Genomic DNA, 72,089 nt, shown 5'->3' on the forward strand with positions numbered 1-72,089 from the left:
TTAAGGCAGTCCTTCAGGTAAGTTGTCCGAAGATTTGAAGGAGAGATCTTTAGACCCACATCTTTGTTCTCCTGCCCCCCCCCTCACACCCCCCCCCCCCCGTTATCACTAGTGAAAACAAAGACTAACAACATACCTGAACCAAGAAATCAATCTCCAATGCATTTGCTATATGAGTTTCCGGAGTGGATGATACTATACTGTGCCCCCAGAGGGCAATGGAACGATCCAGGGGGTGATAGTAACTGATTGAACACGGTGCGTTGGATGGGGCAATGGGGTGCCACTTTGCTTTAAAAAGGAAGCCTTGCAAGGAGATGCTGTTTTTTCCATTCCCAGAGAAGGGGATGGTATGCAAAGCAATTTGGAATGCTGTTTTATATATTCATCCAAATGGAAAACCTCAGAATCAAGTCTACTTCTGTGTTCTGAGAAAAACTATTACAAGTTGAGAGGGGTGTAACCAGTTTCATCTGGGCTAGGCTTTGAGTTTTGAGTTATTCTGCCCCAAACTCAAAGTCTAAGATAAATTCAAAATTTCACAAGTATGCGTTTTTACAAAATAGATGAGAATCATTCAAATTCACTAACAAAGCATTATCAAGTGAATGAAGAACTACAATGATATGAAAGTGATCTCCTTCGGCGTAGTAGAAGGCCTCTAAGCTACTGTGAGCCTCTGAGTCATCTCAGGAGCATAATATGCAGCTGTCTGCCATGGACACAGGACCAGAGATAACTCAAACCTGTAAAGGGGTCTTTGGTCCCAACCAAAATTTATACTTCATTCCTTTAGTGATGTCTTCTCCTTCATCTTCAATAAGGCCAACTGGTAACACAGAACACTTTTGAACTTACATACGCACGCACACACACCATCCCCAAGATATCTTACCCAACTTCAAACCCAGAATGTAGTTCCACCATTAAGGTTACATTTCCAACACCTCTTTCAAAATTTTTGTGGAAATCAAATAGTCTGGTGAGAGGTGCTATGCAAAAGTAAGTTTCCATGACAGTTCTCACAGTAGTCTCATTTATTTTTTAAAAAACTATATTTATCAATTGATTGACTGGTTGTTGGGCCACATCTAAAGCTTATAATCTGTTTTCAGGTATGTTAGTGACTAACATGGTCTAAGACCAGAAGTTCGGAGCAAACAGTGATCCAGTGGTATATTTCTTACAGTGAGAATAATTTACTTCCAAGAGTTCTGAATTGGTTCTATGCCTGCCTCTCATAATTCAATGTTCATCAGGAAAGCACTCTCCTCCAGAGGCTGGCATGAATTCTACCCTAACCTTCTGGATCTATAATGTAGTAGATGTGGGAGTCTCCAGCCTTAAAATAAAATAAAGCACAAGTAGGGTAAAGGCCCCTGTGAATGCAATCTCTGCATTAGCTGTTTCAACTTTTTCAATGAGAATGAAGTGATTTATAACATAAAATAGTATAGTTCCCAGAAGCTCATAAAATATAGTCAAAAATATAGGCATCTTCATGTGAAAGGTTTCCCTAGCACACTAATTTTCATGGTCAAAGGTTGATATTATTACCAACTCAAATAAAGGCTTAGGAGTAGGATAAGAGTTGCTCACTTGTTAACAAATTCTAAATTCAGAATTAAAACTGGGCCACAGAAATCTTTCTGATCTCAGAAAGGCTGTGTGGCTGACCAGCAAAAGGTGAGATCCTGGCAGATGGACTTCATTTACAATGGAGTGCATAAATTTTAAAAATCTTTTAAAAAACACAGATCAGATACCTACATACAACACAATTTTTACCCTAATATGGTCAGTTTTTAAAATCTGTTTTAGGGGGCCGGGTAGGTGGCGCTGGAGGTAAGGTGTCTGCCTTGCAAGCGCTAGCGAAGGAAGGACCGCGGTTCGATCCCCCGGCGTCCCATATGGTCCCCCCAAGCCAGGGGCGATTTCTGAGCACATAGCCAGGAGTAACCCCTGAGCGTCAAACGGGTGTGGCCCAAAAAACCAAAAAAAAAAAAAAAAAATCTGTTTTAGAATCACAAGAATCAAACTGTATTTTCTTTCCAGTCCTGCCCTAGAAGGCAAAATTTTTATACTAAAAAAAATTCTGTGTAGATTCTAGGAATTACTCTTTCTTATATAATATCTGGAAGTGAGGGGCTAGAAGTATGTAATTATTCCTTAATGCACTGCCTGATAGCAATCTCAGTTTCAGTTTGCAAGAGATAGTAAGAGAAACCCCACATACTTGTCTCTAGGAAAAAGGGGAGCATGACTAATCATATCCCCAACTCTCCAGATCAAACTACTCAGGACTGTGTTTTACTTTCAGGAGCTTTGCCCTTGCACTTGAGAAAAATCTTTTACTTTTCTTGAGGGGGTGGGTTGGGCCACACACATCGGTGGTATTTAGGGGATCATGTGGGATGCTGGAAATCGAACTCAGGTGGGCCTCATGCAAAGCGAGAGTACTGTACTTTCTCTTCAGCCCCTTCAAAAGGGAGGTGATTCTAAAATCTAAGATTTCTGAAAAAGTTGAGAGAATGAGACAAAAAAAACATTTCTTCTTGATTTTGGTGAATTCCCTCTAAGAAGAAATAAATCTCATTTTTCCTGAGTAAGTCAACAATGATTCATTAGTTCCAAAATTTCTTATTCCATTAAGATTCAAGAAGCCCTTCTTCCTTAGCACTTAGATTGCTGAGGTCTTAGGATATATTATGATGTAAGGTTTGCCCCCACCAGTCTATTTGCTGAATGCTTGCTGTTTCTGAAATACTTTATATATGCTTCTTTTTCAATGGGTACAAATTTAATAAAAGTTTTAATAACTTAATTTTTGAGTAAATAAGTTCAAACAGTTACTTTTACTTAAGTGAAGTTTCTTTCCAGCACTCTAAACAGTGTTCTAATATGACTTGTTGGAGAGCTCCAAGTGGTTCATAAATTATCCGATGCAGAGAAGATTAAAAGTCAAGAATGTGTGTCAGTGACCATAAAAACAAATGTATGTATATGTGTGTGTGTTGAGGTTACGGATAATCAATGTAATGTAAATAAAATTACTTTATATTAGTATAACTGTTTAAAGTATATTCAGTCTATAATTTAAAAATTTTATATATATAAGAGGAATGATTATGTTAAAAATTTGCGAGTGACTAGGAAAAATTTTTTTTTTTTTTGGTTTTTGGGCCACACCCGTTTGATGCTCAGGGGTTACTCCTGGCTATGTGCTCAGAAATCGCCCCTGGCTTGGGGGGACCATATGGGACGCCGGGGGATCGAACCGCGGTCCGTTCCTTGGTAGCGCTTACAAGGCAGACACCTTATCTCTAGCGCCACCTTCCCGGCCCCTTTTTTTTTTTTTTTTTTTTTTTGGAAAATTTTTAAAATACTCAGCAGGGCTGAGATGTGGCTCAGTGGCAAAGTGCATGCTCTGCATGCATGAGACTTGGGATTTAATCCCCAGCACAAAAACAAGAACAAGTGAATAAAGCAAAAAAAGCAACACATGAAGGGAACAATCTATATGTTTTTTCTCAGTTTCCATGGCTGGTACCTGGCGTATTGCTGATGCTCCAACTGTCAGCAGCACAACTATCAACAAAAACTCACCCAAAATAGTTTTATGTCAACTTGACCTGGGTGAAAACAAACACCTAAGATAAAAAAAAAAAAAAACCAAGTCCTGACTGTGGTTATGTTCAAATGAAAGATTAAAATCAAAGGAAAAAAAAAAAAAAAAGAAAACAAGTAAAATCTTTGACTATGCAAAGATATTTCCAAAATCCTTAACTACTTCTCAACTCTCCCAGCCACGGAGGACATGCTGTTATAGAAATCCCATGTTCTGTATCATCCTCTCATACTTCCTCTGTTGCTTCTTCCAGATGAGTGCCTGGTAATGCAAAGGGAAACGGACTTTACTGTATAACCAAGAACACTAAAACTGATCTCTCTCTACAGTGAGGGCTCTAGGAATGAAAAGTAAGACAAACAATTGGAGGAGAGAAAAGTAAACACAAACACAAGAACTCTCTCCGAGAACCACTGGGGAGAGGGCAGTTACACTGAATTACAGTGTAATTACACTGAATTACAGAGGGCAGTTACACCAACAATCTGTACTACTAAAGCGGGTCAAATGGAAAACCCTGACAGTAGTTCTTCGATCAGGTCGGTTGAGGAACTGGTGTAAATGCTCACACAGTGCTCCTCCAACCCCAAGTTTTTAGTTTAAAGTGTTCATGGAGCTTAAAAGCGGCATCATACTAAGAATCCACCTGTGTGGCTAGAAGCTCACTTATCCACAGAGGTAGTAAACAAAGGAACTCCTAAAAATGGATTTTAAAATGATTTCGAGTGTGACTAGACATTCAAAACCCTAGAGCCTCATAATCATCCCCAAAATGAACTGTTTTAATTTAAAAAAGCTTAAAAACATGATGACAAAGAAGCACTGACATATGCCTTAGGCACAGTCCCAAATCAGAGCTGACTTAAAGCTATGTCCTCTCTTTCTAAGAAAGAGAAAGCAGAGAACAAAGTTCGATCTACAATGGGAAGGAACAAACGAAAAAACCCAACAGGGTGCTTTCCAAAGTCTAGATAAGTCTTCATTTTCAGGCCACGACACTGGAAACTTTTTATGAGTCTTTTCTTCACAACCTTAATTTTTTTTTAAAAAAAATTGTAATCTGAAGAGATGCCCCCATGGTCACTGGCAGGAGAGCCACTTCTGTGCAGTTTCTTCTTCCTCTGTGTGGATCCTCCTTCCCTGAAAGTGCAGAGCAAGGGAGCTAACGCCCGCAAGGTCATGGCCCCCCGGACTATCTCAGCTCCCTCGGTAGGATGGGCGAAGGATTTGCTGTATTTGTGCTTCGAAGATACAGCTCACTTTGGTTGTCCTTCTCAGTTGGCAAATTGCTCGTAAAAAGCAAACTTGATCCTCTCAATGTGATGGCAGAGTTTGATGGCAGGGCCCAGTTTCAAGTCCATACACTCTTGAACCGTGGGCAGGGTGAGGAGCAACAGGGCCTGCCCATCGATTTCCTGGGAAAGCACAAAATACAAGTCATCAATGATGTCGGTGATAAGTTCATCACAGTCCCTTTTTCACTCTGGCATTGCTATAATCAGTACATAATTTTCTCCTACAAACTAAGAATCACACACTCCCTTAGAAGGCTTTGCATAAGCTTCTATTCTACTGATCTTGAAAATTATTCATAAAGTTTTACCAAGAATATGAATACATTCTATAATTTCTGCAGTAAACCAATCAGTGCTGTAACTTATAATAATGTGAGAAAGAATTTTTTTTTTTTTTTGCTCTTTGGGCTCAGGTGTTACTCCTGGCGATTCAGAAATTGCTCGTGGTTTGAGGGGCCATATGGGAAGCAAGAGGATCAAATGCGGTTCATCAAAATACCTTACTGCTTGCACCATTGCTCTGACCCAGGAATTATTATTATTATTATTATTATTATTATTATTATTATTATTATTTTGGTTTTTGGGTCACACCCGGCGGTACTCAGGGGTTACTCCTGGCTGTCTGCTCAGAAATAGCTCCTGGCAGGCAAGGGGGACCATATGGGACACTGGGATTCGAACCAACCACATTAGGTTCTGGATCGGCTGCTTGCAAGGCAAGCTGTGCTATCTCTCCGGGCCCAGGAATTATTTTTTAAAACTCTAAATTTCAAAGAAACATTTTGGGGGAGTCATACACAGAGGTGCTCAGGACTTATTCCTGGCAAAGTTTGGGGACCGTATGGAATGCTGGATTAGATGCATATAAGGCAGCATCCTAACCACTGTACTATCACTCTTGCCCCCAAAGAGTATTTTAACTGTAAGTTTCAAATTTTCTTATTCTGAAAATAAGAGATTGCTAACGCTCTTCAAAGATGTCCTGTATAATTTAAAATAAAAGGATAGGGGCCAGAGATATTGCATGAGGCTTCAAGTGGTTGCTTTGCACATGGCTAACCTTGGATACATATGATTCCTTCCAAACATTGTCAGGAGTGATCCCTCAGCACAGATCTAGGAGTAAGCCCTGAGTACTGCTATGCCCCTAAACCAAAGACAAATTATAATAAAGTAACAGAACATTTGCCTTAAAATCGAGCACTACTCCTGAGCCTAACACATTTGTTACTAAATGTTATTAAATTTTGGGAGAAGTTGGGTCATAGCCGATGATGTTCAGGATTTACTCCTGGCTCCGTACTCAGAACTCACTCCTGGCTCGGCTTGAGGATGGACAAGTATAAGGCAAGAGCCTTAACTCCTATATCCTCTCAAACCTCAATGATTAATTTTTGTTAAACAAATTCATTATTTTGGAAGAGGAAAATTAAGCAGGACACGCTTGATTTTAAACCATCTAAACATTTGGAGGGAAGAGACAAATCTGAGGAAAAATGGTAATCACTAAGAATGTCTCCACCATAAACAAAGTCAGAAAAATCATTTTTATCGTCTTAAATAAGTCTACTCTTTATTTATCTTTGTTTTGTTTTTGGGCCACACCCACAGGCACTCGGATTAATCGTGGCTCTGTGCTCAGAAATTGCTCCTGGCAGGCTTGGGGGCCATATGGGATGCCGGGGAACCAACGCAGGTCTGTGCTGGGTTGGCAGCAGTGTGCACGGCAAACACCAAACCACTGTGCTATCTCTGGGGCCCCAAGTCTACTCTAAGACAAACAAACAAACAGACTTAAAATGATATTTCCCCTGTAGGATAGAACGATTTTTCCTAACAGTTGTAAATAAATTGCTGTTAGAGCCAAAGTCCCAGGCTAAAGAGACATAATGTCCAAGACGCAAAGGTCTCTGTGATTACCTGGTCTAAGAATATTCGTGCTAAGGGGGCACAGTCGGTGGATCTGATGAACCGGACAACATCTGCCACGCTCCACTTCAGAGGGTTACTGTCCAAGTGCAGCCTTTCAGTGACTTCGATCCTTATTTCCTTCATGTCCCACAACAAAACAAAACCAAGCGGTGTGAGAGGTACTTAATCCTAAAAATGTCTCTATAAATTCCTAATCCTCCAAAGGCAGAAGTCTATGAGATGTGGGTTGTTCTTTTTTTTGGGGGGGGGGAGGGGGGTGTTATACCAGAGTAGCTTGGGAGCTGCTACTGATTCTAGACTCAGGGTTGCCAGGCAGTACCTTAACTCCAGCCCTAAAATGTTTTCTTTTTTCTTATTTAAAACAAGTCACCACTCTGAAAGAGATAATCCTCCTTGTAAGTAATTGGCCTCCGAATAATCTGAGACAGGAAAGTCACTAAATTTGGAATTATTTCTAAAGGAACCTAGACAACTGAAGTGACATTAAAGCAAGTGGGATGCCAACATCAGCAACAAGTAGATTCTAATTGGAAGTTCTAGTGACAGGAAAAATGACAGGGTACCTTTGGTGAAGGAGGCTTATTCTCATCGTCAGAAAAGGAAAAGGTGCGGAGCTCCCTCTTCCTCCTTTGTCTGTCAGGAGGCAGCGATGTGGATATCTCACTTTGGGTGGGAGAAGAGGAGCACGACTTTTTCTCTGACATTTCTGACTCTTCCTGCAGCTCATCGGGCTGTTCGGAGGTGCTGCCCTCACTTAGAGAGTCATCCTCCCCTTCGTCTGGATCATCCTCCTCTTCGCCCCCACTTCCCTAGAAGAAAAAGAATGGGATCACAGTGAAATGTGAGACAGATCCATCCCCCACTTCAAAAGCACTTGCAGGGGACAGAGATCTGAGAGAGAGAGAGAGACCTGCAGGTATTTTTCCTGTCCCTATTGCATTGCAAAGTAGTACTGCAAAGCGAGATGACAGGTAGAGCAGCGATCTCATACCTGGGGGGAACCTACAGGTGTATTATCAACAGATGCAGATGAGCGTTTCTTCTTATGAACAAATACATTTTTCCGCCTCTTTCTTCTCTTGCTGGCTTTTTTCAGGACACATGCTAAGTTACTATGCCCACCTGGTGGTCTCCCAATTCTTTTATTTTTCTTCTTTCCATAATAGTGTGCTAAATGTGAATGACAAAGAAAAATTAAGTTGCTTCATTATTTTTGTGCACCTCAACCCACAAGAGGTTCTATTAGCACAGCAGAAAATAGATATGCTGCGTATAAGATTGAAATTCTATACACTCGGAAAAATCTAAAGTGTACAGTTATTCAATGTATAGTTTGATTAGTACTGACAAAAGCATCACCCTTCAAGATATAAAGTATCTCCATCCATCTAGAAAGCCCCAACTATCTCTTCTAGTCATTCCTTTCGCCAGAAACAATCACTATTACAATTTCAGTCAATACAGGTTATTTTTCATCATTTTAGAAATCATCCAGTAGGTATTTTCTTTGTAAATGGCTTTCACTCAGCATGTTTCTGAGATTCATCTATGCTACTGTATGCATGAGTAGCTGTTTCTTTTATATTGATGAGTAGCATTCCATTATATAAATCAGTTGATTTATTCTGTTGAGGAGCACCTGAGTGTTTCCAAGTTTGTTATTAAGTTACAAATATTCTTGCAAAAGGCTTCTTGTGGGTGAAGTTTTCATTTTCCTTGGATAAATAACTAGAAATGGAATTGCTGGGGCACTCGGGGGGGGGGGGGAGAGATGCAGAGTCATCTTTGTAAGAAATTGCCAGATGGCTTTTCAAAATAACATAGATTTATACCCTCACCAGTGAAGTATGAGAGTCAACTTATAGAACTGCCAGTCTCTTATTTTTTTTTTTTTTGTTTGTTTTTGGGCCACACCCGGTAACGCTCAGGGGTTACTCCTGGCTATGTGCTCAGAAGTTGCTCCTGGCTTGGGGGACCATATGGGACACCGGGGGATCGAACCGCGGTCCGTCCAAGGCTAGCGCAGGCAAGGCAGGCACCTTACCTTTAGCGCCACCGCCCGGCCCCCAGTCTCTTATTTTAGCCAATTAATGGGTATGAGTGATTTCTCCTTGTATTTTCAATTCCATGACTAATATTCTCTAACACTTCTTCATGTGCTTATTGGCTACCTGCATTTCTTCTTTTGCAAAGTGTCTATTCATGTCTTCCTTCATCTTTGGGGTGGTGGTGGGTTCAAAGGGAATTTGTGGAGGTGCTTGAGCTGATTGGTGGTCAGGCTATCCACCATACTTGTATTTGGCAGTGTTTGGGAGCCAGAGAGAGCTGAAACTAAACTCAAGGCTTCCCACATGCAAGGCCACTTGAGTCAAACCCTCAATCTTTTCATTTTTATTTCCTTGGATTTTAGACCCACACTTTGTAGTGCTCAGGAGCTATTCTTGATTATGTCCAAAGCTCATGCTGGTTATGTTCAGGGACTGCTGGGGAATGAAATCAAGGTTGGCTGCATGCAAGGCAGCACCTTAACCCCTCTATTATTTCTGGGGTTCATTTTACTTTTAAAATTTATCACCTCCAGGAACTAAAGTGATAGTATAGTGAGAAGGGTATTTTCTTGCTTGCAGCTGATTCAGGTTTGATTCCTGACACCCCCTAGGTCTCCTGAACCAGCCAGGAATGATCCCTGAGTGCAGAGCCAGGAATAGACTTGGGCAACACCAGGTGTAACCCAAAAGTCTCCCAACTACTAACTTTAAACTTTATAACTCTATCTCATGGTGGTGAGTTCATTAAAAAAATTAAAAATTGGGGCTGGAGAGGTAACACAGCAGTAGGGCCTTTGCTTTGCATGCAGACGACCCAAGACAGATGTGAGTTCAATTCCTGGCATCCCATATGGTCCCCCGAACTTGCCAGGAGTGATTTCCGAGCACAGAGTCAGGAGTAACCCTAAGTGCTTCTGGGTAGGAAGTACTCAGGAAACTATATGGGATACTTGGGCTTGAACCCGGGTTGGCTGCATGCTCTGGCCCCTAAAATCTATTATTTAAAAACAAAAAAACAAAAAAACTATTATTTAAAAATTAAAGAACTGGGGATATGGCTTATATGGTAAACATAGCCTAACATGTTAAAAGATCCTAAATTCAATCCCTGACACTACATACTGCCAAGTCTGCCCTGGAGTCCTCTGAGCATAGCCAGACTGAAGTGGCCTCTATGAAAAACAAGACAACAACAACAACAAAAAAGCTATAGTGATCATATGACCTATAGCTTAAAATACTTTATGGCTTTATTTTATTTTGTTTTTTTTTGTTTGTTTGTTTGTTTTGGCCACAACACAGAGGTTATTCCTGGCTCTGAGCTCAGAAATTGCTCCTGGCTAGGGGACGATATGGGACGCCAGGGATAGAACCGAAGTCCATCCTGGGTCAGCTGCGTGTAAGGCAAATGCCCTACTGCTGCACTAGCACTCCGGCCCATACTGTCTCGTTTTAATAGAAAAAAGTTTTTTGTACTTATATTATTGATGAGGGGCTGAAAAATAAAAATATTTCCAGGCTATAACACCTTTGAAAAAGATGACTCACTATATTTGGTCTTTGTAAGTACAGAGCAGTTCTCAGAACACTTATCCAGAACCATCCGTGGACCGAAGAGATTGGGACAGCACTCCAGTTTGATACAAGTTTGCCGGCAGAATTCAGTGACCCGATCTGCTGTTTTCACTATTTCAACAGTAGCACGATAACTCTTTCCTTTGTATCTGCCATTGGAAGACACCACAGACACCAAGTTTACTGAGAGATGATTACCCGGTAAAAACAAAAACAAAAACAAAAACAAAAACCAAGCATATTAAAAGACCTGAAAAATATTTTTATTCCCTTATAATTCATATTCTTAAATTTTTTGGAGGGTCACATCAGGCAGTGCTCAGGGGTTACTCCTGGCTCTAAGCTCAGAAATCACTCCTGGCAGCCTCAGGGGACCATATGGGATGCCGGGATTCGAACCGCTGTCCTTTTGCATGCAAGGCAAATGCCCTACCTCCATGCTATCTCTCCGGCCCCAAATTTTTTAAGATGCTAAAAACAAATGTAAGCATATTAAACAAACTAAATCTCAAACATGGTAAGAAATGTAAACCAAAGGCTGAGTTCTCTCAAACATGGTAAGCAATGTAAACCAAAGGCTGAGTTCTCTGAAAGGATAAAATAAGCTTTTTGCTTATTTCCTAAGCTAAAGGTTTTTAACTAATAACCACCAAAAAGTAAAGTGACTTATTATGTTTTCTTTACCCTCAGCAGTGGAGAGGCCATCAAGCAGTATAACCTGGCAAATGTCCCCCGTTTACGAGAAGATCAGGTCAGAAAACAAGAGTAAATACTTATCAGCTTAGTAATTCGCCAAAGTAACTTCATGGCTCTTAATTCTAGTAAGAAAAACATGTCCTTTACATTTTGTTGGTTTGTTTGGGGGCCATACCCAGCAGTGCTCAGGGAACTACGCAGTGTGGGGACTATGTTCTGGATAAAGCAGACTTCCTGCATGCAAAGCTTGCACTCAGCTCTTAAGCTCTTTCTTGGCCTTAGAGGCTTTTTTTTCTTCTTTTTGGTTTTTGGGCCACACCCGGTGGCGCCTCCTGCCAGACTTGAGGGACCACATGGGATGCTGAGGATCAAACCCAGGTCTATTCCAGTCGTCTGCATGCAAAGTTAATGCCCTGCTGCTGTGCTATCACTCCAGCTCAAGGACATGTTTTTTAATCACCCTTCTGTCTTGCTTTACCTTTTCCATATAAATATACATATAAGGAATATACATATATGTATATACACATACACACATATATACATACATACATTTGTTTGTTTATTTATTTATTTATTTATAGTCTTGGGCCACACCTGGCATAGCTCAGGCCTTACTCCTGGTGGGTCAAACCCAGGTCAGCTATGTGCAAGGCAAACACTACCCACTGTAATATTGTGCCAATGCCAAGTTTTATATTTCTAATATCTCATTTTTACCGCAATCAAAAAAATAAAACAATGGCTAATGATAATAGAAAATTTTAAAAGACTTGGGTTGAAAAGCTAGTACAGCAGGCAGGGGTACTTATCTTGTACACAGCCAACCTAGGTTGAATTTCTGGCACTCCATATAGTCCCGAGCCCTGCCAGGAGTGATCCCTAAGCACAGAGCCAGGAGTAAGCCCTAAGCACTACTGGGTATAACCAGAAAACAAACTAACAAACACAAAGTCTCAATTCCAAAACTGTTTTTTTCATCACAAATAGTTGAAAAACTGCTTAAGAAAACTTAAGTATTTTAATATTACCGACAAAAAAAATGTATCCTGGGACCCGGAGAGATAGCACAGCGGCGTTTGCCTTGCAAGCAGCTGATCCAGGACCAAAGGTGGTTGGTTCAAATCCCAGTGTCCCATATGGTCCCCCCGTGCCTGCCAGGAACTATTTCTGAGCAGACAGCCAGGAGTAACCCCTGAGCACTGCTGGGTGTGGCCCAAAAACCAAAAAAAAAAAAAATGTATCCTGTCATCTTTTTTAAGAGGGAGGTCCGGGGTTCAGGTGGACAAGGAAGGGAGAGGAGGCGGACGAAGAGAGGGATATGGAAGGGGAGGAGGAAGAGGTGGAGGAGAGAGAGGAGGAGGAAGAGAAAGAGGAGGAGAAGAGGAGGATAAAGGAGGAAGAGAAGAATAAGAAGAGGGAGAAGAGGCGAAAGTTAGGAAGGAGGAAGAGAAGAGGAAGGAAAGGAGGAGAAGGAGAAAGATCGTATTCTGCCATCTTTAAGGACAAATCAGAATAAAGTGCAAAGGACCTACTTACTTAGCTTTGAGGATTTCCCCACATCCATGCCACACAGAATCCTTGTCTAGCTGTAGCTCCCGAAGGACACGGCTAGGTTTATAGGCTGCATTGATGAGTAAAGTGAGGACCTGCAGTCCAGTTTAAAATGAAAAAAAAAATTCTATCATTAGGACCCATTTTTAAAAAAATACCATACACAATATGATTCTTCCCATACTAATACAATGATGCTGATTATGTGAGCTTACTAGAGCTGCAAATTATTATTATTATTATTATTATTTTGGTTTTTGGGTCACATCTGGCAGCACTCAGGGGTTACTCCTGGCTCTATGCTCAGAAATTGCTCCTGGCAGGTTCGGGAACTATATGGGATGCCAAACCACCGTCCTTCTGCATGCGAGGCAAATAAATGCCTTACCTCCATGCTATCTCTCCGGCCCCAAATTATTATTTTTTTAAGTTTTTTAAGTTTATTGAAACCATTGTGATGTACAGAATCCTTCCAAGCTGTGTTTCAGTCAGACAATGAATGAGGGCCAATCCCACTACCAATGTTGATCTCCTTCCACCAATGTTCCCAAACACCAACCTTTGCCCCTCAGCCGGCCAATATAACAGGCCCATTTCAAATTTAGATTGTTAGAATTTGGGTCTCTTGAGTCCATTGTTGTTGAGACTTTGCTTGGATATTTACTTCTGTCCCTTTCTTTTTTTTAACCTGAGACAACTTGGCCCTTGGCCCCCATCTTTTCATATTCATGTTTCTCCTTCTCCACTTTCTTTCCTTCTTCTCACTATACTCTGGAGCCAGAGCTGCAAACTTAAAGAGTAACCATATTCATAAATTCAAAATATTATGGTAATCGCAGCCAAGAAAAGGGGACAAAAAGGGGGCCAGCAAGATAGTACAATATTAGCTTTGCACCCAGCTGACAAAAAGTGTTGCTTTGAGGCTGGAACAATAGCACAGCAGTAAGGCATTTGCCTTGCATGTAGCTGACCTGGGAAGGACTGGGTTTGATCACCAGCATCCCATATGGTCCTATAAGCCTGCTAGGAGCGATTTCTGAATGCAGAGTCAGGACTAACCCTTGGCACTGCGGGGTGTGGCCCAAAATCCCCCCAAAAAAGAAAATTACATTTGTGGGCCAGAGTGATAACATAGCAAGAAGCGTATTTGCTTTGCATGCAGCCAACCCGGGTTCAATCCTTCGCATCCTATATGGTCCTGAGCCTGCCAGGAGTGATTTCTGAGCGCAGAGCCAGGAGTAACAACCGCTGAGCACCATGGTGTGTGGCCCACAAGACTAATTAAAAAATAAAGAAGAAAATTGCATTTATTGGTGACATTTTGTAGAGTGATGAGCCTTCTTGTGACAGGAGGTTTTGGACTCAGAAGCTGCAGATACCAGACCCTGCCACTCCACCACCCTTACGGCTCAAAAGCACAGTATCCTGGGCCCGGAGAGATAGCACAGCGGCGTTTGCCTTGCAAGCAGCCGATCCAGGACCAAAGGTGGTTGGTTCGAATCCCGGTGTCCCATATGGTCCCCCGTGCCTGCCAGGAGCTATTTCTGAGCAGACAGCCAGGAGTAACCCCTGAGCATTGCTGGGTGTGGCCCAAAAACCAGAAAAAAAAAAGCACAGTATCCTTTCATTTGTTCCTGACTGCATCTGACAACGGCTGGCCCTGGCCGGGAAACAGACAGGTGTTGTGATCCTAGAGCCCATTAGTGCCACATAGTCTCTCCGCCCCACACTCTTGTTCAGTTCTCATGTGGTATCTGATGGATTTTCTATGCTAACGGAGGTAAGCATGCTATGTATGGAAATGCAAAGTAACTTAGGTAAGCCTCAGGAGCAGAAATGACATGTTCAGTTCCTTAATCACTACTGACAAGTAGTACACAGATGGTACACATATCTCTGTGCACAGGTCCTTACCTCTCTAAGGACCAGAACACAGTTCCCAGGCCCCACACACTGAGGCAGCTCAGCAATTCTTCCTTTGTTAAGATATGGCCCTGAGAAACAACGGTGGTTGAAGTATATCTTTGGACAGCAGTACTTTCCATTAATCAGGACTAGGAAATAAAAAGAAACAAGTACTCATAAGAGTCATTCTCCATCTATGTTACCAAAGTTGTATTATTACTGTGGTTAAAAACAAGTGTCAAAGGGGCCGGAGCGGTGGCACTAGAGGTAAGGTGTCTGCCTTGCAAGCGCTAGCCTAGGATGGACCGAGGTTCGATCCCTGGCGTCCAATAGGGTCCTCCCAAGCCAGGTACGATTTCTGAACGCATAGCCAGAAGTAACCCCTAAGCGTCAATGGGTGTGGCTCAAAAACAAAAAAACAAAACAACAAAAAAACAAGTGTAAGGAGCCAGAGCAGGTACGGCAGGTAGGGGACTTGCCTTGTACACAGCTGATTAGGGGTAGAGCTTAGAACCACATGGTCCCCTGAGCAATACTGGGGGCTAATCAAGAATACTGAGCTGAGAGTAGTTCCTCTTCATTGTTGGGTATAGCCTAATTCCTTCCACTTCTAAAAAGTTGAAGAGAAGGGGTGGAGGGAACTTATTTATTTATTTATTTATTTATTTATTTATTTATTTATTTATTTAGGTCTTTGGGATACACCTGATGGTGCTCAGGGGTTACTCCTGGTTCTGCTCAGGGGAGGCATATGGGATGCTGAGGATCGAATGCAGGTCTGTTGTGTGCAAGGCAAGTGCCCTACTTCGTGCTATTGCTCTAGCCCCAGAGGGAACTTTTTTAAAAGAACTCAAAAATATAAAATAAACTCACAATTGATAAGACTCCTTTGAGGTATATATTGGAAATCAAAGGTATCATCCAATGTGTTTTTAAGCCCATTAAAAGAAACTAAATGTCTTCTTTTCTAAGATGCGCTTAATACCTGAGTCTGTGGAATTCAGTTCCTGATTCTTCAGACCTTCGTGGACCATCCTTGAGGAAGATATTCTGAGTCAAGAAAAGACAGCAAATAGTGAGAAGACCGTTAAGGTCAGTAAAGTACGAGAGAATTTGCTTGAATGGATGAAAGCAAAGGCGACAAATCATAAGATCTCTACAGCAGGTGCTTCCTTGATCATAGTTTAAAAAAAAAAAGTAGCAACAACTGGGACTGGGGCACACATTTTGCACGTGGGAGGCCCAGGCTTGATTCTTTAAACCACGTGGTCCTGCAGCACTGACCAAAGAAGCCCCAAATCAAAATATAGAATGACAGAAATTGTTTTAAAACTATGTAAATGAGTAAATGGGGCCGGAGAGATTGACATTGGCGTTTGCCTTGCAAGCAGCCATCCCAGGACCAAAGGTGGTTGGTTTGAATCCCAGCGTCCCATATGGTCTCCCGTGCCTGCCAGAAGCTGTTCCTGAGCAGACAGCCAGGAGTAACCCCTGAGCATCGCTGGGGATAACCCAAAAAAAAAAAAAAAAAACCAAAAACCAAAAAAAACTACATACATACATACATATTTACTATTCATTTTTTTTTTGTTTTTTTTTTGGGCCACACCCGGTACCGCTCAGGGGTTACTCCTGGCTATGTGCTCAGAAGTTGCTCCTGGCTTGGGGGACCATATGGGACGCTGGCCCCCATATTTACTATTCTATTTTTTTTCGATTTTTTTTATAAATTATCTTTATTCAAACACCGTGATTACAAATATAATTGCAGTTGTATAATTACAGTCATGTAAAAAACACCCCCCTTCACCGGTGCAGGATTCCCACCGCCAATTTCCCAGATCTATCTAATCCCCACCCCACCCACACCTGTACTCAAGACAGGCTTTCTTTTTCCCTCATTCATTCACATTGTTATGATAGTTTTCAGTGTAGTTATTTCTCTAACTGCACTCATCACTCTATGTGGTGAGCTTCATGTCATGAACTGCATCTACTGAGAACATATTTACTATTCTAATAAGCCAAAGGACAGTGTTATGATACTATAGGTTCAACTAATTTATTATTTTAAATAGTATTTGTTTTTGTTTTGGGCCACAGCAGGAAGTGCTCAGGGCTTGCTAATGGCTCTGCACTTCAATTGCTCCTGGAAGTTCTTGGGGGGCCATATATGGTGCTGGGAAGGACCCTACCTATTGCACTGTTGCTCAAGCTCCTAATTTATCTTTTTAGAATACTTCTGCTAAAATTTTGAATCGGTTTTGCTATCTAAAGGGAAAACCCAAGCCAACATTTTTTGTCATTGCTATCTCACTTCTCTACATGGCCAAAAATTCTGTGACCTTTCCTTCTACTTCTATTTTCAGTTTTATTACTCAAAGCCATAAAGACAACATGTACATTTGTACATTTTACAATTTGGTGGGGGGGTTGGCCACACCTGGTGGTGCTCAGGTGATGAGAAATAGCTCCTGACTGCTTAAGGGACCATATGGGATGCAGGGGATCAAACCCGGGTCAGTCCCGAGTTGGCCGTGTGCAAGGCAAATGCCGTAACTGATGTACTCCAGCCCCTTATACTAAGTAGTTTTTTTTTTTTTTTTGGGGGGGGGGGGTTTGGGTCACACCCGGCAGTGCTCAGGGGTTACTCCTGGCTCCACGCTCAGAAATCACCTCTGGCAGGCACAGGGGACCATATGGGATGCCGGGATCCGAACCACCATCCTTCCACATGCAAGGCAAACGCCCTACCTCCATGCTATCAGGCCCCTATACATAAGTTTTTTATGTTGAAATATGACCTTCAATGTAATTAGAGACGGGAATTTTGGGCAGTAAAAAAAGGTGTGTTCTAAACCAATAGGACCGGTGGTCTTTCAGGAAGAGGAAGAAAGTGGTTGGAGTGACAGCACAGTGGTAGTGCTTGCCCTGCATGCAGCCAATCTGGGTTCAATCTCCTAAAGCCCAACTGGTTCCTGACCCCCCCCCCCCCCAAGGAATGGTCACCTTTCTGGACAAAGCCAGAGGTAAGAAATAAGCCTGGAGCACTCCTTCATCTGGCCTTAAAAAAACAGAGGGGCCGGAGAGATAGCCCCTCTCCAGGTATTTGCCTTGCATGCAGAAGGACAGTTGTTTGGATCCCGGCATCCCATATGGTCCCCCAAGCCTACCAGGAACGATTTCTGAGCATAGAGCCAGGAATAACCCCTGAGCGCAGCTGGGTGTGACCCAAAACAAAACAAAACAAAAAACAGAGAGAGAGAAAGCTCTCCCTTGCTTTCCACCTCAGCATGTGAGAACACAGCTGAAAAAGGACAGTCTGCAAGGTGAGAAGAGGACCCCTGACCAGAGAGTTGCAGCCTCCAGGACTGTAGGAAAATTCTCCTCTGTATTCAAGGCACTACCTTAAACAGTATTTGTAATGGCGGTCCAAGAAAATGGCAGGGGGGGAGGGGAAGAGCCACAGAGATAGCACAATGGTAGGGCGTTTGCCTTGCAAGCCGCTGACACAGGACCAACAGTGGTTAAAATCCCGGCATCCCGGGCCGGAGAGATAGCACAGCGACGTTTGCCTTGCAAGCAGCCGATCCAGGACCAAAGGTGGTTGGTTCGAATCCCATTTGGTCCCCCGTGCCTGCCAGGAGCTATTTCTGAGCAGATAGCCAGGAGTAACCCCTGAGCACCGCTGGGTGTGGCCCAAAAACAAAAACAAAAACAAAACAAAACAAAAAAACAAAAAAATCCCGGCATCCCATTTGGTTCCCCGTGCCTACCAGGAGCAATTTCTGAGCCTAGAGCTAGGAATAACCCCTGAAGCGACGCCAGATGTGGCCCAAAAACCAAAAAAAAGGGAGAAAAAAAAAGGCAAAAGAAAATGGGGGTGGGGGGGAGATACAGGGGGAAAAGAGATAGAGAAGGGGGAAAGAAGAGGGGGGAGAGAGAGTTTTCCAGAATGAAGAAACAAACCCTTAACCCTTGTACTTTTTTGGGGAGAGTAGGAAGTGTTCATTCCTGGTTGTGCTCAGGGGACCACATGGAAATGGAACCCCAAGCATATATACCAACTCTTTGAAACACCTTCCCAGATCATGACCTTGTACTTTCAGAGCTGTACTGATGAACTGCTTGTTAAAAGCTGTGTATAAACCTGTGCCACAAAGGGGATCTTGAAGGGGCACATAGGTACTCTTTTAGAGATTTTTTTCCTCTTTTGAGTTAGTTGGCTTTTATTTCAAAAAATATTTTTCTCACTGTGACATAACATATCTTGACTTAAAATATTTGCCCTTCCTCAGGCCCGGAGATAGCACAGCGGCGTTTGCCTTGCAAGCAGCTGATCCAGGACCAAAGGTGGTTGGTTCGAATCCCGGTATCCCATAGGGTCCCCCGTGCCTGCCAGGAGCTATTTCTGAGCAGACAGCCAGGAGTAACCCCTGAGCACCGCCGGGTGTGACCCAAAAAAACAAAACAAACAAACAAACAAAAATTGCCCTTTCTCAATAAACACCAGTATAGACTCTATTTTTTTTTTATTAAAATGCCATAAGGCTCTAAAAGCCAAAGAAAACTACTTGTGGAATATCTTGAGAAATTATATAACACCTTTTGGTTTTTATTTATTTATATGTATATATAGACACATATAAATAAATAACCATAGCTGGAGCAATAGCACAGAGCTAAGGCATTTGCCTTGCACATGGCCAACACAGGATGGACCTGGTTCGATTTCCAGCATTCCATATGGTCCCCCAAGCCAGAAGCAATTTACTTATTTATTTTTTGGTTTTTGGGTCACGCCCTGCAGTGCTTAGGGGTTACTCCTGGCTCTACGCTCAGACATCGCTCCTGGCAGGCTCAGGGGACCATATGGGATGCCGGGATTTGAACCACAGTCCTTCTGCATGCAAGGCAAACACCCTGACTCCATGCTATTTCTTCGGCCCCAGGAGCGATGTCTCATCGCGTAGCCAGGAGTAACCTCTGAGGGTCACCAGGTGCAGTCCAAAAACAAAACAAAAATATATATATATATATAATATAACACCACTTCAGAAAATGCATATCCTATAAGAAATAAATAAAATGCCAAAGTAAATGATGATGTTTTTATCTGAGAAAATAGGGGCCGGCGAGGTGGCGCTAGAGGTAAGGTGTCTGCCTTGCAAGCACTAGCCAAGGAAGGACCACGGTTCGATCCCCGGCGTCCCATATGGTTCCCCCAAGCCAGGGGCAATTTCTGAGCACTTAGAAGGAGTAACCCCTGAGCATCAAATGGGTGTGGTCCAAAAAACCAAAAAAAAAAAAAAAAAAAAAAAGAAATCTATCTGAGAAAATAACATCCAAAGTGAGAAACTCTTAGGAATAGTTAGTTCTTCTAGATCTAATTTTCAAATGCCAACTGGACAAATATATTACATTACTTACTGTTTTTCTGGCTGAACAACGGCAATTTTCTTCTGTTTGTATACTGTAAGAAAATATAGATAATATATGTATCAAGAAAAAGACAAAGGAAAACACATATTACAAAATATTAGCCTATTCAAAGTGCTGATATATGTAAATATCTAGACCAATGCACATTTCTGATAGGATCTTTATCTAGAGAGGGCCAGAAAGATAATATAGGAGTTCAGGTGCTTGTCTTACAATCGATTTTATCCCTGACACCACATACTTCTCCAAGTACTGCTGGTAGGAAAGGCAGAGCTCAGAATTAGAAATAGCCCAAGAGTAACTCTAAGTTTGGCTAAAGCTTCACCTCCTTGTAACAGTACTTGCAATGTCTCCCAGGGTTGGTAAAAAAAATTTATTTATTAAATTTTTTTTTTTTTTTTTTTTTTTTTGTGGTTTTTGGGTCACACCCAGCAGTGCTCAGGGGTTATTCCTGGCTCTAGGCTCAGAAATTGCTCCTGGCAGGCACAGGGGACCATATGGGGTGCCGGGATTCGAACCGATGACCTCCTGCATGAAAGGCAAATGCCTTACCTCCATGCTATCTCTCCGGCCCCTATTTATTAAATTTTGTGTGTGTGTGTGTGTAAAAAATTTATTTATTAAATTTTGTGTGTATGTGTGTGTGTGTGTGCAGCCAATCTGGGTTCAAGCTCCTAAAGCCCATCTGGTTCCCTGAACCCCCCCCCCCCCCGAGGAATGAATATATATATATATTTTTTGGGGGGGTCACACCCGGCGGCGCTCAGGGGTTACTCCTGGCTCTGTGCTCAGAAATCACCTCCAGTAGGCTCAGGACCATATGGGATGCCAGGATTCGAACTGCCGTCTGTCCTGTGTTGGTTGTGTGCAAGGCAAACACCTTACCACTGTGCTATCACTCCAGTTCCTATATATATTGTGGGTTTTTTTCTTCCAAGAGAAAGCTAAATCTCAATTACAGAGAACATAAAGAATTGAGAAGAAAACATTTATCTTTTCTTTTCTTTTCTTTTTCTTTTTCTTTTTTTTTTTTGTGGTTTTTGGGTCACACCTGGCAGTGCTCAGGGGTTATTCCTGGCTCCAGGCTCAGAAATTGCTCCTGGCAGGCACGGGGGACCACATGGGATGCTGGGATTCGAACCGATGACCTCCTGCATGAAAGGCAAACGCCTTACCTCCATGCTATCTCTCCGGCCCAACACTTATCTTTTCAAGTTTCCATTGTTAATGAATAAATTTGACCAAATGTATGGCTTGTAAATTTATTACAGAATAAAGTGGCGATTCCCTAAAATAAAACTTAAGTATGAAGAGAAAAGAAAAAAGAAAAAGAAAAGCTCTGCATCATTTATCATCAGGGAAATGCACATCAAAGCAATAGTGATATATCATCTCACACCGGTGAGACTTGCACACATCACAAAGAACAAAGCAACCTTTTTGTTGGTCTTTGCTGGGGATGTGGGGGGAAAGGCCCCTCGTTCATGGTGTGAATGTCAACTGATCCAGTCTTTTTTTGGTAATTAAATAATATCTTTAAGCACCGTGATTACAAACATGTTTGTAGTTGGGTTTCAGTTATAAACAAAGAGCACAACCCTTCACCAGTGTAACCTTCCCACTACCAATGTCCCCCAACTCCCTCCTCCCCAACCCCCTGCTTGTATTCGAGATAGGCATTCTACTTCTCACTTACTATCATTGTCATGATAGTTGTTAGTGTAGTTGTTTTTCTAACTGCACTAATCACTCTTTGTGGTAAGCTTCCTATTGTGGGACAGTTCTTCCCGCCCTCATCTCATCTCTGAGAGTTACTACCATAACGTCTTTTATTTTTCTTTTCTTTTTTGGGGGGTTTTGGGTCACACCCAATGGCGCTCAGGGGTTACTACTGCCTTTGCACTCAGAAGTTGCTCCTGGCAGGCTTGGGGTACCATATGGGATGCCAGGATTTGAATCACCATCTGTTCGAATCAGCTGCATGCAAGGCAAACGCCTTACTGCTGTGTATCTCTCCGGCCCCCATAATGTCTTTTATTTTTCTTAAATCCCACAGATGAGTGAGACTATTCTGTGTCTGTCTCTCTCCCTCTAACTTATTTCACTCAGCATTAATAGTTTCCATATCTATCAATGTACTGGAAAATTTCATGACTTCATTTGATTCAGCCTGTTGGGAAAACAGTATGAATACTTCTCAATAAATTAGTAACTGAGTTTCCATATGAATCAGCAAGTATACTTCTTAACAACTAGCCAAAGAGCCTAAAATCTCTGTTCTAAAAAGACATTTACACTCCTATGTTCACCGCAGCACTATGCACAATAGCTAAATCTGGAAACCATCCAACTGTCCAAAAACAGACAGACGACTGTATAAAGAAACAATGGTATGACTCTACTTGAAGATAAAATCATACGCTTTTCTGTTATGTAGATATCTCTGAAGAGTATCAAGCTGAGAAAAGATAGGAGAGGAACAGACACAAAATATAACTCATATTCAGGATATAAAGAAACATAATAGGGGAATGATAAATGTTCAAAGACAATAGAGACTGAGAATTTTCAACTTTTCAACAGAAAGACTTTTTAACAGAAAGTTTACTAGAGAAGGGAGATGCAGAGGAAGAAGGCACTAGGACAGATGCGGAGGGAACCAAACACTCCAGTGGAGGGTATGGAGCTGGAATGCTTTCCATATGAAGCTCCACCAACCACTGACAGTTTTGCAAACCATGGCGCATAAAATAAAATTGACAAAAGCAAACAAGCAAACACCTGTTTGTAACAGTATTACTGACAGTAGCTAAAGAACAAATAATACAAATGTCCGTAAGATTATGCACAAATAAAATGAAATGTGATCTATTCCATATAATGCAATATTATCAACAAATATAAAGCAATAAAAAGAATGATACAAACTACAAAGTGGAAGAACTAGAAAAACACTTATGTTAAAATATTCCATTTAGGGCCCGGAGAGATAGCACAGCGGTGTTTGCCTCGAAAGCAGCCGATCCAGGACCAAAGGTGGTTGGTTCAAATCCCGGTGTCCCATATGGTCCCCTGTGCCTGCCAGGAGCTATTTCTGAGTGGATAGTCAGGAGTCACCCCTGAACAATGCCGGGTGTGGCCCAAAAACCAAAAAAAAAAAAAAAAAAAGAATTCCATTTATAAAATTTATGTATTAAAAAAGAAAAAAAGTCTATGTATTTAAATATATAAAACTGGCAATCCTATGAAGTAAAAAATAACAGTTGCCAAAAATTTGTGGCTGGGGAATAGAGAACATTTTTGGGTCACACCCGGCTGCGCTCAGGGTTTCCTCCTGGCTCTACACTCAGAAATCGATCCTGCCAGGCTTGGGGGACCATATGGGATGCCGGGATTCAAACCACCGTCCTTCTGCATGCAAGGCAAATGCCCCACCTCCATGCTATCTCTCCGGCCCCTCAAAATTGTTTTTAAAATAATAAAAAAGGAATTGGGGAGGGCAGTGATGACTTTTTTGGTTTTAGTTTCGTTTGTTGGCTGCTCCTGGTGGTGATCCGGGGTAACCTGGTGTTGCATGAAGAATGGCCAAGGGATCAAACAGGGTTAGCATCATGCTAGGCGAGTGCCGTATCCCTACAAGACCACTCTAATCTCAGAGATTGTCAAGATCAGATCATAAAAACACTCTTGCTTCCATCTTGTTCAGCCTCTCTAATTCTCATGTATTGCTCTGACAAAAAGCCAGCCTCTGAGCTGCCCCAGGAAGAGTAGCAGGGATCTGAGGCCAGTTCTCCAAAAGTCCTTCAAGAAATGAATCATCTGGGCCCGGAGAGATAGCACAGCGGCGTTTGCCTTGTAAGCAGCCGATCCAGGACCAAAGGTGGTTGGTTCGAATCCCGGTGTCCCATATGGTCCCCTCAGTCTGCCAGGAGCTATTTCTGAGCAGACAGCCAGGAGTAACCCCTGAGCACTGCCGGGTGTGGCCCAAAAACCAAAAAAAAAAAAAAAAAAAAAGAAATGAATCATCTGGAGCTGGAGAGACAGCATGGAGGTAAGGCATTTGCCTTGCATGCAGAACGACGGTGGTTCAAATCCCAGTATCCCACATGGTCCTCTGAGCCTGCCAGGAGCAATTTCTGAGAGTAGAGCCAGGAGTAACCCCTGAGCGCTGCTGGATGAGACCCAAAAACAAAAACAAAACAAACAAAAAAAAGAAATGAATTATCTGGGTAAAACTGAGAAGCAGATCCTTTCCCAGCTAGAGCACAGATGACTAGAGATCTGGCTGACATCTTGAGTACAGCCATGATGAAGTCTCAGATCGAAGCTGTGCCCTCTTTGAGATCATCAACTCACTAAAAAACACAAATACTGTGTTTTGTTTTGTTTTGGGCCACACCTGGCAGTGCTCAGGGGTTCCTCCTAGCTCTATAAAATTGCTCCAATGGCTGGGGGGATCATATGGGATGCCGGAAATCGATCCTGGGTCTGTCCCAGGTTAGCAACATGCAAGGCAAACGCCCTACTGCTGTGCTATTGTTCCAGCCCCAACAGAAATACTGTTTATGTACATGGCTTCCTTACAGAAAGAGATTTTATTTTGGTCTTCTCTGAAATGTGCAGAGTCACAGAAGTTAAAGCCACACAACAGACTATTCAGCCACTAATCTTTGACCCAGAAATAGATAATTACCTCGAGTTCGTTTAGGAGCACTGAGGGGATGACCATTGGTCTCACACCAGCCTAAAGGAAATATGTCCATAGAATCCGCACTCACAATACATTCAGGTATGGGCTTCTTAGAACCTGTTGAATCAGAAACAATTTTTTAATATCATTAAGTAGTTTTTTTTCATAAATCATTGTGTACATAGCATTCCAATATTGCAACAATACAGAATCTCGGGGACCAAAGAGATAGCATGGAGGTAGGGCGTTTGCTTTGCATGCAGATAGACGGTGGTTCGAATCCCGGCATCCTATATGGTCCCCCAAGCCTGCCAGGAGCAATTTCTGAGCATAGAGTCAGAAGTAACCCCTGAGCACTGCTGGGTGTAACCAAAACAAACAAACAAACAAAAACAACAAAAAAACCCAGACTCTCTTAAGTTCTTTTTATACAAGCCATACTTCCACACAAGTAACAAACAGTAAGAAAAAAAGTATAAGGTCTCCCATGTGTCACTATCTATGTACAAGTGAGTAATTCATGAAGAAAAACACCCTCAGCTAAGGAAAAATCAAATAAGCAATGGGAGCTACCACTACAGCACTCAGTTGTTGATAAAAGTCATAGTCAATGAAATAACTAGAAACCTAATTGCGTAAGTAATAGTTCTATACAAATGGTGTATTAGTCTGGATACAAAGGAGCAAACTTGAAAGACAGTAAAACTCAAATCAGAAAGTGACAAAGGCAAATCGCTCAGGAGAAATTGTTTAAAAATCTACATTAAGGTACCAGACATATAGTACAGGAGTTAAGGCATTTACCTTGCCCCGAGAAGATCCAATGTTCATTCCTGACATCACAGAGTCGTCCCCCCTACCCCACTTGAAGCACAACCAGGAAGTGACCGCTAAGCACAAAATCAGAAGAAGCCTTCCCCAATACTATCCAACACACCCACCAAAGGCACAAAGTCTATATTCAATACAGTCCTTGATATCTTCATCACTATAAATTCTACAAAATGGCATCTGTACTGGTTCTTACTATTTGCAGCTTATTAACAAAGAAACTTGGGCATTGTACAATAGTTATAGCACTCGAATACTCACACAGTAGTACTTATATGATTTTATTTTTTGGTTTTAGGGCCACACCTAGTGTTCCTCAGGATTACTCCTGGCAATTTATTCAAAAGTTACTCCTGGCGGGGCTGGCGAGGTGGCGCTAGAGGTAAGGTGTCTGCCTTGCAAGTGCTAGCCAAGGAAGGACCGCGGTTAGATCCCCAGCGTCCCATATGGTCCCCCCAAGCCAGGGGCAATTTCTGAGCGCTTAGCCAGGAGTAACCCCTGAGCATCAAACGGGTGTGGCCGAAAAACCAAAACAAACAAACAAAAAAAAATCAAGGGGCCTCTATAAGGGATGCTGGGGAGTGAACCCAGGTCAGCCACATACAAAGCAACACTCTACCCACTGTGCTCACTCCGACCCCCTCAGGAATTTTCCTCCTCTTAGAAACGTTTTCCTATTTTTCCTATTGGGTTCTGTTTGTTAGAAGCAACCAAAATACTATTAACCTGTTCAATAAGCTTGGTGTTGATGCTCATATAACATCCAAATATGTGTTAGTTGGGAAGATTGGGGCCACATCCGGCAGTATTTTAGGGCTACTGCCAGTTCTGTGCTTGAGGGGCAGAAGTCACTCCTGGAGTTCAGGAGACCGTGCAGTACTGGGAATTGAACTTGGGCTTTTGATGCAAAGCACACACTCAGCTCTCTGTTATCTCCCAGTCCCAACTATATATTTGACATATACTTTCCTACTCAAGAAAGTAAGGAATAACTCTTTAGCAAATGTTTGTCAGTCACATTCACTCCCTGAAATTTGAAATTCAAGGTTGGAAAAACAAATGTTTGGCCTTAAATCTTGTATTTATAAACTAGATTTCTCTGAACTAGACCTCTATTTAGCTAATGATTGAGCTTAATAAATCATATTAGGGGCCGGAGAGATAGCATGGAGGTAGCGCATTTGCCTTGCATGCAGAAGGTAGGTGGTTCGAATCCTGGCATCCCATAAGATCCCGAGCCTGCCAGGAGCGATTTCTGAGCATGGAGCCAGGAGTAAACCCCTGAGCACTGCCAGGTGTGATCCACAAAAAGAAAAACAAATAAACAAAACAATAAGTCATATTAGAGATGTGACCAGGAAAAGCAAGAATGACGGTTCTCAGGGGCACTGGCACTGACCTTCAAGCTGGAGCCACAAGTAGGAGCCTCTCACAGTAGTGATGGTGGCAATGCACACTTCCTCGGGGAGAAGAGGGTTCACCGCTTCGAGCTTCATATTCTCCTTGAATTCATGCTCAGAGACTGACTAGGAATAAAGCGATCAAATACATATGCAGTATTAACTGGTGCTCAATTTCATCTGAGGATTTTTTCTGTATTAATTTTGATGCCTTACATTAATTTCAACATTAAATTCAATCCTAAAATACTTCTAAGGTCATAAATTGATTATTCATTTTTTCTGGAGGGAACTAGTCTTGGCAGTACCTGGGGCCCACCAATGTTGACGGTGCTCAGAGGATCACAAAGTGCCAAAAATTGAATAAAGAATCTTCCACACTCTGCTACCTACATCACATTTCTGGTCCTTTGCTTTTTTCTTCTTCTTCTTCTTTTTTTGTTTTTGTTTTTGGGTCACATCCAATGGTGTTCAGGGTGTTATTCCTGACTTTGAGCTCAGAAATTGTTCCTGGCAGGCTCCGGGGACCATATGGGATGCCAGGATTTGAATCACCATCTGTCCTGGATCAGCTGCGTGCAAGGTAAACTCCCTACCGCTATGCTATCTCTCTGGCCCTTTGCTTGTTTCTTGGTGAAACAATGAAAATGCGTGTTTCTTGGTGTTGCAGACATTATTATCCTGAAGGTTAGTTATGCCTATATTATTATTCTGTGTGAATTTAATTATGTAATCTCTTTTTTGTCTCAATTTCCTCAACTGTCAGATGACACTGCAAATAAACTTTGTGTGTGTTTATATTTTTTGTTTTGTTTTGTTTTGTTTTGGGGCCACACTTGGCTGTACTCAGGGTTTACTCCGAGCTCTGTGCTCAGAAACTACTCCTAACAGGTTCTCAGGGGACCATATAGGATGGTGGGGATCAAACGAGGGTTGGCCACATACAAGGCAAATCCCCTCCCCACTGTGCTGTCACTCCAGTCCTGGAAAAACTCTTTGCTCACCAGGGTCAATAAAAGAGTACCCAGGGGGAAAAGAGTACAAAGAGCCAGAGAGATACTCAGGGTGGCCAACCGCAGTTCAGTTCCTGGCATCCCATACGGTCCCCCAAGCACCATCAGGAGTGAGAGCACCCTGAGTAGAGCCAGGAGTAAGCTCCTGAGCATACTGCTATGGTCCAACTATCAACACCACCAGCCCTCCAGCAAACAAATGAAAGAAAGTACCTAAAACTCTGTACCTTGAGCCAAATGGCTCATAGTGGTAAGTTTATTTCCCTTCCCAGAAAGGGTCTCCCATCATACCATAAACATGATTTAAAAGTCCAAATAATGTCACTTTAAATACATGTTTTAGAAATGTGTAACCTGGGCCCGGAGAGATAGCACAGTGGCGTTTACCTTGCAAGCAGCCAATCCTGGACCAAAGGTGGTTAGTTCGAATCCTGGTGTCCCATATGGTCCCCCGTGCCTGCCAGGAGCTATTTCTGAGCAGACAGCCAGGAGTAACCCCTGAGCACCGCCGGGTGTGGCCCAAAAACCAAAAAAAAGAAAAAAAAAAAAAAGAAATGTGTAACCTCTGAATCAAAACTGCTGTTTTTGGTTGTCTTTTCTCCCTTATAATAAAAAAAAAAAAAACTGATGTTTGAAAAGAAAAACGCACAAAAGTTTAAATTTTTTGTAAGCAAAACATAAAAACATATATACATATATATATATGTGTGTATATATATATATATATATATATATATAGTTTAGGGCCACACCCAGAAGTGCTCAAGGGTTACTCCTAATGGGCTTGGGGAACCATATGGCATGCCAGAGATTGAACCCAGGTTGGCTGCATGCAAGGCAAGTGCTCTACCCTTTATGCTATCACTCTGACCCACTGAATATTTTTTTTTGTTTTTTGATTTTTTTTTGTTTTGGTTTTTGGGCCACACCCGGCGGTGCTCAGGGGTTACTCCTGGCTGTCTGCTCAGAAATAGCTCCTGGCAGGCACGGGGGCCATATGGGACACCGGGATTCGAACCAACCACCTTTGGTCCTGGATCGGCTGCTTGCAAGGCAAACGCCGCTGTGCTATCTCTCCGGGCCCCCCCACAGAATATTTTTGAGATGAATATGGAGGGAGAGGAAATCATTTTTTAATTTGAAGAAAACTTCCACATTAAATTAAAAATTAATTTCTGATGTAAATTAAAATTTTTCCTCGGATGAGTTTATTATGATTAACAATATGCTTGTCTGGTTTGAGTAACAGAACTGATTTCAGAGTCATAAACAGAACAAACATGAGAGACAGAGTCCCCAGGAGCCGTAGAGCAGTGTCCATGAGGTAACAGGGGTTGGTTCTCACCGGAGGAAAGCACCTCTGTGGAGCAGCTTCAGCACCACACTTTTTGAGGTAGTCAGCCCAGTCAAAGTCCTGGCTCGGATAGCCTAGACAGAGATAAGAAAACAATGACTCCTAGTAGCACTGCATACAAGCCTAAGCCTGCTTGACTATGCTCTGTCAGGTGTCTAACCAAAACTTCTAATTTTACTCATCTGAGAAACTGATCATTTTAGAGAAGGGGTAAAACACCCTAAAAATGCAAACCACTGATACTTTTGTGAAATGAAGTAGTTCCGGTAAACTATAAAAATAATCCAGGTTATTACCATTTCTATTACAGTATCGGGCTATAAAGGTAAGATTTTACAAAACTACTTCATCAAAAAAGAATTTTCTTTCAAAAATACATTCTTTTTTTTTGGTTTTTCAGGCCACACCCGTTTGATGCTCAGGGGTTACTCCTGGCTAAGCGCTCAGAAATTGCCCCTGGCTTGGGGGGACCATATGGGACGCCGGGGGATCGAACTGCGGTCGAGATCTTTCCTTGGCTAGCGCTTGCAAGGCAGACTCCTTACCTCTAGCGCCACCTCGCCGGCCCCAAAAATACATTCTTACACATGTTTTAGCTACTACTTATACAATATTCCTAGCACAGTTTCAAGATTTATTTTCTGAAGAATTTTAGTCTTCGTGGGGCCGGGCGGTGGCGCTAAAAGTAAGGTGCCTGCCTTGCCTGCGCTAGCCTTGGATGGACCGCGGTTCGATCCCCCGGTGTCCCATATAGTCCCCCAAGCCAGGAGCAACTTCTGAGCACATAGCCAGGAGTAACCCCTGAGCGTTACTGGGTGTGGCCCAAAAAAAAAAAAAAAGAATTTTAGTCTTCGTAATCTGAATTATGAATGACTTTTAAAAATAGTTGTATTTAGGGCCCGGAGAGATAGCACAGCGGCGTTTGCCTTGCAAGCAGCCGATCCAGGACCAAAGGTGGTTGGTTCGAATCCCGGTGTCCCATATGGTCCCCCGTGCCTGCCAGGAGCTATTTCTGAGCAGACAGCCAGGAGTAACCCCTGAGCACCGCCGGGTGTGACCCCCCCCCAAAAAAAAATAGTTGTATTTAATACCCTGCTTAATTTTTCAATGGTTTTTAGTAGCAGTCTCTCAAGCTGATGGTCTGATAGCAAGGAGCTGACTTGGGTCTGACTGCCGCACTGGATCTCAGCTACTCTCTGCTCTGAACAGCTTATCTTTTAGCCACTGGGCCAGACCTCCAGCAGACCATCTCAAAGCCTGACAGCTCCTTCCTAAGTCAGCTTCTACTCCACAAGACAATGTTCCATCCGCTGCCACCTCAACTCTTCACTATACACCTCTTGCCTTTCACCTCCTTTCTTCTATTTAAAAGTTTATTTACCTATATCAAGGCCAAAAGATCCAATGTGTTATTGTAACTACATCTATTTTCTCTTCATACACAGGCAACAGTCCAAATAAAAGGCTTTAAACTTACAGGGCTTTCTAGCAAAGCAAGAATTTCTGGCTGTAGGTGTGTCCTGCACCATCATCCCAAAGCAGGCTTCTTCTCTGTTCACTGATGGACCAGAGGCTAGGATACTATTTTCTCCTTTCTGCTTCTTTTTTTTTCCTTCCTGCTTCTTTTTTTTTTTTGGGGGGGGGGGTTGGGCCACACCCGGTAACACTCAGGGGTTACTCCTGGCTATGTGCTCAGAAGTTGCTCCTGGCTTGGGGGACCATATGGGACACCGGGGGATCGAACCGAGGTCCGTCCAAGGCTAGCGCAGGCAAGGCAGGCACCTTACCTTCAGCGCCACCACCCGGCCCCTCCTTCCTGCTTCTTAAAGTAACTGTTTATATGCACCTCTGTCATCCTAGTCACTAGTCTAAGTCTGACTCACTGCAAACATTCCATAAATGCTCATCTGATGAGTAATGGTTACATGAAAGGCAAATGTAGTGAGCTTATAAATTTCATTAACACTACCACTTCAGTATTTCAGCTGAGAACATTAAAAAAGCAAGGATATTCCAAGTCTAAAATCAAGAATATAGACTGCCAAGCATTTATTTATTTTGAAGAAAAATCAATAACTGATATCTTCAGATACTCTAAATTAAAAATTTTTTTCATCAAGTTCAACCAAGTTTTATTAAAAAGTCTTTTTTTTGGGGGGTGTCTCACATCCGGCTGCGCTCAGGGGTTACTCCTGGCTTTATGCTCAGAAATCACTCCTGGCAGGCTCAGGGGACCATATGGGATACCGAAATTCAAACCACCGACCTTCTGTGTGCAAGGCAAACACCTTAACTCCATGCTATCTTTCCGGCCCATTATCAAAAAGTCTTGACTAAAGGGTTAAAGATTGCATTTTACAAATACCAGGAAAACAATACCAAGAAAATTCAGTAGTTTCCTACATATATCCTCTCTGACTCTTGAAAGTGACCCTACTTCAGGACTCTAAAGGTTTTTCCCTCAAGTCTGAGGTTGAGAAACCTAAATAATCATTAATAACCTCCCTCCCAGTTCTGGTTTCCAAACGCCAACTTTGCATAACTAGCATTGCTCCCCCCCCCCCCCCCCCGTGGAGTCACTGCACTTCTTGACCTCATTCATTTGTGACCTCCCTATAGAGAAAAGATAAATTCAGGAACTGTCAAAGGGCCTCAAATTAATATTAAACTACATATATCAAGGTAGAATATTCTTTAAAAGTTTTTTAGATTAAGTTGTAACTTTCAGATACACAAATTGTGGAGACCTTGGTCGTTTCTGACACTTTCCTTAGGGTCCCAAAAAGCTTAAAGACAGGCTGGGAAAAGTGATAAAAGATCTAGGTAAGGCTATATGATAAAACTGAGAGTTTAGTTGAACAATCAGAAGAAAATCAATGCACACCAGGAGGGGGGCTGATGTGTAAACCATTCTTGAGACTCCACTGCACAGGGAAAATTCCAGGACTGTCAACATGACACACGAAAGATCGCCGTGCATGCATCTCTGGCCGCAAATCATCCATCTCCACCAGAAAGTATTTCTCATCAAAAACCTGTGCAATGTAATACACACACAAATTTTATTACACTTATGAACATATGCACGTTACTTCTTGGCATGCCAAACAGTTAACGGAAATCCAGAGCCTCTGTGGGAACTAATAATACCTTTACTTTGTAATTAATCATGATTAAAGCACCTCTCATTCATTAAATTCAATTTTAACGTCCCTAATAATATAATAAAGTGGGTGCCTTTAGAACCCCATTTTGCAATATGGAAACTGAGTTTAAAAGAGATTAAAGAACTGGCTTCGTGCTACACAGTCATGAAGTAGAACCTGGATTTAAATCCAAGTATTTGGGCTCCAAATAAAGTTCAGATTATTTTAGTGAGGATTAAAGTACACTTTATCTTAGTCTTTTTTTTTTTTTTGACCACACTTGGCAGCACTCAGGGGTTACTCCTGGCTATGTGCTCAGAAATCATTCCTGGCAGGCTCAAAGAACCATGTAGGATGCTGGGGTCGAACACAGATCTGCCCCCAGGTCTGCCGTGTGCAAGGCAAATGCCTCATCGCTGTGCTATCGCTCAGGCCCCTCTCCTACTCTACTTTTATTTATTTTGGTTTTGGGGTCATACCTGATGGTGCTTAAGAGTTTATTCCTGGCTCTATACTCAGTGATCACTCCTAGAGGGGTTCAAAGACCCATACGGCACACCTGGCAGCACTCAGGGGTTACTCTTGGCTATTTCTTTCAGAAATCACTCCTGGCAGGCTCAAAGACCCATATACAATGCTGGGGAACAAAGTCAGTATAAACCCTATACAAGGAAATCACCCTAGCCACTGTACTCTGACCCACCTAGTCTACATTCTCTTTGACTCCTTTGTGTTTTGTAGCCCTTTATATCCCAAACAAAGCTTTCTGATGCCACTGTAGCTCAGAGCTCCTCCTTGATCTAATTGTCTTCTTTCAAGGCAAAGATCATTCATATCTTTTTTTAAATTCTTATTTTGAGGCCAGGGATAAAACTCGGGTTGGCAATATGAAGACAAGCACCCTACCCGCTATCAATAGTTCCAGTCTGGAGAATTAAAATCATTTTTTAAAATAACAATACAAAAATTTAATTCTTGTTGTATATTTGTTTTGATTTAATATCTTTATTTAAACACCTTGATTACAAATATGATTGTAATTGGGTTTCAGTCATGTAAAGAACACCCCCCTTCACCAGTACAACATTCCCATCACCAATGTCCCAGATCTCCCTCCTTCCTACCCCACCCCCACCTGAGAATTCAAATCTTAACAGGACAAATGATTCAGCATTCCACTGACTATACCCTGGTTGCTATTTACTTTTGCTTTTGATTTCTTACAAGGATTTAAAAAAAAATTTTTTTAATCGAAATCTTAAATCTTTCAAAAGATTAATGATTGAATCTAGGATCCATGGCTGGAGCAACTATACTGGAAGATGATGTGACACCCATCCCTTCATACTTTCTCAATGCCAGGGCTTGCCAGCAGGCTAAATCCCCCTACTTACGGATAACTAACTCTGTCTCAGAGAACATGCCCCAAATGTTGGGCCACTAGAATGGTAACCAGTCCCAGTCTGCTCTGGTTGGCTGGGGCTTCTGAGCTTGGAGGAAAGAAGGGAAATGGACTATGTATAGAATTATAGCCTTACAATTCAGGGTTAACAGTGTATTGGTTTAGTAGGCCCTGAAGATCAAACAACTGCCAATTTCCTAAAACAGTCACCTTTACAGGAATTCTTACCAAGAGCTGCCTCCACAATTTTACCTTTATGGTAAAAGGCAAAGATGAGGGCCGAGCGGTGGCGCTAAAGGTAAGGTGCCTGCCTTGCCTGCGCTAGCCTTGGATGGACCACGGTTCGATCCCCCGGTGTCCCATATGGTCCCCCAAGCCAGGAGCAACTTCTGAGCGCATAGCCAGGAGTAACCCCTGAGCGTTACCGGGTGTGGCCCAAAAACAAACAAACAAAAAAAAAAAAAAGGCAAAGATGATTTTACCTTAGCAACTGTAGCAGGAGAAATCCCAAAAGGAGACAAAGGGTCCACTGCTTCCAATTTCATATTTGCAGAGAATGAATGAGTGCTAATCACTTGTTTGTCCTGAAATCAAATACCAAGAGGAAAATAAGAGTATTTTCACTTTAACTTTATAGCCATATACAGTTGAATATTACTCTTAGTTAGAATAATGGGACTCACTGGCTTCTGGTAAATAATCTGATTCTACTATTTTCTTCACCAGAAAAAAGATTCTGGGAAAAAAACAAACCCTTAGGAAGTCCTCCTACTTTCTAACTTTAGAACACAAAGTTACCGAGAAGGAAAATAAGTTCATAAACACATATGTAAGGGGAAAAAAAGAGTAAAAATGCTTTTGGAGAATTTATAGAAAATCTAGACTGTTAGAAGTCTAGAAAAAAAATGAAGGATTATCATTCCAACTTTAAAACCTCTTTCCTCCTTCAGACCTGACAGTACCTGCCTGCACAGGCTTCAAGGAATAGTTTTATGCTTTGTATCTCCCCAAACTGTTTCATAGTCTGCTATGCAAGATAAATTCTTGTCTTTCACTTTTTCTTTTTGCTTTTTACCTTAAATAAGTATGATGGTAATGGCTCTTCTTCCTCCTCTCTCACTTTGGCCAAGATTTTTTGCCACTCAGCTTCATTTTTCATATGCCTGATGGCTTCAGTAAAAGAAGGTAGAATACTTTAAATTATGAGAAAACATAACATACTCTCTAACTGTTCAAGCCATAGTACCATAAACTGAGGCCAAAGTGATAGTCCAGCAAGTCAGGAATTTGCCTTGCCTGTGGTCAACTTGGATTTGATCCTTGGCTTCCAAAAAGTTCCCCAAGGACCACCAGGAGTGATCTATGAGCATCAACTGGGTATGCTCCCACCCCCAACAAATAGTCAGATAAACTAAAAAGTAACTTCCTGCTAGTAAAAGGAAAAGACCCAACATCTTCACTCAAAGAGCTTGCACCTTTCTTTGTTACGATATTTTTGACAATGTCAACAATAAGAACACACACACACACACACACACACACACACACACACACACGATTGCTATAGCGCCCAAATTATGCATACAATACCCCGCTTGGACACAAAATAGTAAGTACAAACCAATTTAAATAATAACTTCAAAAAAAAAATTTTTTTTTTGGTTTTTGGGTCACGCCTGGCAGCACTCATCGATCCTGGGTTGCAGCGTGCAAGACAGATGCCTTACCACTGTGCTATCTCTCCAGCCCCCTCAAATTTCAGTATTAATAAAATTTCTTTGTTTTTTGTTGTTGTTGTTGTTTTGTTTTGGGACCACACCCGGTGATGCTCAAGGGTTACTCCTGGCTATGCGCTCAGAAATTGCTCCTGGCTTAGGGGACCATATAGGACTCCAGGGGATCAAAACACGGTCCGTCCTAGGTTAGTGCATGCAAGGCAAATGCCCTACGACTTGCGCCACTGCTCCAGCCCCTAATCAACCATTCGCTTTAAATTCAAGAATTCTTTGATTCCTATAACTATCTGAATACCACACAGAATTTCTCCTAATTTTAGTAAGAGGCCAGAATGAACTGAGGCAAAAGTTTGTAAGCATCTGAATATGTACAGCAAATCATAAAAGCAATAAAACCAAAATAAAATAGGCACTTAATTTAATAACCATGTTCCCTTGGTTGAACAGTATCTCTATTAGACAAACAAGGGCTATGATGCTATGCAAGAAATACATGTAAGTCTCATAAATATTAATGAAACATAACCGACAATCTACTCATTAAAAGAAAATTTTATAGGATTCTTTACCTAATGGGGGCTGAAGGTCATATCCTTGCTGAGCAGCCCAACCCACATGGTGAAGAAACGGGTCCAAGTAATACAACCAATGTTCCAAACGGTCAGAACTTTCCAGTCCTTCATAACGTAGTTTCAACCTGCCCCCAATATTTTCTACTACAGTAACGATCCAAGTGCTTAAAGAGTCCTGGAAGGCCTGACATTCTAGCCTGGATCCCGGAGCAATGAGATCTAAAGGATTCCTCCCGTTACGAAGCTGTAGGTAAAACATAGTGAGTAAGCAAGAGCACTTAACAGCACTTAGCAAAATTTTTCATTTTGGGTAGGGGAGTGGGTTGGGCCACACCTAGCGGTGCTCAGGGCTTACTCCTGGCTTTGTGCTCAAGAATCAGTCCTGGTGGTTCTCTGGGGGACATACGTAGTGCTGTGATCAAACCCAAGTTGGCCACAAGAAAGGCAAGTGTGTACTGTTTCTCTGGTCCCCACAGTACTTTTTTTTTGTATTTTTGGGTCACACCCCATGGCACTCAGGGGTTACTCCTGGCTCTGCGCTCAGAAATTGCTCCTGGAAGGCTTGGGGGACCATATGGGATGCCAGGATTTGAACCACCATCTGTTCTGGATCGGCTGAGTGCAAGGCAAACGCCCTATTGCTGTGTTATTGCTCCGGCCCCCAAGCCCATACTTACTATATGAAAATTTAAAAACTTAGGGGCCAGAATGATAGTATAGCAGGTAGGACATTTGCCTTGCATAGTCTACCCTAGTTAATCCCTGGCATCCTATATAATCTTCTGAGCCTGCCTGGAGTGGTACTTGAGTAGAAAGCCTGGAGTAAGCTCTGAGCACCACTGGGAGGCACCCCAATAAGCACATTTTTTTGGTTTGTTTTTGGGTCACACCCGGCGGTGCTCAGGGGTTACTCCTGGCTCTGCACTCAGAAATCGCTCCTGGATGGCTCCAGGGACCATATGGGATGCCGGGATTCGAAGAACTGTCTGTTCTGAATCGGCTGCGTGCAAGGCAAATGTCCTACCACTGCGCTATCACTCCAGCCCCAAAAGCACATTTTTTGTATGCGTTTGTATAACCAAGATTGAACCCCAGGCTTCAAGTATGCAAAGCATGTACTTTCCACTGAGTTACTACTTTGGCCCTAATTCAGAACACTTTAAGCACTAAGCAAGCTACATAACAAGGTTAGTTAATTTCCAATCTCCAATATTCAAGCTATGTCCATAGTAATAATGCTTATTTGCCTTGGAGTGGTAAATAAGCAACAAATTTGATTCCTTAGACAGGAGATTATAATACTCACGCCCTCTAGTAGTGGAACAGGAGGACTACATGCTCCCCTCAGGCTCTGTTGCAGAAACTCAGCCCAATCAGAAACTTTATTTCTGATGCCTAGGTGAGAAAATAAATATCAGCCAATGAAAACAGAGAAACTAAAAAGAAAACAGAAACTAAGTCAATGAAAAGAAGTACATTTATTACTGAGAATTATTTTGGAGTACATTTAGTACTGAAGATCCAAACATACTACTTCTTTTAAGAGAAATTAAAAATAAACTCCCCTCGGGCCCGGAGAGATAGCATAGCGGCGTTTGCCTTGCAAGCAGCCCATTCAGGACCTAAGGTGGTTGGTTCGAATCCTGGTGTCCCATATGGTCCCCCGTGCTTGCCAGGAGCTATTTCTGAGCAAGAAGCCAGGAGTAACCTCTGAGCAGCGCTGGGTGTGACCCAAAAAACAAAATAACAAACAAAAATAAACTCCCCTCTCAGCCAACAAATGAAATAATGCAAAGGGTTGGAGCACAAGCTTGCCTGTGGGGCATCTGAGTTAAATGACTTATATCCCATGGTCCCTGAAGACCGTAATCCCATGGTCCCTGAAGACCATAGTGGTTGGTTTAGTGTAAGAGTAGTCTTCTGGGGCCGGGCGGTGGCGCTAAAGGTAAGGTGCCTGCCTTCCCTGCGCTAGCCTTGGACGGACCGCGGTTCGATCCCCCGGTGTCCCATATGGTCCCCCAAGCCAGGAGCAACTTCTGAGCGCATAGCCAGGAGTAACCCCTGAGCGTCACCGGGTGTGGCCCAAAAACCAAAAAAAAAAAAAAAAAAAAAAGAGTTTTGTTATTTTTTTTTTTTTTTTTTTTTTTTTTGGTGTTTGGGCCACACCCGGCGGTGCTCAGGGGTTACTCCTGGCTGTCTGCTCAGAAATAGCTCCTGGCAGGCACGGGGGACCATATGGGACACCGGGATTCGAACCAACCACCTTTGGTCCAGGATTGGCTGTTTGCAAGCCGCTGTGCTATCTCTCCGGGCCCAAGAGTTGTCTTCTAATAGGCCCAACTCTACTGTACTTTTATCCAAAAGGTGCTTAATTTAGGGGCTAGGTTTCAGCACAGTAACTGTTAGGTTACACCTTATTTTACCTAAAAAAAAAAAAAAAAAAAAATCTTCCCTGGTTCCTTTGTATATTTGTTGACAATTTGAATTTACCCCAAAACAGAGATTGTCTTACTTGTAAACCTGGGTGTGACTGGGGCCGGAGAGATAGCATGGAGGTAAGGCGTTTGCCTTTCATGCAGGAGGTCATCGGTTCAAATCCCGGCATCCCATATGGTCCCCCGTGCCAGCCAGGAGCAATTTCTGAGCCTGGAGCCAGGAATAACCCCTGAGCACTGCTGGGTGTGACCCAAAAACCACAAAAAAAAAAAAAAAAAAAAAAAAAAAATCGGGGCTGGAGAGATAGCATGGAGGTAAAGCGTTTGCCTTTCATGCAAGAGGTCATCGGTTCGAATCCCAGCATCCCATATGGTCCCCTGTGCCTGCCAGGAGCAATTTCTGAGCATGGAGCCAGGAGTAACCCCTGAGCACTGCCGGGTGTGACCCAAAAACCACAAAAAAAAAAAAAAAAAAAAAAAAAACCTGGGTGTGACTAGTCAGCTCAGGTTAGCCTGAGTTCTCTGTCCTAACACCCCACCTAGGGGTGGTCTCTTGGCTCAATAAAAAATGGCAGTTCTGACAGGCAGCTTGCTGGAGATAGAAGGCAGAAGACTGCCAGACTACACATGTTGCACCCGCAGACTGGTTTAGATTAATTTATGTGTAACCTTGAGTCAGACTCACTCATCTGGGGTTGGAGATATGGTGCATGGGGTGATTTTATGGTAAACACTTTACCTGTTTGGGCTCCAATTCAATCCCTGCATGTTACCAGCACCACCAGGTATAGCCCTGAAGGCCCCTCTGAGAACTGCTGGGTATGAACCTATAAACCCTACTCAAAACAGCCGTGCAAACATGACACTCGCTGGTGCTCCCACAGGTATCAAGCAGGTTCCCAACAGTACTGCAATCTGAGACCCGTGGAACTTCAACAGTATGTGATTTTTGGCCTACTACAGCTGGGGAAATGGAAACAAGTGAAGGTAGAGAGCCCTAAAAGAACTCGAGAGCCAAGAGTGCAGCCTCCAGCAAGGACAATCGGGGTACAGGTAAGCAGCACAACTATAGTGTGTAACCTCTTGCAAGCACCATGGCAATGAGTGCAAGTACCACAATTAGACTTGAGTCATCACCACAACCAAATGAGTATGGCCCCCATCACTGCAACAAGAGCAGCAAAAGGGGAGGGATAAACACTAAATAACCAAAGAGAATTAAGGAGGATGCATATGTACAAACATTCTTCATGGTGCTAAAAAAAAAGTATGGGGCAAGGACATAGTTCAGAGAGCAGAGTACATGCTTGGCATGGAGAAGCTCAGAGTTCAATCTGAAGCATCACAGCTTCCTGAGTATCTCTGGGAGTGGATACTGTCACCACTCCACAAACCAAGAGTAGGGCCAGGCTGCCCTCAACTCAAAAAAAAAAAAAAAAAAAAAGTCAAGCATAAAGTCATCATAGTATCTCAGTTTGGAAAGCCTACAATATTCAGACCAAAGAAAGAGTATGAGTTCCCAAAAAAGAAGAAAGAAAGAGTATGAGTTCCCAAAAAAGAAGAAAAAAGAAACCGGTTATCCTGTAGTCTTTTGGGCACAGATCATGTTGGTAGTCATAGGATGGTCTTGTTTTTCTCACTTTAAAGAAATTTAAATCTTCTTGCCTAAATAACCAAGGGAATATCTTTTTATTTTAAAGTTCAACAGTCTCCTTAGGCTCACTGCTAAATAAATTAATTTAACAAATAAAGTTCAATACCTTTCTAAGATCTCATCTTCTGATGAGTTTATTTCCCTATCTATCTTGTGAGCCCTTTCAATATATATTCCAAATCTGATTTTATTTCAGTAAAGCTTTCTGGAATTTTATAACTTTATTGTTCCACTTTTTTCATTTTTTTTAGGGAAACTTTATGAATGTTAAAAAAGTTACCTAACTATATTGTTTTTTCCCAAATAGTTTTATTTCTGTGGTGGTATTCGAGTCACTCCCAGCAGGTGCTCAGAGAGCCTGCAGAACTGTGGATCAAACCTAGAGCCAATGTCCTACCACTAGAGCCACATCCTTGGCTTTCATTTTCTTCTTTTAACTTGTTTGTTTTTAGATTACATGTGGTAATTACAGGGCTTACTCCTGCCTCTGAGCTCAGGAATCATTCCCAATGGACTCGGGAAACTAAACAGGGTGTCAGGGACCAGGTTAGCTGCCTAGAAGGCAATCACCCTGTTCACTGTACTAGTACTCCAGCTCTCTTCTTCTTTTTTTTTTTTATTTTATTTTATTTTTACCACTCAGACTGCATCCTCTCCCTCTAGCCCTTCCAAAGGAAGAGAAGTTCCTATTGAGGGGCTGGAGAGATAGCACAGCAGTAAGGTGTTGCCTTGCATGCAGAAGGACAGTGGTTCAAATCTTGGCATCCCATACGATCTCCTGAGCCTGCTGGGGGTGATTTCTGAGCGTGGAGCCAGGAGTAACCCCTGAGTGCTGCCGGGTGTGACCCAAAAACCAAAAGAAAAAAAAAGTTCCTATTGACCAGATCTAGATCATCAAAATAATTAATAATAGTAGTATAACCAAGTTCTGAAAACAACCTAAGTGCCAACTATTGATAATAGAGAAATCTTGTCTTCTGCTACATGAGTGAAACCAGAAGGTATCATAGCTAGTGAAATAAGTCAGAAAGAGAAAGACACAGACTGAATGATCTCACTCAGAGATGGTATATAAAAAGAAAGCACAGGACTAGACAATGTCCAATAAAACAAATCCTGAAACTCCAACGACAGAACTGAGGTTCTCAAAGTTGGGAGGAGAGAGAGCTGGAAGTGGAGAGAATGGACACCATGGTGATGGATCTGTTGTGGCAACAGTATAACCCTAAAATATATAGACAAATGACTGTGTCACATTATTGTTATAATTATGTTCTTGTAAACCTAAATAACAGCGATTTCTTTACAAATCTAACCATTTATGAGAAATGTTAGTAAAGAACTATAACCACTGAATAAAATAAGAAACATAAATCTACACTCAGGTGCATACACACATACATACATACATAAATGTATGATTTGAAGGGTAAAAGAAAATGCTTCCTATGATAAACTGTAGATGAAATTTAAAAACACTATTTGGTAATCATCAAAGTGATAACTGTTTCAGATAAAAACTGCACATGGGGGGCCGGGCGGTGGCGCTAGAGGTAAGGTGCCTACCTTGCCTGCGCTAGTGTAGGACGGACCGAGGTTCGATCCCCCGGCGTCCCATATGGTCCCCCAAGCCAGGAGCGACTTCTGAGCGCATAGCCAGGAGTAACCCTTGAGCGTCACCGGGTGTGACCCAAAAAAAACAAAAAAAAAAAAAAAAAAACTGCACATGGAGGCTTGAAACATCTCTCTACAAGACATTATTAATGTAAAAGGGGTAAAAGTGGGGCCGGAGAGATAGCATGGAGGTAAAGCATTTGCCTTGCATGCAGAAGGTCGATGGTTCAAATCCCGGCATCCCATATGGTCCCCTGAGCCTGCCAGGAGCGATTTCTGAGCATAGAGCCAGGAGGAACCCCTGAGCGCTGCCGGGTGTGACTCAAAAACAAAAAAGGGGGGGTAAAAGTGATTTCACAATGGAAAAATCCAGTAATAAATGAGAGTTGGTGTCACTAATTCTAGGACATATCAACATGTATTGCCTCATTTATGCAGGAGGAGGAATAATACAATGAACACAGCTAAAACATCACATCTGTGTTGTTCCTACCAAATGCACACAAATTAAATAAGGAAACATCAGAAAAACTAAAATTATGATTCATTCTAAAAAAACAAAAACAAAAACTGACCTGTACTTTTTTCTCTTTTGATTTGTAGGCCAGAACTGGCTCTGCTTAGGGCTTACTGCTGGCTCTGAGTTCAAGGATCACAGTTGACAGGGCTTGGGGAGCCAAAACAGTGCCAGGGATCAAACCCAGGTTGGCTGCATCCAAAGCAAACACCTTACCTATTATACCATCTATATGGCCCAGTCGAAAATAATTTTTTTTTTTTTTTTTTTGGTTTTTGGGCCACACCCGGTGACGCTCAGGGGTTACTCCTGGCTATGCGCTCAGAAGTCGCTCCTGGCTTGGGGGACCATATGGGACGCTGGGGGATCGAACCGCAGTCCATCCGAGGCTAGCGCAGTCAAGGCAGGCACCTTACCTTTAGCGCCACCGCCCGGCCCCGAAAATAATTTTAAACAGAAATTATTTCCTTTAAAATGCATTATCATTATAGGTAGTTTCATTCAAAATGCTAACCAGCCCCCAGAAGTTAGGGAAGCCTTTGGACTGTGAACAAGTCTGGTAATAAATAACATAGCCTGTCTTCATAGGAAGCCTCCAGATTACCTTCTGGGGCTTCGAGGATCTTCTTGTTCTGCTCACACCACCCAATGGGGTAGAGGCCGGCCTTCCTGATGTCACACCAGAAGTCGGCAGTGCGGTCCTCCCCATAGCCGTCATAGCGCAGAAGCAGCAGCTGCTCGCAGGTCGTGATAATGGTAGCGACCCAATAGGTTTCCGGATCTGCTTTCACAGCCACCTCCAGCTTCATTCCAGGAGCAAATCCATTTTGCAAACGTGTGTCCACCTGCAGAAGAAATGTAACTCAAATGGGCATTTCTTTGGTGTAAAATCTTTTTCGTCGTTTTTGGGGCTGCACCTGCTAACTATTCCTGGCTCTGTGTCCAGGAATTGCTCCTGGGGGCCACAGGGTGCCAAGGACTGAACCAGGGCCTCCTACATGCAAAGCACACGCTTTCTTCCCTCCTGAGCTATATCTTGGCCCCAACATTTTTTTTTCCTTTTGGTCTGTGGGCCACACCCAGTGATTGCTCCTGGCTATGTGCTCAGAAATCTCTCCTGGCACAGGGGACCATATGGGACACCTGGAGATCGAACCCAGGTCCATCCTGGGTCAGTCACGTGCAAGGCAAATGCCCTACCACTGTGCTATTACTCCTGGCTTTACACTCAGAAATCACTCCTGGCAGACTGGGGGTGGGGGTGGGGGGAGAACCATATGGATGCCGGAATCTGAACCACTGTCCTTCTTTCTGCATTCAAGGCAAACATCTTACTTCCATGTTATCTTTCTGGCCCCTCAACTTTTTTTTTTTTTTAAACTTTTTTTTTTTAATTTAAATTCTGAAGCACTAAATGTTTTAAGTCTGCTCATAAGAAACCTAGTAAATTCTAACTCTAACTTATAGGAATGATCCAAACAAAATAGAGAGTAGCCATTAACTTCTGTTTCATTTGACTATGAAGAAATTTAAACAGATCTCAATATTTCACCAATGTAATCTGTTGAGTATAAAAAATGTTCCTACTAAGTAATATTTTTTTTTGGTTTTTTGGGCTACACCCGTTTGATGCTCAGGGGTTACTCCTGGCTAAGTGCTCAGAAATTGCCTCTGGCTTGGGGGGACCATATGGGATGTCGGGGGATCGAACTGCGGTCCATCCTTGGCTAGCACTTGCAAGGCAGACACCTTACCTCGCCGGCTTAAGTACAAAAATTGTTAGTTATCATTTTAACAGCCCTCAACATATTTTCAGAAGAAATTTCAGATATTTCAAAAGAAAATTAACGAATTCCCAAAAAATAAAGTAAAAAAATAAACCGTAATGGTAACAAATTAGTGAAATTATGTACCATGTAAGAAGCTATACCTCTCAGTTCCTTGAAATGCTATGTTTACACCTATTATTCTTTTTTTTTTTTTCCGGGCCACATCCGTTTGATGCTCAGGGGTTAATCCAAGCTAAGCGCTCAGAAATTGCGCCTGGCTTGGGGGGACCATATGGGACGCTGGGGGATCGAACCTTCCTTGGCTAGCGTTTGCAAGGCAGACACCTTACCTCTAGCGCCACCTCGCTGGCCCCTCACACCTATTATTCTTGAATAATAAAAATCTTTCAACTCCCTCCCTGAACTTTGAATATTATATACCTATGTATGTCTGTAGGGCATTTAACCAAACCCTGGTGTTCATAATTTGTCTGTTTCAGTCTGTTTGTTTGGGCCACACCTGGTGATGTTCAGGGGGTTACTCCTGGCTAGGCGATCAGAAATCGCTCCTGGCTTGGGGGACCAAATGGGACGCCGGGGATCGAACCGCAGTCTGAAGTAGGCAAGGCAGATAGACGCCTTACTGCTCCACACTACCGCTCTGGCCCCCACGATTTGTCCTTTTATCTATCATTAATTTCAGAAAATTCTCTATCAAACTGCTTCAAATATTTTAAATTAATTTTATTACCATTTAGGTAAATTATTATAATAGTGTTAAGTTGTACTTATTCCTAATTGTGAACCTGGGGCCATTACTTACAAGTCTAGGGAGTATGTGGTACTAAGAGTTAAATTCAGGGCCTTGCACACGATAGGAAAAGTTCTACCATTTGAGTCATTTCCCCTGTTCCACGTTTCATTTTTCATTGACTTTCTTTCTAGTCTGAATGTCATTTCACAGAGCTATAAAATAGATGGATTCATTCTCAATACTATTCCGAAGTACTGAGGGTAGACTCTCCTATGTCAGGGAAATGATTCAAAGAGCTGGCATATATAACTTATATATGTATGAGTCCCAGATTTCATACCACCACCAGAGGGCCTCCTAAGCACCCCCAGATGTAACACACCCCAAATTAATTACTAAAAAGGTAAAAGCTCTCAGTGATACTCTCCTTCCTCAACTGTCTGGCATGTATTTCTATCCCAGTAGCAAGATCAAAGGCCATTTTCCAAATTTTCTATTCTATTCTCATTTTTCATCTTTGCCCTAAACTTCAGAGGGTTTATATCCCTCCCTCCTGTGTTGTTTTTTTTTTTTTTAATCATTTTTGGGCCACACCCAGTGGCACTCAGGGGTTACTCCTGGCTCTGCACTCAGAAATCACTCCTAGCAGGCTCGGGGACCATAAGAGATGTGGGATATTGAACCTGGTCAGTCCCAGGTTGGCCAAGGGCAAGGCCCACTGCAGTGCTATCACTGGGGAGAGGGGAGCTTCCCCTTTCAAAATGTTCCCTTTGCAAATGTTAATTTCTTTTTTGTTTTTTTTTTTTTGGGAACCACTACAAGCTGTGCTCAGGGGTACTTCTGGGACTCTGGAATCACTCGTGGCAGACTTGGGGAATCATATGCGATGTTTGGGCTCAAACCTTCATCCTCTGCATAAAGGCAAATGTCCTAGTCACCATACTTTCCATACTTTCACTCTGGACACCTGAGAAAGTTAATTACTAACTAATTTCTCATCTCTTTGGTCTCTCCTTTGTTCCAGGCAGGGCTGACTATAACTCTTGCCAATGGCTTGCATATCCATCTCCAGTGTTCTGGAGGTATAATTTCTGCAAACTTTGCCTGAAATCTCAGCATCTTTCTACAGCCATATACAATTTCCTCTCTTATAGCTCCTCACTGCATACTCATTAGGATTTATGGACATATCTGAAGTTTGAAAATAAGAAGGTAAGTTTTTATTGTCATCTCTAGAGGTAAACATTTAAAGAAGAAAATGTGGAATCTATCTCTTTGAAGTGACATTTTTAGAGGCCAGAGTGATAGCATAGCAAATAGGGTATTTTGTCTTGCATATGGCTGGCCTGGGTTTGATCATAGAAAAAATATAAATAGGGGCCGGGCGGTGGCGCTGGAGGTAAGGTGCCTGCCTTGCCTGCGCTAGTGTAGGACGGACCGCGGTTCGATCCCCCGGCGTCCCATATGGTCCCCCAAGCCAGGAGCGACTTCTGAGCGCATAGCCAGGAGTAACCCCTGAGCGTCACCAGGTGTGGCCCAAAAACAAAAACAAAAACAAAAAAAAGAAAAAATATAAATAGATATATAAATAGATATACATATCTATTTATATATACACACATACTTAATTCTTACTATGTCCACTTAAGAAACTAAGGAAAAGTTTAAGAACTATTATGACTAAGTTTTAAAATAAGAACATACTAAGGGCCGGGAGAGATAGCACAGCGGCGTTTGCCTCGCAAGCAGCCGATCCAGGACCAAAGGTGGTTGGTTCGAATCCCGGTGTCCCATATGGTCCCCCGTGCCTGCCAGGAGCTATTTCTGAGCAGACAGCCAGGAGTAACCCCTGAGCACCGCCGGGTGTGGCCCAAAAACCAAAAAAAAAAAAATCTGTAGCTGGGCCAGAGTGATAGTACTTGCCATGCAAGCAGTCAACCTGGGTTTCGTCCCTAGCATCCCATACGGTCCTCTCAGCACAGCCAGGAATAACCCCTGAGCATACCAGCAGCGGCCCCCAAAAAACAAAACCAAAATCAAATAAAACTCTAGGGCTGTGGAGAAAAATCAGGAGTTAGTGTTCATGCTTCTTATAAGCCTAACATCTGGTGTCACATGGGACCCAAGCATCACTGTATGGTATGAGTCCTGGAGGTGCTCAGACACCCCAGTGTGGTCCTGGGAGTAAGCTGGTGGTGCTGGTGGGTCCCTGGCACTGCAGGCTACGCAGCACCACATCCTTGGGGCCTAGAAGACCACCCTTTAAATTATAAAATCTCTATTGACGGTACAGCAAATCCAGTTACTGCTTACATGTTTAAATGACCCATACGGAACTGCTGTAGAACCTGTCTCTTCTAGGTAATCTTCCCAGCTTAATTCAACTTCTTCCACTCCGGATCCAGCATCTGAAATTAAAAATCAAACAAACCCCAAAAACGTAAGTTCCAATGAAAGAAAACTTAGTAAATGTAACTTAAAAGATACATAAGACATTTGAGCTTAAAGCTACAATCTTATTTTCCTTAATACTCTCTGAATAAAAGTAGTTGATATTTTATCTCAATCCTAAAAACATGGAGTTATCCTTACTTTCCTCCTTTCATAACATACTCTTAAATCCAATGATTTTCCACCACATGCATTGCAATTTCTCTAATTCAAGATCTAAGCATGGTACCATTTACCATTTAATCACATTTATAATAAAATATAAAGTCTCTGAAAGAATGCAGAGGCTTAGGATCCAGCTGGATTATCAGCTTGGTTCTTCAGTGTCTTCACAGCCTCTTTTCTTTTCTTTTTCTTTTTTCTTTTTGGTTTTTGGGCCACACCTGGTGACACTCAAGGGTTGCTCCTGGCTGTGCACTCAGAAATCCCCCTGGCTTGGGGGACCATATGGGACGTCGGGTAACGAACTGCTTTCCATCCTAGGTTAGCACGTGCAAAGCAGACACCCTACTGCTTGTGCCACTACTCCGGCACCTCACAGCCTCTCTTCTTTCAGAAGAGTCCTCAGACTTTTTATCTTCACATCAGACTTGGCAGTAAGTATACTGTGAATTTTTTTTTATTCTTATAGGTAATCAATTCCATGAAGACAACTCTGTTTTTGGTCACCCCTGTACCTCTGTCACAGCAGAAACTAAATAAATCCTTAAATGTAAAAAGATTCCAACACAGGGGATAATAGTACAATGGTAGTACGGAGATACTGTACTGACCTTGCATATGGCTGACCCAAGTTCAAACCCTGGCAAGCCCATACAGGTGGTCCCCCAGGCCCTGTCAGAAGTGATCCTTGAGCACTGTACCCCAAAACAAAAAATAACAATAAAAAAATTCAAACACACTGAACTTAAATATGAAGAATTCCACTTCATATTAAATCAATAAGATTGAGATTTTATTCAACAGTTTGGCCTAACGTGGCTGGAGAGATAGTACAGTGGATAGGTTACTTGCCTTGCAAGTAGCCGACCAGGTTCAATTCCTGGCATCCCATATGGTCCCTGAGCACTACCAGGAGTAATTACCGAATGCAGGAGTAATCACTGAGCATCACCCAAACCCAGAAAACCAAAACCAAAACCCAGAGAACAATTTGGCCCACTGCTCAAAACAGTTTTTTACATGGGCGAGTTCATTATTAAGGGCCAGTGAATGAACATATACGTTTGCATCACAAATACACACAAACCGATGGGATGGGTATTCCCCTGATTCAATGTTAATATGTACCTAAAATACTACTGTGAAAGATATGTAAGCCAATATGATGAAAATAAAAATTAAAAAAAAAACACAAACCACCCAAGAGTCATCATAAAACAGAAGAAGGTAAATACAGTATTTTCACCTTAGTCCTGTTTGTACTAACAACAGCAAAGCAATCTGTAGGAGTACAGATAAATTACATCAAGTCCACAATAGGGGACTACAATACAGAAGATGAAATGAATGAGCCAGTATGGGGGCAGGGGTTAGGTCATGCTCAGAGAAGCACAGGGCTTGTTCTTGGATCTGTGTTCAGAAATCACTCCTGGTTTGCCAGGGGTCGAACACACATTGGCAGCGTGCAAGGCATGCACCCTCCTACCTACTGTGTTACTGCTCCAGCCATAAATGGAAACAACTTTGACAAAAATATTTTTTCATCTTATTTTAACTATCAACTATAGTGGGCATGAAATGAAAAGTATAGCAGGATGCAATTTAGACTTCCAAAAAAACCTCTGAAGTATTAGGTTTATAAATACATATATATTAATAGGATCATAAAACAAGAATGAAAAAATATTTATCAACTTCAACAATTCTACATCAACAAAAGAGAGAAGGAAGCAGTATTAGAAGGAAAATAGAAGAGGTTTATTGTTTTGTTTTATTTTCTACATAGAAATAATATGAAAGCAAATCAACATCTTTAGGGAAATATGACTCAATCACAATGAGATATCACTTCACACTCATTAGGATGACTATTAAAAGAAAAAAAGAAAAGTATTGGCAAATATCTGTGAATTGGGATTTTTGTGAACTGTTTCCTATTGCTGCGAATGTAGGAGTTTTGCAATTTATTCGGCTACGAATAAAGCTGACTAGAGCTGTCATGAACTCCATGTTACTCTTGCATACACTGTCCCCCCTGCCTGTCCATGAGCAGAGATAGGCAAGGTCTACGGGTATGCCCTCTTGGTATATTTCTGTTGTAGGAATGCAATAATACAGCGTTCTTCAAAAACCTAAAAACTCTGGCCAGAGAGATAGCACAGCAGTAGGGTGTTGGCCTTTCATGCAGCAGATTCAGGACTGACAGTGGTTCAAATCCCAGCATTCATATGGTCCCCCCCAGCCTACTAGGAGCAATTTCTGAGCGCAGAGCCAGGAACAACCTCTGAGTGCCACCAGGTGTGACCCAAAAGCCAAAAACTAACCCCCCCCCCAAAAAAAAAACCACCCTGAAAACTCAAGTACTGTATGACTCAGAGATTTCTCTTATAAGTACATGGCCAAAAAGAACTTACAGAAGGAACTCAAATGTGTGTGTGTGTGTATGTGTGTTGGTTTTTGGGTCACATTTCTCTTATAAGTACATGGCCAAAAAGAACTTACAGAAGGAACTCAAATAAGTGTGTGTGTGTGTGTGTGTGTGTGTGTGTGTGTGTGTGTTGGTTTTTGGGTCACATTTCTCTTATATGTACATGGCCAAAAACAACTTACAGAAGGAACTCAAATGTGTTGTGTGTGTGTGTGTGTGTGTGTGTGTGTGTGTGTGTGTGTGTGTGTGTGTGTGTGTGTGTGTGTTGGTTTTTGGGTCACACCTGGCCCTGGCTCTATGCTCAGAAATCGATCCTGGCAGGCCTGGGGACCATATGAGATGTCGGGATTTGAACCACCATCCTTCTGCATGCAAGGCAATGGTGGCCCTACCTTCATGCTATCTCTCACCGGAGTACTCTCACCCAGTACTCATATTTTTGGAGCCAAATCTGACTTTCTCCTGGCTTTGTTGTACTGCTCAGAGGACACTCCTGGCGGGGCTTGGGATACCATGTGGTGTGCCATGAATCAATTCCAGATCAGCTGTGTGCAAGGCAAACACACTACCCACTACCTGCTGTACTTGAGCTCTGGCCTTTCAAATAGGTACTTGTAAGCAAATATTCATTGTGGTATTACACAATAGTCAAAGCCAAGTTTAACAGAAGTTCTATGATAGATGCAAATATAAACTGCATTTAGATGTCAGATAATAAAAAATATCCCATAGTTTTCAGATTATAAAAAAATATCCCAAACTTCGACAACATATTTTGTTGTGAGGGTCTATTAAGGAGGGTAAAGCATAATGACACAATTCTGTTGAAAGATAAATTGGCCATATCACAAATACAAAGTGTGTGTGTGTGTGTGTGTGTGTGTGTGTGTGTGTGTGTGTGTGTGTGTGTGTGTATATGTGTCTGTTACCAGTAATTGAACCCAGGGCTTCACACATATGACAAATGCTCTACATTGTGTGGGCATTCTATCAGGAATCCCAAAGATATGCTGACAAAAAAAAAAACAAAAAAAACTCTCCAGAGGTTGGAGAGATAGTACAAAATGAGCTAACGCTCTTTTGCACAAGGCAGACTCCAAGTCAGACCCTAGCACCCAAGAGACTAGCACAGAACTAAGTTAAAAGAGTGCCTCTGGGCCATTGCTTAGGAATCCTCCTCCACTATTTTTTTTTTTGGGGGGGGGTCACACCCTGCAGTGCTCAGGGGCTACTCCTGGCTCTATGATCAGAAATCGCTACTGGCAGGCTCGAGGAACCATATGGGATGCTGGGATTTGAACCACCATCCTTCTGCATGCAAGACAAACAGCCTACCTCCATGCTATCTCCCTGCCCCCGCACTCTTAAAAAAAGTATAAGAAAATTAAAAGAGACTAGAACATCACAAAGAAAAAGAACAGTCAGTGCTAGCGGGGATGTGGGAGAAAGGAACTCTCATTCACTGCTGGTGGGAATGCGTTTGGTCCAGCCTTTATGGAAAACAATATGGAGATTCCTCAAAAAAACTAAAAATTGAGCTCCCATATGATCCAGCTATTCCACTCCTAGGGATATGCCCTAAGAATACAAAAATAGGGGCCGGGCGGTGGCGCTAGAGGTAAGGTGCCTGCCTTGCCTGCGCTAGCCTAGGACGGACCGCGGTTTGATCCCCTGGCGTCCCATATGGTCCCCCAAGCCAGGAGCGACTTCTGAGCGCATAGCCAGGAGTAACCCCTGAGTGTTACCGGGTGTGGCCCAAAAACCAAAAAAAAAAAGAATACAAAAATACAATTCAAAAATTCCTTCTTCACACCTATATTCATCGCAGCACTATTTACAATAGCCAGACTCTAGAAACAACCAAGATGCCCTTCAACAGACGAATGGCTAAAGAAGCTGTGGTACATCTACACAATAAAATACTATGCAACCATCAGGAGAGATGAAGTCATGAAATTTTCCTATACAATGAATGGACATGGAAACTAATATGCTTAGTGAAATAAGTTACAGGAGGAGAAATAGACACAGAATAGTCTTACCCATCTATGGGTTTTAAGAAAAATAAGTGACATCATTGTAATAATGCCCAGAGACAACCGAGATGAGGGTCAAAAGGACCAACTCATAATATGAAGCTCACCACACAGAGTGTTGAGTGCAGTTAGGGAAATAACTACACTAACAACTACTATGACAATGTTAATGAGTGAGAGAAGTAGAATGTCTCAAATATAGGCAGGGGATGGGGGAGGAGAGAGATGAGGGCATTGGTGGTGGAAAGGTTGTTTTGCTTGGTGAAGGGGGTGTTCTTTTTTTTTTATAACTGAAACCCAACTACAAACGTGTTTGTAATCATGATGCTTAAATAAAGATTATTTTAAGGGGATGGAGCAATAGCACAGCAGTAGGGCATTTGCCTTGCACTCGGCTAACCCAGGATGGAACTGGGCTCAATCCTCAGCATCCCATATGATCCCCTGAGCAGAGCCAGGAGTAACTCCTGAGCACCAATGGGTGTGTCCCAAAGACAAAATTAAACACAACAAAAAAGATATTATTTAAAAAAACCAGGGGCCGGGCGGTGGCGCTAAAGGTAAGGTGCCTGCCTTGCCTGCGCTAGCCTTGGACGAACCGAGGTTCGATCCCCTGGTGTCCCATATGGTCCCCCAAGCCAGGAGCAACTTCTGAGCACATAGCCAGGAGTAACCCCTGAGCGTTACCGGGTGTGGCCCAAATCCCCCCCCCCCAAAAAAAAAAAACCAGAAAATTAAAAGATAAGAACAGTAAGGTCATGGTATTAACATTATTACAAAACAATCCACTTTCGAAACAGAAGAGACAAATAAAACTGAAGCAATAAAGACTCTAAACTAATACAGCACACACCAGATAAATTCATCAGATTTTCTTTTCTCTTCAAAAAATTTTGGGAGCCAACAGAACAGAACAATAGGTTGAAACACATATTTTGTATGCAGGAGGCATGGATGCAGTCCCTGGCACTTTATGATCCCCCAACAACAAACCGGGAGTAGCCCCTGAGCACCCACTTAGATCCCCAGCACATATGGTTCCTCAAGCACCAACAGAAATGATCCCTGAGCTCAGTCAGTATTAGCTCCTGTACACTGCCCAAGCCTCCCTACCCCCCACCAAATTATTGAAAGACATGAGCAAAAAAATTTTCCAATTTTTGCCAGATACAAGCTTACAGACTGAAGAAACAAAGAGGATCTCAAACTAAAATAAAATCAAACAATATAAACCCAAGAAAATCCATGCAACAAAACAACAGAGTCTAACTTCTCAAAATCCAAGATGGGCTGGAGAAAAGGTACAGTGGATAGGTGTTTGCCTTTCACACTGTCAATACCATTCTGTCACAGTACTCAGCACCACGAATGGTCCCTGGAGACTACCAGAAGTAATTTCTTAGTGCAGAGTCAGAAATCTGTAATTCCTGGGACTGGAGTGATAGCACAGTGGTAGGGCATTTGCCTTGCACATGGCCAACACAGGACAAACCCAGGTTCAACTCTTGGCATTTGGACATGGTCCTCTGAGCCTGCCAGGATCGATTTCTGGACAGAGCCAGAAGTAACTCCATAGCACAGCTGGGTGTGGCCCCAAAACCAAAATATATAAATACATAAATGTGTGGGTTGTTTTTTTTTTTTTAAAGAAATCTGATTCCCGAGTGCTGCCGGGTGTGGTTCAAAAGCCAAAATCCCAAAGAAAAGTATACTATTTAAATAACAAACTTAAAAATTATCAATTTTTTGTTTTGTTTTGGGGCCATATCCAGTGACATGCAGGGGTTACTCCTGGCTATGCGCTCAGAAATCGCTCCTGGCTTGGGGGACTACATGGGATGCCAGGGGATTGAACCATGGTCTGTCCTAGGCTAGTGTGGGCAAGGCAGACGCCTTACCGCTTGCACTACCGATCCAGCCCCATAAATAATTATCAATTATTAATAGCTTTTTTTTTCTTTTTGTGGAGTGGGTATTTGGCCCACATTTTGCAGTGTTTGAGTCCTACTCCTGGCTCTGCACTCAGGGATCAGCCCTGGGGGTGAAGCCAGTTCAGCTGCATGTAAGGCAAGCATCTTACCTATTGTAAAATCTGGCCCCAAATGTTATCACGTTTAAAGCTTTGATCATAAAATGTACTTTTAAAGCAACTAAGTGTCCCATTAGTGCCAGCTGCTCTGTAGGTACAGAGAAAGGCAAACTCACGTCTTCAAAGACCTTCGCATTTAAAGGTAGAAAGACAAATCAGAAAATGGAATGGATAAATTAAACAATTGTGCCCTCTGAAGAATAGACCACTCAGCAAACCAGTTACCTGTGTCAAGTTGCTGCTCCCCGTTCATGTCCACGGCACATGGGCTATCACTGCCCCAAATGAAAGACAAGCTATGGTTCCACCACAATGTGGAGTTTACTTGCAGATTTCAAGTATTTCTTCAGTGGGAAGTAGGCATCTGGATGAAAGTGCTGAAAATGCAAAATAACATAATCAGCCTGATGTTCAGGCATATTTACTCACTTCTAAGTATTCAAGTAAGTTCAGAGGGCATATCAACAGAATCACGTAAGCAGAACAGATGAGGTTAGAGAAAATACTAAGATCTCTAATACTGAAGGCTATGGTGTGGAAGGAAATGGGAGTTGAGAGAAGAAGCCAACAAGAGCCTGATTCGATACTAAAAATCACAACAAATTAACAAGTATGGGAGTCGCCAGCCTTTAAACTTAGATTATAAAACATTGTGCCACAATTCCTAAACACAAGAACTCCATATCCTAACGATTTCTTGGGGCTGAAGGGAGAGAGTCAGCATATAATGCTCTGTCTTAGACAACAAATACAATTCAGGATTAAAAATAAATCAGGGCCAGAGAGATAGCACAGCGGAAAGGCGTTTGCCTTGTAAACAGCTAACCCAGGATGGATTCAGGTTTAATTTCCAGCATCCCATGTGGTCCCCTCCCTGAGCATGCCAGGAGTGATTTCTGAGAGCAGAGCAAGGAGTAACCCTTGAGCACCACTGGATGTAGCCCAAAAACCAAAAAATAAATCATTTAAATTAAATAAAACTCTCAAAAACTGGAGAGATTATAAAAAGGGAGGCTAAGGCACTGCCTTGCATTCCACCGAATCCAGTCTGAATTTTCTGTACCACGTATGATCCACCAAGCAGCAAGCCTAGGAGCCATTCCTAAGCACAGAGCCCATCTCCACTCTGCTCTGTATTTGGAGGTGGTAGGGACTCCACAACTTGAGATGCCAACCAGTCCTTATCTTAGCAGCCCCTTCACTTAAAGGATTTCCTCAGGAACACTGCAACCTCTCCTACCTCCCATCATTCCCCATTCAGAAGCTGCTTCCAAAACCCCTGCAGAAGTGAGGTTCTGAAAGCCCCTCAAGCCCAGGGGAACTGCTTGATTCACTGTGGTTTTCCTACTCACATCTTAATAAATAGTGCATTGATTAACGTCTTTAAAAATAAATATGCCGGGCCCGGAGAGATAGCACAGCGGGGTTTGCCTTGCAAGCAGCCGATCCAGGACCAAAGGTGGTTGGTTCGAATTCCGGTGTCCCATATGGTCCCCCGTGCCTGCCAGAAGCTATTTCTGAGCAGACAGCCAGGAGTAACCCCTGAGCGCCGCCAGGTGTGACCCAAAACAAAAACAAACAAAAATAAATAAATAAATAAATAAATAAATAAATAAATATGCCAAAGGTTCAGAACATAACCTACTACGTTAATCATAGCTTTTTATCCCACTTATCTAGAATTTTACATAGAACCCAACAGTGTCAACTAGATTATTCTGCAGTTACACATATAAAGAGAACCCCCAAATTAATCTCTAAAGGGGCAGAAGATATGGCTAAGTGACAGAGTACTTGCCTTCCATGTGTAGAAACCCTGGGTTCAATCCATGACACCACCAGAAAGGGGGTGAAGAGAGGGGAACAACTCTGAGCTTATTTATCTTACTTTTTTTTTTTGGGTCACACCCAGCAGTGCTCAGGGGTTACTCCTGGCTCTATGCTCAGAAATTGCTCCTGGCAGGCACCGGATGCCAGGATTCGAACCACCTTTCGTCCTAGGTTGGCTGCTTGCAAAGCAAATGCCCTACCACTGTGCTATCTCCCTGGCCCTATCTTACATTTTTTAAAAATGTAAAAAAAGAATTTTTTTAAGCTTGATTGGGGGGCTGGAGCCATAGCACACAGTAGGGTGTTTGTCTTGCACTCAGCCTACCCGAGACAAACTCAGGTTTGATTCCCAGCATCCCATATGGTCCCCCGAGCCTGCCAGGAGTGATTTCTGAGTGCAGAACCGGAGAAACCCGAGTGCTGACAGAAATAAAAAAACAAAAATAAAACAAAGCTTTATAAACAAATAAACCATTTTATTTATTATTAAATATATTTAATATTATTAAATATTTATAAATAAACAAAAATAAAACAAAGCTTAATTGGTATTTGTCCAATTTCCTACTTTAATTGTACTGTTTAATGATTTTAGTAAATTTAAGAAGTTATATAATAATCACCATAATTCTATTTTAGAATAAAACGTAAAATCGTTCTTAAATAACAATTTAAGGGATAGTGCCAGGGTTAAGGCTCCTCTCTTGCATCGCCTTGGCTTTTTTCTCTGTACAGCACAACTCTCCAAGTATTGGTGGGAGTAGCGCCCCCCCGCCCCCCCAGCAGAGAGCCAGGAGTAGATCCCAAACAGTGGAGGGCTGTGACTCAGAGTTCAAGAAGCGAGGCTCTTTAACAAGAAGAGACGAAAGCAACGTTTCAGCGACTGAACAAGAATGAAATGGCCCATTTATCATGGCACACCTACACTAGGAAATCCCTAGAAACATTAGTAGAACTGGGATTTATTTAGCCACAAGCACCTGTCTATATACAGAACAAAAAAGGCAGGTTTTCTTGATAGTAACCTTTTGAAATTTGAAGTCCATCATTTTTACTTGGCTATGTGACTTTAAATAATGTATTTGTGCCCATGAATCCTAAATCAAAGGAATAACAGTACTTCAACTTCCTTCCAGGACTACTCTGAGGATAAATCAGATAACCCATGAAGAGCACTTAGCATAGAGCTGGCTCCATAGGAAGTGAGGAGTTAATACTATTTGTTATTCAAAGTTGACAAATTCAAGCTCCTATGGTACTAAAACAGCAAATCACCTCTATGTGTAATCTGGAAACTTCATCATGGTTTTAAAGTAACAAAGCAAGTCCTAGTGCAGGTAGGCTTTGAAGAAGATATCCACTACTTATATTGAATGCCAATATATTCTGTGGAGAGCAAAATTGTTAAAATAATAACTAATGAATATTTATGCCCAAAGATTTGGGATGGAAAAACGCTAATCAGTTGTAACTAAGAGTAGTCTATGATGTTTTTCAATTTTACAACATAGTTTTCAATTTTACAATATTATTTCGATTTTGACACTTGTTTGACCTCTCTTTATTGTTAGTGTTACTTTACTGGTAGCCTGATGCTTTTTTATGCATAAGAGGGAAAAAAACGTAATAAAATATCCAGGAACCTAGAATATAGAAATTTGAATCACTGTGCATTATTTTATTTTATTTCCTACTCATGTTAAATTATTTTACTGCTTTCATTTCTTTTACCATTGATTTTAGTATTATGATTCTCCCCTCGTAACAAAACATTGAGCTATTTATACTTATTAAAATTCTGATTAAATAAATTAGTTCATGGAGAAGTTATAATAATTCAAGAAAGATTTTCTTTTGGGGTAAGGGGAAGGAGTTGGGACCTCTCTCAGCAGTGCTTAGATCTTACTTTGTGTTGTTTTGGTTTTGGGCCATACCTGGCAATGCTCAGGGGATACTCCTGGCCCTGCACTCAGAAACCACTCCCAGCAGGCCAGGGTGCAGGGGGACCATATGGGATGCCAGGGATCAAACCCGGGTCAGCCGCATGCAAGGCAAATGCCCTACCAACTGTGTTATCACTATGGCCAGATCTTACTTCTGGCTCTGTGCTCAGAGATTACCCTGTGGTACTTGGAGGACCATATGGGATGCCACGGATGAAACCCAGGTTGGTCGTATGCTAGGTAAGTAAATGTCCTTCCCATGTACTATCTCACTTCAACCCCAAAGATTTCTATTGAAAGGACTTTAAACCAAATAATTTAATGTGTTTAACATAAACAAACTTTCAAAGTGCTTAGGAACAAGACAAAAACTCAATGAGGTTCCAATGATACATTCAGTAGCTAGGGGTGCGACTCAAGCACCAATGGAAGTGGAAGTGGCCCTGGCCCCCAGCACCATTGGGTGTGATGCCCCCTCCCTTCCACTAAGAGCAACAACAACAACAAGATGTATTTGTGTAATATTGTGGCTATTAAAAAATATACTCTAATTTGATAAATATCAAACAGTTCAAAGATCTGTTCATTGAAATTAATCTTTGGATTTAAACTCTTCCCTCAGTTCAACAGATGGATAATTTCAAGTATGCTGTTGAATATACTAAGTGCACATAATTCAGCAAATCGAAAGCTCCATTTTGCAGAGATCTGCATAAGTCACCCTACTTTTGACAGCAAATACTAGCTGTAGAGACAGTGTTGTTTTGTTCCTGATTGGCCTAGATTTTGGTTGACATGTCACTCTTATTCAGCTGTGGAAGTTCATTACTCCCTTTTCTTGTACAGCACCTGCCTGACAGGTTAAATGAATTGTGATTTAATCTACCAAACATTAAAGCAACTATATTTTAAGGAGAAATCTATTATTTCAAAGACATTTCTTCCCCCCCCCCCATTTTTTTGTTTTTGGTTTTGGTTTTGGTTTTGGAGTCACAGCCCTCAGGGATTACTCCTGGCTCTCTGCTCAGAAATCGCTCCTGGCAGGCTTGGAGGACCATAGATATGCCGGGATTCGAACCACCAACCTTCTGCATGCAAGGCAAATGCCTTACCTCTATGCTTTATCTCTGTCCCCTCTTTTTTGCCTTTTTTTTTTTTTAGGCTAGTCAAGTGAAGCAGTGGGAGTGGAGAAGGAACAAAGAAATCTGTAACTGGCTATGAGCAATTAATTGTAAACACCACTGCACTCAGACCAGCCTCTCTTTTTTGCTTTTAATAAAAAATCCACCCTTTTATATTTAACAAAGAATATATGTGTATATACATGAATATATATTTATATATATACATACATACATATATATTATATATATTACTTATATATATATAAATATATATATATTTACCGAAACTCAAACAAACCTATGTACTTATTCCAGGTATACAGATTGGGACCAAGGATATAAATAACTGATACAGCACATTCTTCCTTATTTGAGGCCTCAGGTTCCACCCCCACCCCAGCACAAGAGAGAGAGACAGAGAGAAAGGAGAGAGACAGAGAGAGAGGAGAGAAACAGAGAGGAGAGAGAGAGAGAAGAGAGAGAGGGGGGTCCAATAGAAAAAAAGAAAAAATGGAGATGGGAAGTAATTCCTGAGTGCAGAACCAGACGTAATCCCTGTGTGCAAAGCCAGGTGTGGCCCAAAAGCAAAACAAAGAAGGTGTAATGGGGCTAGATCCATAGAGCACAGGTAGGGAATATGCCTTGCACACAGCTGATCTAAGTTCGAGCCCTTGACATCCCAGATAGTATCCCAACCCCACCAGGAGTTATTCCTAAGTACAGAACCAGGAGTATGCCCTGAGCATCGCCAGGTCTGGACACACACACACACACACACACACACACACACACACACGCACGCACGCACAGGCACACACTTATTTATATGAGCTTCTGTGTTCATTAAAGATCTACTTATAATAAAATATATAGGAAAAAACAAAAGTCCAAAAACGAATGACTATGTATGCACAATGAAATAGTATGCAGATATGAGAAGAAAAATACAGTTTTTATAACAAGGATAGAACCAGAAGGAATTACAGTTTGGGGATTTTTTTTGGGGGGGGGGTAGTCCACACCCGGCAGTGCTCAGGGGTTCCTCCTGGCTCCAGGCTCAGAAATCGCTCCTGGCAAGCTGGGGGGACCATATGGGATGCTAGGATTCGAACCAATGACCTTCTGCATGAAAGGCAAACGCCTTACCTCCATGCTATCTCTCTGGCTCCAATTTGGGGACTTTTTATTGGGAGGGGTTGGGTCACACCCAGCTATACTCTGAGATCACTCTTGGTGGTGCTCAAGGGGACCAAATGCAGCACCAGGGATTTGAACTCGGGTCAGCTGTGTACAAAGTACAAACAAGAGAAAACTACTACCCTTTTCTGGAAAGAGACGTAAACCAAGCCATAAAAACCATGGGTACACAAGACCCTGCTCTGCCGAAGTCATGCCTGCTGCATCGGTCACCATAGTCCCCTCTTTGCCTATGGCTCTGCCTCACCACTCATTTGTGATTCTCTTAGGGGACACCAATCTGACCAAACTTCAGGAATACTTGGGCTGATATCACTGGGGCTCTTTTGGAGCAAGTGCGAGCACCCTTCTTTTGCATCCTCCTCCTTCCTGGAAGTGTAGCAGCTGAGAACATGCCCCCCAAAAAGCTGCAGTATCAGTGACAGTGCTTTGAATTCCTGGACAACTTCATTTGTTTGATGATGTCATCCCTGTAGGAATACACCAATTTAACAAAATGGACAGTTAGCAATAAGAGCTTACTAAATTTCTGCCATTGTATTAGGGATTTTACCAGAGATACAATATTTTCACAAATTAGCTGGTCACTGTACTTCTTTTTCTTTCTCTCCTTTTGAAAATTTTCTTTCTTCTCTTCTTTTGTCTTTTTTTTCCCTCCCCTCCTCTTTTTTCTTTTTATTCTTTTCTTAATAACTTGCTCTCACTTATCTGAAAACATTAGGTCAACTATGTCAATGCTGATGTGATGCATTTTTTAAAGTAAAAAAAAAGTATAATTATTCTATGTATGTGTATACAGTTTCAAAATATATACACTATTTTCCTATAGTACACTTCTCACAGCTTAATAAAAACTCAGGTGTAGAATTTTTTATTGTGAGTTTTATTCACGGGAGTTTTTATTATGCTTGTCAGATTAGATTGTTAGAATTGGTTCAATACTTTTTCTATACCCTCTGGGACTTGCAGCTTCATATACGCAGACTTCACTTTTTTTCTTATTACTGATCATCTATAAAGGCAAAGGCATTTTCTTATAGAAACTCACAAATTCGATGCCAATTTCTAAGTATTTTTCAATACATCTTACAAACTGTTGGCATATTTATAATTTGATTTATACTATTTTTTTAAAATGACTCTAGGGCTGGAGTGTTAGTACAGAGGGTAAGGCCAACCCAGATTTGATCCCCAGCACCCACTATGGCTCACTAATCCCTGCTAGGAGTGATCTCTGGCAAAGCCAGGAGTAAGCCCTGATAGAGCACTGCTACCTGTACGTGTGGACCAGGAGCCAAACCAAACGACCACAACAAAAGACACCAATCTGACTCTATACTATTATACTATAATGAAGTTGGACACTCCTTGTCAGCCAGTTAATAGACAATCCCTGGTTCCTAGCTGTATGACCACTTTACAGCCCAATTTCCTCAGCAACTGTTAATTAGTACCAGAGGATCAAGCATTTACTATATATGCCAGATACAAAGATTACTCAATGATATTTTGAAATGATCATTCATCGCAGCAAAACATGACACACCAAAAAATACTTGAGTCAATCATGTCTTTTCTCGTATATTACCTTATAACCTAAGAAATATTCGATTTTTAGAATTAAAATATTATTATACTGTTTATAGGCTTTGTTTCTGGAAGTCAGTAATACAAGCACATGTTAAAATAGTCACTATGGTTTTGTCCTGATTAAATCGAGGGCATTTGACTTGCCAACATTGAAGACTGACAAAATCTACCCATTTCAAGATTATGAAAGAAACAGACTATATTAAGTTATGAAATGCCTTAGAACTATTTTGTAACTTAATTGTTGCAATTTTTCTGCAACCAGGTCTGCAATCACTAAAATCAAGTGTGTTAAAGACAATCACTGAAACAACACCAACAATAATAAAGGCAGAGAAGCAGGGAAAATAAAATTTAAACTGATAGGTTGAATATTCGTTAAAAAAAATAATGATAATAATAAGGGGGCTGGAGAGACAATACAGCATATAGGGTGCTTGCCTTGCACAGAGATGACCTGGGTTTGATCCCTGGCATCTTATCTATAAGGTTCCCCTATGCACCACCGTAAGTAATTCGTGAGCGCAGAGCCAAGAGTAACCCCAGACCATCAGGTGTGGCCCAAAAAACAATAAATAAATACATTTACATTTTAAATAAATAGCTTGTTCTTTTTTGGAAGAATGGCAACTGGAATCTAACCCAGGGGTTTATTTTCACATGTGCAGAATGCCACAACCCCAGCCCCATATGTAATGTCCTAATACTTTAAGTGATACTCAAACTAATCTGTTTCCAAAGAGGTTTTATGGGTTTTTTTGTTTAAAAGGTTGTCATAAAAATTGGTTCTTGAACAAAACTAAAATTCATACTTTACTTTTACACTTTTTTCCCCCTGGTTTTTGGGCCACACCCAGCAGTGCTCAGGGGTTACGCCAGGCTCTGCACTCAGAAATCACTCCTGGCAGGCATGAGGGACCATATATGGGGTGCCTGGAATCGAACCACCATCTTGTGGGTTGGCCGTGTGCAAAGCAAACGCCCTACTGCTGTGCTATCTCTCTGGGTCCAAAGTGCTCAATCTTAATCCCAGGTCTGCACACAGGAATTACTCCTAGTATGGCCGAAACAGCTGAACTATCTCTGGCCTCATGAAGGATAAATATCAGTTCATCTTTATGTGTCTGGCACAATACACCATGAGAGACATTAAATTCAGGGCTTTTCTTTTTCTTTTTTTTTTTTTTTTTTTTTTTTTGGTTTTTGGGCCACACCCTGTGACGCCCAGGGGTTACTCCTGGCTATGCGCTCAGAAGTTGCTCCTGGCTTCTTGGGGGACCATATGGGACGCCGGGGGATCGAACCGCGGTCCGTCCTAGGCTAGCGCAGGCAAGGCAGGCACCTTACCTCCAGCGCCACCGCCCGGCCCCTAGGGCTTTTCTTTACAGTATTTGTTTTGTTTTGTTTCTGTTTTGGTTTTTGGGCCCCATCCTCGAGCACTCAGGCTCTGCACTCAGAAATCACTCCTGGTGGCAGGCTGGGGGGACCATGTGGGATGTCAGGGATGGAACCCAGGTCCGTCCTGGGTTGGCTTCGTGCAAGGCAAATGCCCTACCACTGTGCTCTCTCCAGCCTCACTCTTACACATTTAGAAAATACTTTTTTTATAGCACCTCACTCCAGAACTCCACAAAACTAAGTCCACTGCAGATTCCACTCCCTCTTGTTCTGTACTATCTCTACAAAGTCTAATAAGTCATTCGTTCCCTCTAGCTCTTCCTCCTTGCCATGAAACAGGTATTTGTTCAGGCTGAAGAAGGAAAGGAAAGGGGAAAGGAAAAAGGGAAAAAGGAAAGCTAAGCTTGCTGGGGAGTTTGTGGCAATATGTTGTCATTCCTAGTAAAAGAAAAGAACATTTCAAAAGGTCTTGAATCTGTTTAACATTACCCAATATTTACTTTGAAATCATATTCCCATAACTCAAAATCACCAAACAAATCAATCACATTATTTAAAATATATACAAATTATGTCTTCAACTTTTCTGTCAAGATTCTTTCAGAACTAAATATGAGTACAGCTTACAAGTGGTCCTCAAACTATGGCCCGCGGGCCACATACTGTATTTGTATCTGTTTTGTTTCTTCATTGCAAAATAAGATATATGCAGTGTGCATAATAATTCGTTCATAAGTTTTTTTTTTTTACTATAGTCAGACCCTCCAATGGTCTGAGGGACAGTGAACTGGACCCCTGCTTAAAAAGTTTGAGGACCCCTGCATAAACTCCATAAGGATAAACACTGTTTCGTTCAATTAAAATTCAGGGAAAACCTATTTTCCTTATGGTTTATGCTGGTTACTAGGAAGAATAATTTTTAAAAATCAGAATATCTCTGTCTCAAAATCCTGCTCCTAAAACAGTTGGTATTCAAAATATAGATAAATAAATTTCAAAATCAAACGATTATTGAACTAAAGCTGTGTCAAAATACCATAAATGTTAACACTATTGAAAACGTTACCTAAATAAATTATGAAATCAATTTTTCTATAATTGCAGAGTAAGACTGTCTAGAGAGATAGCTTATCAACCTGCTTTGTATGTTGAAGACAGAGGTTTGATCCTCAGCACTGCATATGGTCCCCAAGAACTTTCATGAGTAACCCGTGAGTCAGGAGTAGCCCCAACTACTACTGCAGTACCTGAAACACCAAAAATAAATAAAATTGCAAAACAGTAGATTTAGGGGCCAGAGTAACAGCAGAGCAGTAAGGCGTTCGCCTTGCACAAGGCCAACCTGGGAAGGACCTGGGTTCAATTCTCACATCCCATATGGTCTCCGAACCTACCAGGATCGATTTCTGAGCACAGAACCAGGAGTAACTCTGGGTGGTGCTAGGTGTGGCCCCCCAAAAAAAAGTAAAATTAAATTGAATTAACTATATTATATATAACATAATAATTAATATATATTAATCTAGACCAATAGATTATTTCAATATAACCAGAATAATCTATATAATTTTGATACCAGATGTTTAAAAATATAAAACATATTGTCTTTTTGGTAAAAAAAAATTGGCAGGCAATCACATTCACTATAAGTAAATCATAAGCTGAAAAGAAAAGGGTCCTTCAATAGCATTATTTCTATTAAACATCTAGGGAGCATGCTTCAAGAGTGCATTAAATATAGAAAAGTAGTTGATAAATATATAAATTGAAAATTCAAACTTTTAAATCTTGTTCTGTTTTCCTTTTTTTTTTTTTTTTTTTGGTTTTTGGGCCACACCCGGCAGTGCTCAGGGGTTACTCCTGGCTGTCTGCTCAGAAATAGCTCCTGGCAGGCACAGGGGACCATATGGGATGCCGGGATTCAAACCAACCACCTTAGGTCCTGGATCGGCTGCTTGCAAGGCAAACGCCAATATGCTATCTCTCCGCCCCCGTTTTCCTTTTCAGCCCATTCCCAGCAGTACTCAAGGACATTCCTGCTGGTAACTACGGGGAACTTACAGTGTCCGAGATAGAACCCAGGTGGCCTACATCAAACAAGCACTCAGGCATATCAAGCCATCTCTCCAAACTCTTGATTTTTAGCTTCACCCAAAAATCACTCAAACCCAGCAAAGTAGTCTAGGTAAGCATAAAAATTCCAGACCTTGGACTTTGTCTTTCTCTTCATTTCAACAAATATTTCCCCAATCGTGAGCATTTCACATGCAAGGAAAATCAACTCCCTACACCAGTGATGGCTAACCTTTTTGAGTCCGAGTGCCCAAACTGCCACACAAAACCAAAGAATTTCCTCAAAGTGCCAGCACGTCAATTAAACCTTAATAACAAGATTTCAGTATCTAAAAACTCTTTACAAATGTTATAAATTAATTAATTGTGGACCTCCCCGCTTGCCAGCTGCAAGGCCTTCACATGCCACAGCTGGCATGTGTGCCATAGGCTCGCCATCGCGGCCTTACACTATATCACTTGCTATCTAGGTTTCTTATCTATTAATAGAAAACAGATGTACACTGAAGGCTATGGTGAAGAAATACAGCACCGTACAAACGTTACCTAATAAATTCTATCCACTACCCTCTAGTTCCCATACAACCATGTTTTCTCAGCCAAGGAAGTTAGGGGTCATAAATTTAAGACACCACTACCATACCACAACTTGCAAAAAAACATTGAAAGTTTAAGTTTTAATAAGTTAACTTAGGGGGCCAAAGAGATAGCACAGCAGCGTTTGCCTTGCAAGCAGCCGATCCAGGACCTAAGGTGGTTGGTTCAAACCCCGGTGTCCCATATGGTCCTCTGTGCCTGCCAGGGGCTATTCCTGAGCAGACAGCCAGGAGTAACCCTGAGCACTGCCGGGTGTGGTCCAAAAACCAAAAACCAAACAATAAAAAGAAGTTAACTTAGCCCTCTAAGAAGACAGAAATTTATTAAATGAATACCATTTCCAAAGTAACTGGGAAGCCCCAGTAAGGAGGAGACATGTGGCCAGTGGAGTCAGAAACGAGGTCTGAGTTCCAGGCACACAGGCTATAGACAAGTGTCCTGATATGTTAAAAAAATAAAAAAGTAACACACCTTTCTCACTTGAAGTGTTCAATCCAACAAGGCATGTTAAAGCTTAAAGCACATTTAGCCCTCAAAGAGTATCAATTTATATTGCTTTAATGAGCCACCCACAACTGCTTTACGTTGTTTCTGTGATGTCCAGAGTCACACACTGCCTGACAGTGCTCACCCAGTTGTGAATGCTTGCCGGGCATGCTACACCAGGTTGTTGGTGCTTACATGCGTGGCAGCAGCACTTGTGGGTGTGGCACTCATCAGGTGGTCATTCTGGAATCATTTTGGTTACCCTGCTCCCTGGGGGTTCCGATTCCTGGATGAGATATTCACCCAACGGTTTTCAGCAGTAGTGCTCAGCAGGGGTCGGGTCAGCGCCTTTATTTGGGCTGCTTGCATGCACATAGCTGTAACATGACCAGAAATCCCCCGCAGTGCCAGGTATCATCTATGGCAGGGCCTCCAAGCACAACAAGCAGAGCCATCAGGGCCCCAGTCAGCATAAGCAGTTGGCACCAGGGACTGATGGCATGGCCCATCCTCCCACATCAGGCACGTTCAGACATGGGGCTGGGACCCCTTTCACAAATCTCATACAACAAAGATGCTTAAGGTTCAGAGTCCCAGCCCATTAGTCATTGACATGTCTTTTCTTTCCTCAGCCTTCGAAACCCCCTTAGCCTGGTTATACAGGATACATTTGGGGGGGTAGGGACTGGGTCACACCCAGCAGCGCTCAGGAGTTACTCCTGGCTCTACGCTCAGAACTAGCTCCTGGCAGGCTCGGGGGACCATATGGGTGTCGGGACTCGAACCACCATCCTTCTGCATGCAAGTCAAAAACCCTAACTCCATGATAACTCTCCAGCCTCAATACATTTTTTTAGAGTATATATTTTTTATTAATTCTTTGATGAAATGGAATGATAGTTTACAGGTCAGTCAAGAGGCTAAAAAAAGAACCAATGTGACACACAGAAAGGCATAAACAAAGCTTTTGCCTCCAGGGCCAAGAGGTTTCTGCCTTTCCCGAGGCCTCTAGGCAAGCTGCCTTCATTCCATCATTCATTGAGTCCCAAACTTTAACTCCCATTCCTTCTCCCCAAAGCCTTCACCAGAAAGCATAACGATGCCTTGAGTGTTTCGTTGCTCTGGTGCCTTACATTAAGAACACAGGTATTGGGCCCGGAGAGATAGCACAGCGGCATTTGCCTTGCAAGCAGCCGATCCAGGACCAAATCCCGGTGTCCCATATGGTCCCCCGTGCCTGCCAGGAGCTATTTCTGAGCAGACAGTCAGGAGTAAGCACTGAGCAACGCCGGGTGTGGCCCAAAAAAACCAAAACAAACAAACAAAAAAAGAACACAGGTATTTCCGCACCCCCCCAACCATTTTTTGCAGTGGGGAAATAGGGTGGAGAGAGGTGACAAGGATGGAATCCAAAGCTTCATAAGTGAAGTATGCACTCTACAGCAGTGGGTTTTATCTCCAGATAGGACACAGATATGTCTTTCAAAAGCTTTATGTGGGGCCAGAGTGACAGCAGAGCTGGTAGGGCATTTGCCTGGCACACTGCCCGACACGGGTTTAATACCCAGTGTCCCCCCACGCCTGTCAGGAGTAATTTCTGAACTCAGAACCAGAAGTAACCCTGAGAATTGCCAAATGTGGCCTATAAACCAAAAGACTTAAAATGTTTTTAAATAAAAAGCTTTATGTCAGGCTGGAAAAATGGTACTCTGGATAGGGTGCTTGCCTTGAATATGGCCAAAATGATCTCATGGGCCCCCAATCACTGCTAGGAGTGATCTCTGAGTTCAGTGCCAAGAGTAAGACCTGAGAACAGCTGGGCCTGGTCTAAAAACCAACAAATACTGATTAGGGAAAAGAAAATCAAAATAACACTGAGATATCATCTCACTAAACCTGGTTCAGCCGTGTGCAAGACAAGTACCTTACTCCGCTATACTAACCCTTACCTGCTATCTTTCCAGCCCCAATCTTACAAATTCTTTTTTTTTTTTTTTTTTGGTTTTTGGGCCACACCAGGTGGTGCTCAGGGGCTACTCCTGGCTGTCTGCTCAGAAATAGCTCCTGGCAGGCACGGGGGACCATATGGGACACCGGGATTCGAACCAACCACCTTTGGTCCTGGATCGGCTGCTTGCAAGGCAAACGCCGCTGTGCTATCTCTCCAGGCCCACAAATTCTTATTAAGGGGTCAAACTGATAGTATACACAGTCCTCCTGGGTTCAATTTCCAGTATTCCATATAGACCCTTTTCCCCACCAGGAGTGATTCCTCAGTGCAGAGCCAGGAGTGTCCCTGAGCACTGCTGGTATGGCCCAAAAGCAGAACAGAAAAAAAAAAGTATGAAAAGAAATATTTGGGGGCTGGATAGCACAGTGAATAGGGTTCTTACCTTACATGCAATCAACCTGGGTTTGATTCTTGGTACCCCATTTGACCCTCTGAGCCTTGCCAGGAGTGATCCCTCAGCACCACAGGTGTGGCCCAAAAACTAAAAATAATAAAAAAATAAAATAAAATAATATAAATCAGGGGCCAGAGCAATAGCACAGCAGTAGGGCATTTGCCTTGCATGCTGCCAATCCGGGATGGACGACCAGAGTTCGGTCTCTGGCATCCTATATGGTCCCCTAAGCCAGCCACGAGCGATAACCCCTGAGCACCGCCAGGTATGGCCCAAAAACAAATAACAAAAAAGAATAAAATAAATCAAGAGAGGGACATACAGAAAACTTTTTTATAACAATAAATCAGTCAGAGATAGTAGCAGGACAAATCGATGCTTAGGAAATAGAGCAATCAGTCACTATTATATTCATTACAAAACAGTGCTAGGTTCAAAACTGCGATTCACTCCTATATACCAATAATTCAGTCCTATGAGCAAAGCAGGACTTTTAAGAGCCAAGAAAAGTTTGTTCATAAGCCAGTAATGAAGACAAACAAAACAAAGTTCACCTTGCTAATTAGTGAAAGCTGGCTGGTAGAAAACTACTCACCTCAAATTTAATTAATAGAGCCATTGTCTTATGATTAAAGAGGTTATACATAATGATACATCAGTTATTAACAAAACAAGTTTGTTTTATGAGAGCAATCCAATACTTGAGGAAGGACTAACGAAACCTCATGAAATTAATTAATAGATCTATGTAGTCCCTGACAGAATATAATACCAAGCATGAAAAAGTCTTGCAAACATAAATAAACATTACTCAGACTGAACTTCTAAATCTCAAAGAGAAGTCAGAGCAGAGTGAGAGGGATAGTTCAGTGGGCTGAACACACATTTTTCAAGAGTGATTCATGAGTTCCAATCCCCACACCTGATGGTCCTGTGAGCACTGCTGAAGCAGTGCCAAGCACTCCAAGCACAGAGCCACCGATGGATGTTGCCCCAAACCCTCCCATCCAAAAAAGATCAGAAGAACATGGTAAATCAGTAACCTGGACATTTACCTCATGCCACACAGTGAAACTCAAAACGAGGGGCCAGAGGAAGTTCGGAAATTGAAGAAGCACTTTCCTTATGTGCAGCCCACCAGGATCTGATTAACTGAGCACCACCAGGGGCCCACTCCTGAGCACAGAATAGAAATAGCCTCTGAGCACAGCTGGGTCTGGCACTGAAGTCCCATCCCCATCCCCAAAAATAAAGTAGATCAACAAACAAAATACTCAAATTGGGCCCAGAGAGATAGCACAGCGGCGTTTGCCTTGCAAGCAGCCGATCCAGGACCAAAGGAGGTTGGTTCAAATCCCGGTGTCCCATATGGCCCCCCATGCCCAGGAGCTATTTCTGAGCAGACAGCCAGGAGTAACCCCTGAGCACCGCCGGGTGTGGCCCAGAAAAAAAAAAAAAACTCAAATTAATATAAAGCTGAAATTAGAAGTACATGGCAAAAAATTTTTGACACTAAGTCGGCAAAGAATGTTTTGTTTTTTGTTTTTTGTTTTTTTTGTGTGTGAACCCCTCTCCACTATCCCTACAAAAGAAAAAACCACACAGAGAATAAAATACAATCAATAAACTGGGATTGTACCCAAGTTGAAAAGATTTTGCTGTTAAAATTTTTATTGAAGTCAAAGTGATAGTACCAACAGGGAAATCGCCTTCCTGAGTTAGGAGTAAGCCCTGAGCCCATTCATTTATTTTCTTTCTCCTCCCTCCTTCCCTCCCTCCCTCCCTCCCTCCCTCCCTTCCTTCCTGCCTCCTTCCCTCCCTTCCTTCCTTCTTTCCTTCCTTCCGCCCTCCCTCCCTCCCTTCCTTCCTTTCTCCCTCTTTCTTTCTTCTCTCTCCCTGTCTATCTCTCAAATTAGGGAGCCGGAAAGATAGTGCGGCAGGTAAGAAGCTTGCCTTGCATGCAGTTGTCTTGGGTTTGACTCTCTGAACAACATATGGGCCCCTGAGCAATACCAGGAGTGAAGCCTGAACATTACCAGAAACGACCAGAGCCTCCAAGTTTAGGATCTATTAAAAAAAGAAGCCTCAGGGGCCAGAGAGATAGCATGGAGGTAAGGTGTTTGCCTTTCATGCAGAAGGTCATTGATTTGAATATCCCCATATGGTCCCCCGTGCCTGCCAGGAGCTATTTCTGAGCAGACAGCCAGGAGTAACCCCTGAGCAACGCAGGGTGTGGCCCAAAAACCAAAAAAAAAATATATATATATATATATATATTTATATATATATATATAGAATGATCTCACTCATATACAAGATATAAAAGAAACCTCGTAGCAAAATAACTAACCCAAAATCAAGAGAAACAAGAGCATTTATACAGAATGATATCACTAATATGTGGTATTTAGAAAAACTACAAGAAGAAATGCAATGGTCGAAATGGAAGTTGTTTTGAACATCCTTGGCCCCAGAGTATAGCGAGGAGAAGGAAAGACTGATGGAGAAAGAGAAACAGAAATATGAAAAGGATGGGGGGCAGGGGTCAAGTGGCCTCAGGTGCATTGGTGGTGTTAAGAAAGGACAGAACTAAATCCCCTAGTCAGATCAACAACAATGGAATCATGAGACCCAAACTTTACCAACCATACTTGAAAAGGTGCCTGTTATGATGGCAGGCTGGGGTGTATGGTTGTGGCATGGGATGCTCTCTGGGAACACTGGTGGAATGAGGTGGGCACTGGTGATGGGACTGGTCCTGAAACAGTGCATGTCGGAAACTCAACTATGAAGAACTTCGTAAATCACAAAGTCTTCAATAGAAAAAAAATGTTAAAGAATATAATGGATGATTCATTACTCCTAAATTATTTCTGAAATGATAATAGAGATATAGATGCATTTGAAGTAATTTAGGTCTTCTTGTTTTCTACCAAATTTCAGATATATTGTTAAATCCTTGGGTGATCCTGTTTGGCAAACCATTGGTCAGGGATTTATTTAGGAATCATAAAAGTCTGTCATTCTCGTCCATGCACTCTTGACTCCTGTACTTTAAATAAATAAATAAATAAATAAATACCTGGTTTAATTTATTTATTTATTAAAAGAAAAGTGTACATGGCCACTGACACGACATCTGTGGATGCTGCTGCTCTACTGTGAAACTGCTGCATTTTCATAACAGTAGAGATGACTGCCAGGAGCTGTTTCTGAGCAGACAGCCAGGAGTATCCCCTGAGCACCGCCTGGTGTGGCCCAAAAACCAAAAAGAAAAAAAAATGCATAATGTTTTTAGAGACTTTTCTGGAAAAG

The 72,089-nt window shown here is 42.2% G+C and overlaps 1 protein-coding gene and 1 non-coding gene across 2 annotated transcripts; both read right to left on the minus strand.

Annotated features, from left to right (window-relative positions):
- Positions 1-4,238: 4,238 nt before the first annotated feature.
- SFMBT1 (Scm like with four mbt domains 1) lies at positions 4,239-54,501 on the minus strand. Its single transcript, XM_049776158.1, has 20 exons — positions 54,357-54,501; positions 47,279-47,373; positions 43,047-43,287; positions 37,529-37,617; positions 36,220-36,466; positions 34,990-35,084; positions 34,397-34,498; positions 32,251-32,401; positions 29,358-29,440; positions 26,999-27,125; positions 24,772-24,885; positions 20,067-20,109; positions 15,622-15,686; positions 14,646-14,785; positions 12,717-12,826; positions 10,455-10,630; positions 7,850-8,028; positions 7,422-7,667; positions 6,847-6,975; positions 4,239-5,043 (listed from the first exon to the last, which is right to left on the minus strand). The coding sequence occupies exons 1-20, from the start codon at positions 54,382-54,384 to the stop codon at positions 4,903-4,905; spliced, it is 2,601 nt and encodes an 866-aa protein (XP_049632115.1). The 5' UTR covers positions 54,385-54,501; the 3' UTR covers positions 4,239-4,902.
- On the minus strand, positions 49,523-49,658 carry LOC126014664 (small nucleolar RNA SNORA58). The gene has a single exon (XR_007497668.1). It is a non-coding gene; the product is annotated as a small nucleolar RNA SNORA58 (small nucleolar RNA).
- Positions 54,502-72,089: the final 17,588 nt, after the last annotated feature.

Source organism: Suncus etruscus, chromosome 7, assembly GCF_024139225.1.
Source record: "Suncus etruscus isolate mSunEtr1 chromosome 7, mSunEtr1.pri.cur, whole genome shotgun sequence".
NCBI classification, from domain to species: domain Eukaryota; kingdom Metazoa; phylum Chordata; class Mammalia; order Eulipotyphla; family Soricidae; genus Suncus; species Suncus etruscus.

Excerpts from the sequence above, each read along its gene's own strand:
- SFMBT1 (XM_049776158.1), bottom strand. The coding sequence starts at position 54,384 with ATGAACGGGGAGCAGCAACTTGACACAG. Across the intron at positions 34,499-34,989 it reads TACCATCATACTTATTTAAG|GACAAACAAGTGATTAGCAC; the intron begins GTAAAAAGCAAA and ends ATTTGATTTCAG. Across the intron at positions 27,126-29,357 it reads CACAGAGGTGCTTTCCTCCG|TCAGTCTCTGAGCATGAATT; the intron begins GTGAGAACCAAC and ends CTTTATTCCTAG.